The 72,089-nt window shown below is 36.5% G+C and overlaps 3 protein-coding genes and 1 long non-coding RNA gene across 6 annotated transcripts; 2 read left to right on the top strand and 2 right to left on the bottom strand.

The window, feature by feature from the left end:
• The first annotated feature begins 26,311 nt into the window (after positions 1 to 26,311).
• LOC107863788 (peptidyl-prolyl cis-trans isomerase CYP37, chloroplastic) lies at positions 26,312 to 50,285 on the top strand. Of its 3 annotated transcripts, none has more exons than XM_016709923.2 (12): positions 26,312 to 26,633; positions 28,521 to 28,781; positions 28,908 to 28,997; positions 30,184 to 30,279; positions 30,949 to 31,056; positions 31,451 to 31,500; positions 36,195 to 36,297; positions 37,240 to 37,293; positions 49,338 to 49,496; positions 49,591 to 49,713; positions 49,837 to 49,886; positions 50,001 to 50,285. In XM_016709923.2, exons 1-12 carry the CDS (start codon positions 26,454 to 26,456, stop codon positions 50,113 to 50,115), a joined length of 1,389 nt encoding a protein of 462 aa, XP_016565409.1. In that variant the 5' UTR covers positions 26,312 to 26,453; the 3' UTR covers positions 50,116 to 50,285. The 3 variants fall into 3 exon arrangements, with proteins under 3 accessions (XP_016565409.1, XP_047265285.1, XP_047265286.1); XM_047409330.1 differs by having other exon boundaries at positions 26,500 to 26,633; positions 28,513 to 28,781; XM_047409329.1 differs by lacking the exon at positions 37,240 to 37,293.
• Positions 31,511 to 33,893, top strand: LOC124897060. Its single transcript, XR_007053563.1, has 2 exons — positions 31,511 to 32,688; positions 32,860 to 33,893. It is a non-coding gene; the product is annotated as an uncharacterized LOC124897060 (long non-coding RNA).
• A 37-nt stretch (positions 50,286 to 50,322) lies between the features above and the next one.
• LOC107863790 lies at positions 50,323 to 50,746 on the bottom strand. The gene has a single exon (XM_016709925.2). The coding sequence runs from the start codon at positions 50,744 to 50,746 to the stop codon at positions 50,405 to 50,407; it is 342 nt and encodes a 113-aa protein (XP_016565411.1). The 3' UTR covers positions 50,323 to 50,404.
• Positions 50,747 to 65,921: 15,175 nt separating this feature from the next.
• On the bottom strand, positions 65,922 to 66,860 carry LOC107865394. Its single transcript, XM_016711667.2, has 3 exons — positions 66,522 to 66,860; positions 66,463 to 66,474; positions 65,922 to 65,942 (listed from the first exon to the last, which is right to left on the bottom strand). Exons 1-3 carry the CDS (start codon positions 66,858 to 66,860, stop codon positions 65,922 to 65,924), a joined length of 372 nt encoding a protein of 123 aa, XP_016567153.2.
• Between the last annotated feature and the right edge of the window lie 5,229 nt (positions 66,861 to 72,089).

Here is a 72,089-nt window from a genome sequence, read left to right as displayed (position 1 = left end):
AGTTCTATCTCAGACTCTTAAGTAGAGTAGTTGTAGTTCAATTTAAAGTTTATTAAAGGGGTCCACAGACTTAGAATAATGGCTTAAATCTAAGGGGAGATGATAGAATAAGAAACTAAGTTCGGCTCTCAAATTATAGTAATGATGTCAGTGTGTTATAGAACAATACTAGTGGGAAGATGGTCAATCCATTCTTATCTCAGTTCAAATTTTTATACTTCAGCCATTATGATACCTACTCAAGCCTTAAAATCAGCTCTATGATCATAGCTCATCTAGTTCACTAAGCAGTACAAGTCATATTCCATGAATTTATGAACCCCAAAACTTAAGTCATGCAGATCATGACTCGTGTACTCATGCTTTACAGTATGCTCAGTTCCCATAACTCTTGGTGTATCCTTAATGATCAGTGAAAATTTACATTATGTCTTGTATATCCTCAGTTTAGATCTCTTTAATGAATCCATGTTGTTGATATTCTATTCCTCAGGTCTTAGTTAAGTGTAAAAGTTATATATAGTATTTTTTCATGCTTCAGGTCCTCACATTCTAACCTTTCAGTGACCTCTCCTTATGAAATGATAGTGGTGATGGACAATTGTTTAGATGGGAGAGAGAAAATATTTCTTATTAGGGAAGATTGTTGTATGCTTATTTTATCTAAGGCTATAAGCGTGAAGGGAGATTGAGAAAAATCTTTTGGTATATATCATAATTAGTTGAAAATTCTAGGTAAGTCTTCTTGGGGATAGTGAATGAAAGTTATTAGTGATAGAGGTATTAGAGAACATGGGAAAAAATCCTAGTTTGGTTAGTTGCCTAGAAGTTCATATGTGGTTATAATGATAAGCTTGAATGTCATGTTGATATAAAAGTGGATGAAAGCATTCTGCGTTAGTGAATTCCTATTAGGAAGTTGAAGTTAGTTGTTGAAGTGGTAAGGAATATTATTCTTGAGATGAGAGCTGCAAAAACACATAGGATATTGAATCTGTGGTTTATACTAGTATTATGGTGTTATGTGGTACCTTGTGACTTTAAGTTAGGCTTGAAAATTATGAGAGAATTTAGTTTAACTCAGACTTTGGTAGGAGGAGTTATCAATACCCATTTGAAGATTATAAGTGGCATAAAATGAAGTGTAGTATTTAAGAGGAAAAGTGTAATTGAGAGAGTATTTGAGAAGTGTGGCTAAGATTGAAAGTTAACAGTTGCATTTCCTAACGCATAGAAATTCTATCCTAGGTTATGATTTATGCGCCTATTTTCCATGTTATAGAGTTGTATCCATGTTGTGATTCCTTATTCAGATATCTCACTCAAATCACGCCTGAAATTCTTTGCTCCCAAATGTTATTAGGACTTTATACAAGGAGTGTTGAAGGTAACAAATGTTCCTTTTTCTAGTGACTCTTAGAAATTTCAAGTCATTAAATATCACCTTACATCTTTAAATATTCATTTGTTCTAGGGAAACTTCAGTTGAGTTATAAGCTTTCAGTATGAGATAGTCCATATAGATAACAATTCAGTTTAGCAATCAGACAGATTAGATCCTATAGTTTTCCATCTGTTCATCTAGTCTTATTATATGAGAATTCATGAATATGCCTATTCCATAAGGTAATTTATTCATATTCATGCAAATTGTGAATTCATTTGATTCCCTACTCCAAGTCTAAATTGATCTCAATCATAATAGATACCCAGATTTAGAAATCAAAATCATGTTGGTTATCTAACTTCAGAATTCAACCAGACAGTACTAGTGAGTTCTCAAATTTTCAAGCTAGTTAAAGTTAGTTGGAAATTTAGTAATCATGTCTATATTCATCTCTCAGAATTCTATGTCAGGGATTATATCTCTTTTTCTATTCTTTCAACCAAGTCAGTCTTTATTCAAGGACGAATGATCCCAAGGGAGAGACATTGTGACACTCCAAAAATCCAAGCCAACGTTATAGCCATGATTTAAGCCAAGCAATATGTTTTGGTGGTTTTATTAGTGATTTAGATATATATATTAAGGTCACAAATAGCTCATAACTTATAGGCAAGTGAAAACATCTCTTAGCGATTAAGTTCTTGTGAAGAATATAACTACAGTCATCTTTAAATGAGAATAACTTTTGGTGTACTTGGAATTTTTTATCTAAATACCCACCAATAGATATATAATCGAGTAAGCTTTCCAAGGATACCAATTTTACCTTAATCCGATATCGGGGTGAAAAGTTATGGCGAAAATACTGAAGCACTGTCAAAACTGTCCAGACTACGACTTATAATGTCTCATTATGGGTCGTTAGGAGGGAGTCATAATCTGGGCAGTAAAGGCTGAAAATGGGTTTCTGACTATGACTTAAGCCGCGACTCATAGCTAGACCTTACAAGTCATGACCTAAGTCATTGGAATGGCTTTCAAACGATTCTTAAGGGGGTTTTTTGGTCTTTTTCCACTCTTTTAACTCCAAAACTATGTCGTTTCACCCTCCAAACAACAGTTATCAAGCGTAAATATTACCCTAACCTATCATAACTTAGAAATCATTCATCACAAATAAAAAAGAGGCGATTACTTTCTCCCTAAAGCCAACTAGGATTCTTCAAATTCAAGTTCAATCCTAAGCAATTTATCCAAGGCTTCTACATTCAGGTATGTGGGGTATTCATCAATGGGTTCCTTCCACCCATTGAGTCCCAAAAATCCATTTTTGTTCAAGTATGAACTTTTATTCTCTATTATAAAAATATCAATTGTTAACTATAAATTTAATCCATGTTTTCTTAGTAGTTTTGAATTCAAGCCATGCCAATAAGTTTTCCCATGTGAATTATATACTGTATGCTTTAAATTTCAATCGCCCATATCTTATTTAGTTGAAAACATGTTAACTTACCAATTCAGGAATTAAACCATGTGATCATGTTGTCCTCATAAGTTTAACATAGTCCCATACTCATAATCATGGATTCCACCAGTTAGGGATATAATCTATGTTTTGGCTCTCTGAATCATGAATTCTTCTCCTATTGTATTTTTAAATAATGTTATAGTATTTAAAGTGTTATTTAGTGCTGGAGGGTTATGAACACCAGGTACCTATTTGTTTACACATGTGTTAGATTTTTAAGTTACAAGTTATTCAAACCGTGTTTATTTTATTACATTCATATTTTAAATGCACTGTTAGTTTTTTTCAGAACACCATGTTTAGCAAATCAGTTATCAGTGCATGTACTAGTATGTGTTTCCCGTGTCAGTTCATTTGGGAGTATAGCTTAGCACCGAGCGAATGTAGGGATGACGGCTTCCCTGTCATCTTAGGCGGAGTCGTTAGTAGCAGTTCCTAAGTTTCAAAATTACATAGCCTACGTAGGTTACGAGGGATCACCCATCAGCTTAGGCTTGACTTTCTCTCAAGGTTCACCCGTCAGTTTAGGCTTAACTCTATAGTCTTATAGGACATCAGCTTTATGGATCCATACTTTTAATGTTAGTACCCATGACAAGGTACTGACATCCTTCCAATTGGGGTTATAGGTTGTACACCGATTAGCTCAGATTAGGGTATGTCGGTCAAATGTTAGCTCCCACAGTCTCAGTCCAATAATCAGATTATATCAACTCAGGTTTGTATGACCAAATTTTCAGTTTATCAGATATCCAGTAATTCAATTTTACAGATTATTCCAGTACATGTTTATGCTTCGTGTTGCATTCGTTTTACAAGTTCATGCATTCATGCTTAATAATCATACATGATACTTAGTATGGTTTTGCAATCTATTCAGCTTTAATTCGAGAATTTCAAATGGAATTCATGTTTATACTGCTTCCCAACTTACAAAAATGTTTTTAGCTCATGATTTAGATGTTTCAGTATTTATAATTTAAGTTTCTTTCTCTCAGATTTCAATGTTGTAAACTTTGATCAATTACGTATTAAAACAACTTATTTCATGTTGATTATGCTTTCTCTCAGTTATTTAGCGTTCATATTTATATTAAATTAGTTGTTCAAGAAGTATGTTAGTACATGGGTTAGCTTGAGATCACTTGTAGTTCTAAGCACCGTGATACTATAAGGGGGGTAGTCTTAGGTCATGACACATAATTTGAAATGATAAAAAATGGATATTAGAGGAGATTCAAGACTATAGCTCAAAAATACATCACAAAAAATAAAAACATTCCTTATTGCCACGTAGCCTCTCCCTTATAAGTATAGTGCTCTACACACCCATAAAAGAGACTCTACTTGACACGGCTTTATGGATACCCAATGACACAAAACCTAGGCTCTAATACCAACTTTTTCATGATACAAACCAGGGCCTGGCCATGCAGGCATCTCAAGTCCATCAGGGACCGTATACCACCCTCTTTGCCTAACCACACCAAAAATAGCACACCTATCAGCGGCTGAAATCCAAATATATAACAAGATAGAAAGATAACAAACTAAACTCAAAGACAACTTAGAGTGTCAACATCAATACTAAAATTACAGTAATATCGATAAAGGCTCTAAAAATCCAAAAATAATCTGAGTCGGGACATGCCCCCGACTCTGACAATGGTAATGACAATGATAATGTAAACTCTTCAATTCTAGTCTATGAAAGGAAACTGATGAAATGACAAGTCTTCCAGAGAATGAAAGCTCAGCACTTCACCACAACGATCGATGAATAGAGTCAATCCACCTAACACTGCATAGGAAAAGTTGAAGTATTTTCGATGCCTACATCGCGTGAGGATACAACATTCAAAAATAATTAATGGGTTGAGCACTAGCATAAAACTCGGGGATAGAGGATAAAATAATTTCAAGTCAAATCCAATTCAAAACCATGTGAACATCATCATATACATACATAAATAATATGTCAGGATAAGGAACAAACTTAGCATGAAGTAAAACATTATCCTGGACTATGCAGCTCAACCTTCATAAATAGGCACCCATGGGATATATAGGTTCAACTTTCCCTGCTAAAAGGGCCCCATCTCGTGTTAGCCGCACAAACCAGAGTATCAAGGAAGACCAGGAAATAACCCGATCCCACGTCAATCTATGATAAAAATATATCAATAGTGTGAACTACGCATACAGGTCATCAAGACCAAACCTCACGTCGTCAAATATGAGTTTCCAGTACAAGTCCCCAAGACCCACACCTTCACGACTTTGCTACATAACCCCCATTAAGCCCAATTTAAAGCAAGTTTCACATAACCCATTTGTTAACCAATGAACCAACTGTTAAGGCACACCATGGGTATCATCATACCCTTACACTTACAATCTTATCTCTATGCCATAACAATCATATTAATTTGGGAGAATGCCTCAACCCCCTTTAGTTTATCAATTAAAATTGGGGGAATGCCTCAACCCCCTTTGTTCATTAAGTCAAAACATAACCAACAAGACCTTCAAGACCATGTTCATTGTTTGACTTTTTATGCAATACAATATCATAGGTGATAAAATTAAACCAAGTGACAATTCCATAATTTAAAACCATTTACACAAGCGGGTTGAGGGAACATAATTATTAAAAATCAATTCCAATTTTAAAGCATCAATTTGGGGGAAACCATGACCCTTTAGTTTATGTATCATACCTATGCACCCCATATGTTCAAAACTATTAATAAAGCATAAATAATGCATAATAAATCATGAAAAAATAATTTAAAAATAAACCATGTCAAAGCCCTCAGCCATAACGAAACCCACATTTAAAATTGTACAATCAAACCATTTAGAACACATGTTTTTCATTAATTAAGAATTAGAGAAGCGTACCATGCCTGAAATACCAAGATTTATGGAGACAATTCAACCCTTAGCCCTCTAAATGACCAACTTCTTAGAAACCCTTATTATCTTGACCTTGGAGAATTTAGAGAGGTTTAGAGTGTTTTGAATATGTTATGGATGAGAAATAACCCCCTTGAGTAATTTATGGATGTGGGGTCTGAGCAAGGGAAAAGGGAAATTGACCAGAATGCCATTAATGAAAAGACTAAAAATTAATCTCCTAGTCATTATAGGCGACCCTACGACTCATAGGGTCACCTTATGACTCGTTAGGTCCCACTTATAGTATGGACAGTTTCCATGGCCACCAACATTGACTTAGCTATGAGTCGTACCATATGAATCAAACTCAGACATTACGACTTGCATAGTCCAGTCACTGTTAAAGTACAAATAATTGGGCATCACATTGGTCAGGCTAGAAAGACACCATACGACTCATTTTGAGTCTTTACGAATCGTAACCCCTAGTCGTATTCATATCAAAAACTCCAGGCCAACCTATTGGCCAGGATACAATTGGGTCTTCAAGACCCGTCAAGACTCCCTACGACTCATATGGAGAGTCGTAGTCCAGGCAGTGAGGATAAAATTTTAGAAATTTTCAAGGACCAGAAATCCGGGGTGCACTTTTTAGACTAATTTAAATAAATATTTTCCTGTCATGTTTCAAGACTTGAGATTTGAATATTGATTTTTTTGAATTTCATAACTCATGGGCCTATTTTTCGCACTTTAATTATAATTATTCTTATGAAGAAATGCTAAGGGGCCATCACGGGTCTTTATTGTCCTAGGATACCCACTAGGACCACAGCTTGGGTTATATCAAGCTTGGCATCGGAGCACGGTTCAAGTTTCTAGGGTTTATGAAGTCGTGCTGAGTAGAGTCCTTTTTATGGGTGTGTAGCATGCCATACTTATAAATCGGAGGCTATAAGACATTTAAGAACATTCTCTTTATTCATGTACTAGTTAATGATAGAGAGTCTAGTTTAAAGTGACTTCCTCTAATCCAAAATTTTTCTCGTATTTTAGATCATTCCTCCAAGAAGAACTAATAACCAAATTACTTCATATGGAATGGCCACCCCCACGGAGTTAGATGCGGAAGAGGTTCATGCTACTTATGGGATGAAAACCCATAATGGAGTTCGTACTTATGATTTCAATAATTTTTTTAAGGTTCCACTAGACCTAACTAGTCCTCCTCATGCTGTTAGGATGGGTACTACCCGTACTCAAGCCCCATAAGGCAAAGTTTCTAATGCTAAGTTCAAACAGACTATCCATATGCTTGCTCGGATTATGACATCTCAATCCTACCATTTAGGAAATACTGGATCAGTTTTTAGTTCATTGGATGCTACTTGGGTTGGCTAATTTATGAGGCTAAACCCACCAAATTTCACGGTATCTAAGATTGAGAAAGATCCCCAAGAGTTTGTGGATGAAATATAAAAATTTTTTAGGGTGATGCATGTTGGTGATAGCGAAGGGGTGGAGTTTGTAGCCTACCAGCTGAAAGAAGTGGCTTACCAGTGGCATGATGAGTGAGAGAAAATTAGAGGTGAGGATGCCAAACCTACTATTTGGGAAGAGTTTTTGAACGCTTTTCTTGATTTCCTCTTTCCTTGGGAATTAAGGGAAACTAAGGTTAAAGAGTTTGTAAATTTGAAGCAGGGAATGATGAGTGTTAAGGAGTATGCTTTGAAGTTTACTTAGTTATCTCATTATGCTCCAAAGTTGATGTCTAGTATGAGGGCTTAGATGAGGAAGTTTGCTTTCAGTCTCTCTAGCAACTTGTTACTAGAATGCATGAGTGCCATACTGAACAGTGACATGGATATATCTAGGTTGGTGGTTTATATATAATAGGTAGAGGATGAAAGAAAAAAAGTAATGGATGGGAAGAGGGTGAATAAAAAGGCTACGCCTGCAGATCTAGATATGAGTTAGCCACATAGTAGAAATATAATACGTCACAAAATTGTCCATGCGTTAGGTCGTGGTAATATTTACTTAGATTTAAATGACTAGAATAGTGTCAAAAAGACTTAGTCTTATTTTTGGCTTCCAAAGTGAGTAAAGTTTAAACCATATTTTGAATTTTTATCATGTGGGAAATTGAATGAGATTTTTGATATAAGATTCGCCCAAATCCAATACCTGAGCAAGAAGTTATGGCTAATTTAAGTCCTAATCATAAAACACCATCATTTTGGTGCTTGATGCATCATGGAGTGGGCCTATTTAGCAATTGTCAAATTCCAGTAGCATAGAGCGATTGTGGCGCGTCGCACTGAAGTTCCAAGTCCTAACCAGTGGGACAACGCTATGGCTCCGCATCACGATGACCTTAAAAATCCGATTCGTCAATTTCCAGTGAGCCACCGCGATTGTGGCGCATCGTGGTGGTCCATAAAATCGGGCTCCCATTTATATTTTTATTCTATCTCATTAAGGATATATTGGGTATTTTTCACCCCTTAATCAGCTTAAACATGGGATTTTAATCCCAAATGATCTCATTATTAATATTTTCATCAGAAACCATTAAGAACACTCCTTAGGGTTTCAAACAATAAAACCCAAACAACTCAAGATTCAACCGTGGGTTTTAGAAATTGATTGAAGATTTGGAATCCCTAAGTCGTGGGCATAAAAAATCATCCTTTAATTTACTAAATAAAGGTACGTGGGGTTTATCCTAAAAACTACATGGGCTTATCATTACTAGAACATGATTTAAAGATTATCAAGCATGAATTTTAAAGGGGTTTTGGAACTTATGATTTAAATTTTGCATCTTGGGTGTGTTGATGATATTATTGTTTTGGTCTTTAGGCCTTTCCCCCTTAAATTGATTTGAACGTATATGAATATGTATGATGTTGAAGATTTGATAGAGAGCATTATTATTGGAATCCCTCTCTTTGATGATTTAGAGTCGATGAACTTGTTGGAAATGATTTAAGATGCTTGTTTAATGTTTTCAAGGGGATCTTTTCAATGTTTAAGTATTTAACATGATTTTGATGATGATGAGAGGGAGTTTTTTGTTATGATTTTGCATTTGTCTTAAAAAGAAAGAATTGCATATGATTGATATCTTTGACATGACCACCTTGTGTATTTGAAATGGTGAAAAAAAGAGTTTCTTGCATATGTTTACATGAGCTTTAAGAAAGAGTTTCTTAAAATGATTTATTGATATGGTGGTCTCAGATTTATGTTTTGAAACAGAGATTATTATATGCTAATAATGGCTTAAATATGTGACTTGCAAGTCAATGATATGACGATACCACATAAATGTATGCCATAACAGAGTTGGAGTTTTCAGAGAATTCATGTCTTAAAAAGTTAGAAATGGGCATAAAGAGAGTTAGGTGGTTACCTGAAGAGGGCCAGATTTCAAGTAACTCTTAGCCTAAAATCGTGATTTGCCGATCTGGGTATATTATTTTTATGCTGGCGACGGTCGTGTGGCGTAGCAGAGTCAGAGACTCCAACCCTTGCGGCACACTTGGGTTGGAGGCTTCCCCGCCTAGTCAATGGCGTATTCCATATGGCCCATGGAATTTTAGAGTGGTAGGGTATACCACCTAGCACAGAAGTAAAACAAAGAATTTCTCTAAGTTCAAATGATTTTCTTTCAGAGTCTTTCAGAAATACCCATGAGATTCTTACTATATGATATGTTTATGAACTATTTTAAAATTGCTCTCATATATGTTGAATATAAATTATTATTTTGGATTTTCTCTGTGTACCAGTACATCTGTATTGACCCTCTATCTCCCAGGTTTGGAGGCTCAGTCTAAGGGTCCAGCTAATTAGTAGAGTATCCCAGAGAGAAGTGATCTGTGCAGTGGTGAGCCTTCTTTGTTTTAGAAGGCCTGTTATTTTAGATTATGTTATTCCGTTGTTTTGTCTACTAGGGGCCTTGTCCCAGCTTTTGAATAGTTGTCAGATTTTCATGTAATAGAGATTTCGCAGACTGTTTCAGATGTTGTTTAGTTGAGTTTGGATTTCATTCCTTATTGTTGAACTAAATCCAGAGTATGACCAGTTTTCGTATAAGATTATATTTCCGCATCTCCTTTTATTTTGTGAATGTTGTGCATGATTACCAGATAGAGTAGGACGCCTGGGCCTTCATAGTTTGGGACGTCCTTCATGGCTAGGAACTAGTTCGGATTGTGACAAATTTGGTATCAGAGCACGGTTCATGGTCCTAGGATATCTGCGAAATTGCGTCTGGTAGAATCTTGTTTATGGGTGTGTAGCACGCCATATTTATAAGCAGGAGGCTACTAGGAGTTTAGGAATATTTTCCCTCTTTGTAATTTAGTTCGTGCTTTGGAGTCTAATCTGTCCTCTAATTCATGATCTTTTGCATTTCAGAAAAACAATCATTCCTCCCCATCGTACTAACGATCAGAATGCTCAGATAAATGAGGTTCGTCCCACTCATGGGATGAGGACCCAAAACAGAGCTTAGACTCCGGAGATTGATACTACTCTGGGAGTCCCACTTACTCAGACCAGCCTACCTAGGGCACCCAAAGCTCCCCAGATGGGGACTAATCGCACTCAGCCTCGTGAGAGAGAAGTATCTAATACATAATTCAGACAGTCTATTCATATGCTTGTACAGTTAGTAGCCACATAGAATCAACGGTCAGAATATATTAGTTCTGTATCTATTACGTCTGAGGCTAAAAAAATAGGCCAGTTCATGAGGATGAACCCGCCCAAGTTTACTGGTACCAAGGTAGAAGAGGATACACAGGAGTTTGTGAATGAGATGGAAAAGATCTTTAAGGTGATGAATTTAGATGAGGTAGAGGAGGTTGAGTTAGCATCTTAACAGCTTAAGGATATAGCGAACCAATGGTAAAATGAGTGGGAAGATTCAAAGAGTTAGCATGCCAAGCCCATAGTTTGGGCCGAGTTCGTGGAAGCCTTCCTCGATTGGTTCTTTCTTCTCGAGTTGAGGAAGGCCAAAGTTAAAGAGTTTATGAATCTTAAGCAGGGAAAGATGAGTGTCCAGGAGTACACCCTAAAGTTCAACCAGCTAGCCCATTCTGCTCCAGAGATGACTAGTAATATGAGAGCCCGAATGAGGAAATTTGTATTTGGCCTTTCAGATGACTTAGTGCTTGAATGTCAGGGAGCAATGTTAAACCGAGACATGGATTTTGCCAGACTGTCAGTCCACATGCAGCAAGTTGAGAAAAATAAAAAAAAAAGATCACTGAATCTACAGAGAAGGACAGACAAGCAAAGTAAGCCAAAACAGCAGACCAGTGCTACAGTCAGCAGCAGAGTGGGAATTGGGGTAACAAATGGCAGAAGAAAAATAATTGGGGTAATGCGCAGTCTGCATCCAGTGCCTCGGTGACCAGACCCCCAGCCGGACAGCGCACTCAAGATTTTTAGTATAGGCAGGGGCCGAGGATGCAGTGTTTACAGTCTCAAGAAAGTGTAGCTCAGACCTCTCAGACATACCCGCTCTATGAGAAATACGGGAGGAATCATCCAGGGAGATGTCAGTGTGGTGCTATGGTGTGTTATTCATACGGCCAACCAGGCCATATCCAGAGAGAATGTCCAGCAGCAAAGGGTAACATTGGTGGAGCTAAATCACAGGCTAATTCTTCTGCACCACCACTACCTCAGAAGGGTGCCACTATAGCCGCCAAAAATGGCCCCAACCGGTTGTACGCCTTAACCAACTGCCAAGAGGCAGAGGCATCACCGGATGTAGTTACTGGTATACTGCAAATCTTTTCTCGTGATGTTTATGTGTTACTTGATCCCGGGTCTACCCCGTCATATGTGACCCCTTCTGTGGTTGTTGGTTTTGGGTTTGAACTTGATGTGATTACTGAGCCTTTTTCTATTTCCACTTCGGTGGGGGATTTTATGATGGCTAGGAGGGTGTATAGAAATTGTGTAGTGACTGTTTGTGGCCGGGATACAGTGGCAGACCTCATAGGCCTAGACATGCTTGATTTTGATACTATCCTAGGGATGGACTGGCTTCATTTGTTCTATGCCAAATTAAATTGTAGAACTCGAAGAGTCACCTTTTTTTTTTCAAATGAACCGGTGATAGAATGGGAGGGGCATTCTTTAGCGCCTAGAGGGAACTTTATATCTTATCTCAGAGCCCGTAAACTTATTTCTAAAGGTTGTTTGTACCATCTTATTTGGGTTAAAGATTCTAATACCGAAATTCCTTTCTTTCTGTTTATCTCGATAATAAATAAGTTCCCAAAAGTCTTTCCAGATGATCTCTCGAGAATACCACCTGATAGAGAGATAGATTTTGGCATTGATTTATTATCAGATACCCATCCCATCTCTATTCTGCCATATAGAATGGCTCTAGCAGAGTTGAAAGAGTTGACAGAGAAGCTAGCAGATCTTTTAGATAAAGGTTTTATCCGTCCTAGTGTTTCTCCTCGGGGTGCACCTATTTTCTTCATATGTTCATTGATTACCTCCAGTTGAATAAGGTCACAATTAAAAATAAATATCCTTTTCTTAGGATTGATGATCTTTTTTACCAGCTTCAGGGTGCTAAATATTTTTCAAAGATAGACCTTCGTTCAGGATATCATCAGTTGAAGGTTAGGGAGTCAGATATTCCCAAAACAGCTTTACAAACCAGATGCGGTCATTATGAATTCTTAGTCATATCCTTCGGGTTGACTAATGCCCCTGCATCCTTCATGGATCTTATGAACAGGGTGTTTCGTCAGTTTCTAGATCTGTTTGTTATAGTTTTTATTGATAGTATTCTAATTTATTCCAAGAGTGAGGAGGACCACGCCAATCACCTCCAAATCATCCTTCAGACTCTCAAAGATCATGAGTTATATGCAAAATTTTCCAAGTGCAAATTCTGGCTTAAAGCTATTACTTTCTTGGGGCATATTGTGTCTAGTGACAGGATTAAGGTTGATCCCCAGAAGATTGAGGCAGTGAGAAAATGGCCCAGACCCACAACTCCAACTGATATTCAAAGCTTCTTGGGTTTGGCAGGGTATTACAGAAGATTTGTAGAGAGTTTTTCTTCCATAGCTGCACCATTTACTAAGTTGACTGAGAAAAAGGTGAAGTTCGTGTGGTCTGACTCCTGTGAGAATAGTTTTGAGAAGTTAAAAGATAGGTTAACAACTGTTCCTATTTTGACTCTTCTGGAAGGTACAGAAGGGTTTGTTGTGTACTGTGATGCATCCTGTGTGGGACTTGGGTGTGTACTTATGCAACACAGTAAGGTGGTGGCTTATGCATCCAAGCAGTCAAAGGTGCATGAGCGAAATTACCCCACCATGACTTAGAGTTAGCGGCTGTGGTGTTTGCGCTTAAAATCTGGTAGGATTATCTTTATGGGGTGCATGTTGATATTTTTACTGACCATAAAAGTTTACAGTATTTTTTCTTACATACAAAATTGAAACTCAGGCAACGGCGCTGGATGAAATTACTAAAGGAATATGACATGATCCTGTACTATCTTCGGGCAAGGAAAATATAGTAGCCGACGCCCTTAGCAGGTTATCTATGGGCAGTCTTTCTCATGTTAAAGAAGGAAAAAGAGAGATGGTGAAGGATATTCATCGAATAACAAATCTTGAAGTATGACTTTTAGGTTTCAAAAATGGAGGGGTAGTTGTTCATGAGATAGCTAAATTATCCCTTTGTGTGGAAGTTAAAGAGAAGCAGATCAAAGATCCCATATTGATTTAGATCAAGAAAGATGTGGGTCAACATAAGGTGATGTCTTTTGAAATTGGTGGTGATGCTATTTTGAGATATCAAGGTAGATTGTGTGTGCTAGATTTAGATGGTCTGTGGAAGAGAATCCTTGACGAACCTCACACTTCAAGGTATGTTGTTCACCCAGGATCTACTAAGATGTATCATGATCTGAAAACCATTTATTGGTGGAATAATATGAAGCGCGATGCGGCTAACTATGTCGCCAAGTGTTTGAACTGTCAACAAGTTAAGGTAGAACATATGAGGCCTGGTGGTACTTCCCAAGACATTTCCTTGCCGATATGAAAATGGGAAATGATCAATATGGATTTCATTACGGGACATCCAAGGTCCCAAAACCAGTATGATTCTATTTGGGTAATTGTTGACACGCTGACCAAGTCAGCACATTTTTTGCCTGTGAGGACCAACTATTCGGGAGATGATTATGCTAAGCTTTACATTGAAAAGATAGTCCATTTGCATGGGGCACCTGTATCCATCATATCTGACAGAGGTACGCAATTCTCTTCATAGTTTTAAAGGTCTTTCAGAGGGGTTTAGGCACCCAAGTGAACCTGAGTACTGCTTTCCACCCTCAGACTGATGGGCAAGCTGAGCGCACCATTTAAACCCTTGAGGATATGTTAAGGCCTTGTGTAATTGACTTCAAAGGTAGCTGGGTAGATCACTTACCGTTAATAGAGTTCGCTTATAATAACAGCTACCATGCCAGTATTAAGATGGCTCCGTTTGAAGCTTTGTATAGGAGAAGATGTAGATCACCGGTAGAGTGGTATGAAGTGGGTAAGACTCAGTTATTTGGGCCTAATCTTGTTCATCAAGTGATGGAGGACGTGAAAATTATTAGAGAATGACTTAAAACGGCCTATAGTAGATAAAAATCCTACGCCGATGTTAGGAGAAGAGACTTAGAGTTTGAGGTTGGTGATTGGGTATTCCTCAAAGTTTTCCCTATGAAGGGAGTTATGCGATTCAGGAAGAAAGGTAAGATGAGTCCTCGCTATATAAGGCCATACCAGATTTTGAGAAGGATAGGTAGAGTTGCGTACAAGTTAGAGTTACCTGCAAGTTTAGGTTCTGTTCATCCGGTATTTTATGTATCCATGTTGAAGAATTATATTGGAGACCATTCATTAGTGTTGCTTGTAGAGGAGGTCAAAGTGACAGACTCTTTATCCTATGAAGAAGAGCCCGTGGCAGTTTTGGATCGCCAAGTTAGAAAACTGAGGAGCAAAGAAATAGCCTCGGTTAAAGTGTTGTGGAAAAATCAGAAAGTTGAAGAAGCAACTTGGGAGGCAGAAAATGACATGAGAGATAGATACCCAGACTTATTTAATTAGGTGAATAACGAAATGGAAGGTACAATCCTTGTCTTATTCTTTTATGGCCTTAGTGTACCTTAAATCATGCTTGTCTGTGTTCCATGTCATCATTTGGGGATGAATGATCCAAAGGGGGGGATAATGTAACACCCCGAAAAATCATCCATGCATTAGCTCATGGAAATATGCTCTTAGAGTTAAATAACTAGAATAGTGTCAACGAGACTTAGTCTTATTTTTGGCTTTCAAAGTGAGTAAAGTTTAAACCATATATAATTTTGACTTTTTATCATGTGGGAAATTGAATGAGCTTTCCATCAATATAAGATTCTCCCAAATCCAATACTCGGGCAAGAAGTTATGACTAATTTAAGTCCTAATCGTAAATCACCATCATTTTGGTGCTTGGCGCATCGCGGAGTGGGCCTATTTAGCAATGGTCAAATTCCGATAGCATAGCGCGATTGTGGTGCGTCGTGCTAAAGTTTCAGGTTCCAACCAGTGGGACAACGCAATGGCTCCACATCGCGGTGACCTTAAAAATCCCATTCGTCAATTTCCAGTAAGCCACCGCGACTGTGGTGCATCACGGTGGTCTATAAAATCGGGCTCCCAGTTATATTTTTATTCCATCTCATTAAGGGTATATTGGATATTTTTCAACCCCTTATCAGCTTAAACATGGGATTTTAATCCTAAATGACCTCATTATTAATATTTTCATCAAAAACCATCAAGAACACTCCTTAGGGTTTCAAATAATAAAACCCAAACAACTCAAGATTCAACCGTGGGTTTTAGAAATTGATTGAAGATTTGGAATCCCCAAGCCGTGGGCATCAAGAATCATCCTTTAATTTCCTAAATAAAGGTACGCGAGGTTTATCCTAAAAACTACATGGTCTTATACGTGGGGTTTATCCTAAAAACAACATCGGCTTATCAACACCAGAACATGATTTAAAGATTATCAAGTATGAATTTTAAAGGGGTTTTGGAACTTATGATTTAAATTTTGCATCTTGGGTGTGTTGATGATATTATTGTTTTGGTCTTTAGGCCATTTCCCCTTAAATTGATTTAAACCTATATGAATATGTATGATGTTGAAGATTTGATAGAGAGCATTATTATTGAAATCTCTCTCTTTGAAGATTTAGAGTTGATGAACTTGTTGGGAATGATTTAAGATGCTTGTTTAATATTTTAAAAGGGATCTTTTCAATGTTTAAGTTTTAACATGATTTTAATGATGATGAGAGGGAGTTTTTTGTTATGATTTCGTCTTTGTCTTAAAAAGAAAGAATTGCATATGATTGATATCTTCGACATGACCACCTTGTGTATTTGAAATGGTGAAAAAGAGAGTTTATTGCTTATGTTTACATGAGCTTTAAGAAAGAGTTTCTTGAAATGATTTATTGATATGGTGATCCCAGATTTATGTTTTGAAACAAAGATTATTATATGCTAATAATGGCTCAGAGATGTGACTTGCAAGTCAATGGTATGGTGATTCCATATAAATGTATGCCATAATAGAGTTAGAGTTTTCAGAGTATGTTTTCAGAGAATGTATGTTTTAAAAAGTTAAAAATGGGCATAAAGAGAGTTAGGTTATTGCCTGAAGAGGGCTAGATTTCAAGTAACTCTTAGCCTAAAATCGTGATTTGTCGATCCGGGTATATTATTTTTATGCTGGCAATGACCATGTGGCATAGTAGAGTCAGAGACTCCAACCCTTGCGGCACACTTGGGTTGGAGGCTTCCCCACCGAGTCAGTGGCGAGTTTCATATGGCCCATGGAATTTCAGAGTTATATGGTATACCACCTAGTGCAGAAGTAAAACAAAGTATGTCTCAGAGTTCAGATGATTTTCTTTCAGAGTCTTTTAGAAATACCTATGAGATTTCTTACTATATCATATATTTATGAAGTATTTTTAAATGGCTCTCATATATGTTGAATATAAATTATTATTTTGGATTTGCTCTGCGTACCAGTACATCTATATTGACCCCTACCTCCTAGGTTTGGAGGCTCAGTCTAAGGGTCCGGCTAATCAGTAGACTATCCCAGAGAGAAGTGATCTGTGCAGTAGTGAGCCTTCTTTGTTCTAGAAGGCCTGTTATTTCAGATTATGTTATTCTGTTGTTTTGGTCTACTGGGGGCCTTGTCCCAACTTTTAGATAGTTGTCATATTTTCATATAGTAGAGATTTCGCAGACTATTCCAGATGTTGTTTAGTTGAGTTTGAATTTCATTCCTTATTGTTAAACTAAATCAAGAGTATGACCTTGTTTCCATATCAGATTATATTTCCGCATCTCCTTTTATTATGTGAATGTTGTGCATGATTACCAAATAGAGTAGGACATTCGGGCCTTCATGGTTCGGGATGTCCGTCATAGCCAGGCCCTAGTTCGGGTCATGACAAAAAAGGGTGCAGGAAATGGTTCAAGAATAAGTCTTGGGTTAATTTTCATTCCTCAGCTAGTGCACCAGGCCCTAAACCTTTGAGTGATCAAGGATTTTAGTCTAGCAGTGGCCCTAAGATGCAGGGTAGTCAGTCTTAGTCTAGTGTGTCACAGTCGACTTCACCTTATCCTTCTAGTTGCACCTGTAGAAAGCTTCATGGAGGATTTTATTGATTTAACAAATGGGTGTTTATAATTATGGATAGACTGGTCATTATCAACAAGAGTGTCCTTCAGTGAAAGGAAATTTTGGGGGTAATAAGGCCAAAGCTACTACTTCTTCAGCCCCAACTATGAAGGGCACTACTTCTGATGCAGGCAGGGGGTCGCAATCGTCTGTATGCCCTATTTACTCACTAGAATTTAGAGGCCTCACCAGATGTTGTCATGGGAATGTTATAGATCTTCTCACATGATGTGTATCTACTATTTGACCCCAATTTCACCCTCTCTTATGTGAACCCTTTTGTGGCTGTGAATTTTAGATTTGGTCCCAAAAATATTCCTAAACCTTTATCAGTTTCTACCCCTATAGGTGAGTCCATTATTGCTAGAAGGGTCTATAGAAATTATGTTGTGTCCATTTTTCATTGAGATACTATGGTAGATTGGGTAGAACTTAGCATGGTAGACTTTGATATAATCTTGGGAATGGATTGGCTCCACTCTTGTTATGCTACCTTGGACTGTAGAACCAGAAAAGTCACTTTCCATTTTCCCAATGAACTGGTCATAGCATGGGAGGGTAGTTCCTGGGCACCAAAGGGAAAATTCATTTCTTATCTTAGATCCCGAAAATTGATATCTAAAGGTTGTTTGTACCATCTAGTCCAGGTCAAAGATTCTAGTTCTGAAAGTCTTCACTACAATCTATTCTAGTAGTTAATGAGTTTTTCGAAGTCTTTTCAAATGATATTTGTGGAATTTCTCCTGATAGGGAGATGGACTTTAGGATCAACCTCTTGCCAGATACTCGATCTATTTCCATTCCACCATATTATATGGCTCTTGTAAAGATAAAAAAGTTGAAAGAATAGTTGAAATTCCTCCTTAATAAGGGTTTTATCCATCTTAGCATCTCTTCCCAGGGTGCCCCAATAATCTTTGTACGAAAGAAAGATGAATCCTTTCGTATGTGCATAGATTATCATCAACTGAATAAGGTTACAGTGAAAAATAAGTATCCTCTTCCCAAAATCAATGACCTTTTTTACCAGCTTTAGGGTGCTAAATATTTCTCTAAGATAGATCTTTACTCGGGTTACCGTTAGTTCAAGGTTAGGGAAACTGATATTCCCATGACTTTTTTTTGAATTCGGTGTGACCATATGAATTTTTTGTTATGTCCTTTGGTTTAACTAATGCCCCTGTAACCCTCATGGATCTTATGAACAGGGTGTTTAAGCAATTTTTGGATTTGTTCATCATAATGTTCATTGTTGACATACTTATTTATTCTCGGAGCGAGGAGGAACATGTTAATCACTATTGGATTATCCTTCATACCCATAGGGATAAAAAATTATATGCTAAATTCTCTAAGTGTGAGTTCTAGTTGAGTTCTGTGGTTTTTGTTAGTTCTATTATTTCTAGTGAAGGAATTAAGATGGATACTTAAAAGATTGAGGCGGTAAAGAAATGGCCCAGCCCCACAACTCCAACTGATATTAAGAGTTTCTTAGATTTGGCAAATTACTAGAGGAGGTTCGTGGAAAGTTTCTCTACTATAGTTACACCCTTTACTAAGTTGACTTAAAAAAAGTAATGTTCCAATGGTTCGATGCTTGTGAGGAAAGTTGTGAAAAGCTAAAAGATTGGTTGGCATCTACTCCTATTTTGACCTTACTCGAGGGTACTGAGGGGTTCGTAGTGTATTATGATGCGTCCCGAGTGGGACTTGGTTGTGTTCTTATGCAGCATGGCAAGGTTGTGGCTTATGCTTCTAGGCAACTTAAGGACTATGAGAAAAAATACCCAGCCCACGATCTTGAGCTGGTGGCAGTGGTTTTTGCACTTAAAATTTAGCATCATTATTTATATGGAGTGCATATGGATATTTACTCTGATAACAAAAGTCTGCAGTATGTTTTCACACAGAATGAGTCGAATCTCAAGCAAAAGAGATGTCTTAAACTATTGAAGAATTATGATATAAATTAGAATTACCACCTAGGTAAGGCTAACATGATTGCTGATGCTCTTAGCAGGTTATCTATGGGCAGCCTTTCACGTGTAGAAGAGGAGAAAAGAGAATTGGTGAAGGATATTCACCATGTGTGCTAACTTAAGAGTTTGACTTTTGGACTTTGAGAATAGAGGAGTGATCATTCATAAGATGGTTAAGTCTTATTTGGGTGCAGACGTGAAGGAAAATATATTACTGATCTCATACTTATGCAGATTAAGGAGGATGTTAGCCAACAAAAGGTCTTGGCTTTTGTGATTGGGGGAGATTCCATACTACGGTACCAAGGGAGATTGTGTGTGCCGAATATTGATAATTTGTATGAGCAAATTCTGATTGAGGCTCGTTTTTCTAGGTATACCGTTCACCCTAGTGCTACTGATATGTATCATGATTTGAGAGTACTGTATTGGTGGAATAATATGAAGAAGGATGTCAAAAATTTTGTTGCAAAGTGCTCTAATTTTCATCAAGTTAAGGTTGAGCATTTGAGGCCTGGTGGTACATCGCATGACATAGCTATTCCCTTGTGGAAATGAGAGATGATAAATATGGACTTCACCACTGGTCTCTCGCATTCTCACAACTAATGTGATTTTATTTGGGTCATTATTAATAGGATGACCAAGTCTGCTTACTTTCTGCCTGTGAAGATGACTTATTTAGGAGAGGAGTATGCAAAGTTATGCATTCAGGAGAGTGTTAGATTGCATTGGGATCCTATATCTATAATATCTGACAAAGGTACATAATTTACTTCTTAGTTTTGGAAGGATTTTCAGAAAGTTTTGGGTAATCGGGTTAACCTTAGCACCAGTTTCCACCCTCAAATGGATAGGCAAGTAGAGCGCACCATTCAGACTTTGGAGGTTATGTTGAGAGCCTTTGTTATTGACTTTAAAGGTAGTTGGGTGGATCATTTGCCTTTTATTGAGTTCACGTACAATAATAGTTATCACTTTAGCATATAGATGGCACCATCGAGGCTTTTTATGGTAAGAAATGTAGATCACCTATTGGGTGGTACAAAGTGGGTGAAGCTAATTATTTGGAAATGACCTTGTACACCAAGCGATGGAGAAAGTTAAGGTTATTCGTGAGAGGGTTAAGACCGCTCAAAGTCATCAAAAGTCCTATGCAGATGTGAGACAAAGAGAGTTGGGGTTCAAAATTGATGATTAGGTGTTCTTAAAAGTCTCTCTTATGAAAAGAGTAATAAGGTTTTGAGAAAAGGGTAAGCTCAACCCCCGTTACATCGGTCTGTACTAGATTTTGAGAAAGTTTAGAGATGTTGCTTATGAGTTGGATTTGCCTACGAGTTTCGCATCGATCCATCCAATGTTTCTCGTTTCTATACTCAAAAAAGTGTGTGGATGACTATTCTCTTATGGTCCCTATAAAGGATATTAGTGTGAAAGATTCTTTGTCCTATGAGGAAGTTCCCATCGAGATTTTGGATCGTCAAGTTCAAAAGTTGTGGACCAAGAAAATCACTTTGATAAAGGTGTTGTGGAGCAATCAAAAGGTAAATGAGGCTACTTGGGGATCAACGGAAGACATAAAGGCTAGATATCCTTCTCTGTTCATGTCGTCAGATAATGTTGTTGGAGGCACCAATTCTCTATCATCCTCATTCTTCTCATATTCATGCCTTAGTATATGTGCCTATATAAAATCATAAAGTTTCACGAGTCTTTCGTAATCTGTTGATTATTGTGTCTTAGTACTTTCTTATTGTATGTAAGGTTTTAGGCTTTATGTTGCGTCAGGGAGTTTTATTAAGTCCTTAGTCATGATTCGAGGACCAATAATCCCAAAGGGGGGGAGGGGATATTGTAATACCTCAAAATTTTTAGAACTTTCATGCACCAAATATTGTATAAATTAACTTTAAGAAAATAATAATAATTTAACTCATGAGTTTGACTCACGATTGGTAAGTTAGACCCACGACTCGTGGACCAAGCATGGATCAAATCTTGAAAGTTGTAAAATCCATCTGATTTCCACGAGTTAGACCCACGACTCATGGACCAAGTCATGGATTAGATCCTAAAAGTTGTAAAATCCACCTGATTCCCACAAATTGGACCCACAACTCGTGAACTAGACCCACAACTTATGGACTGCCGTAGATCAGATTCTTAAAGTTATAAAATCTATCTAATTTCCACGAGTTGGACCTACAACTCGTGAATCGAACCCATGACGCATGGACCAAGTCGTGAAAACCTGATTATGAGATATTTTTTTGGGTAACCTTTAGGGCGTTTTGTTCATTTTTCTTATGAGGTCTGACCCTTATACACTTAAAACCCCTTTTAAATAATCAATTGTGATTATTTTTAAAAGGAATATGATTAGAACCCTTCCTCCTCCCCCAAAACATTCTAAGTAGCAAGAGCACCTAGGATTCAAGATTCAAGGCTCATATTTAAGTTGTCTTAAATTCTTTTCATCTAAAAGGTATGTTGAACACTCCCTACTTACTACTATTACAAAGTGTGAATTTAATTATTTTGTATGTAGATTATGTTGATGATTTGAAGTTAGGGTTATGGTTTTATTATGAAAGTTTAGTATAAATTTCCCCCTTTCCTTATGAATAATTTTCTTTATCTTTGTTTGTGGGTTTTGAGACTAAAATGACTATTTGAAAATGATGAATCTTCATGTCTTGATTTTGTTTGTTAGATATATAATTATTTAAGACATGGTTATGAAGTCTCTTGAAAGATTTGAGTTGAACAAGAAATATAAATAATTTTTTCCGTCTTTTGCATCATTGAATAAGTGGTATCACGGGAATATTTTGAAAACTATTATGTGAAATTCAATTATGATGATGTGCTGATTTCAAAGACGGGATTAAGGAGTCAATAATATTTTATGATAATTATTTATTTGACATGATACGAATGACTTGCAAGTCTTGGTATAACGATACTAAAATATGAGTGCCTTAATGAAAGACCATGTGGTAGAATATCTAAGTCAAGAGTTTTAGAATATCTTATAAATCAAAACACAATGTGGTAGTGTCAACTTTTGCCTATGGGGCGTAACTTGTTGTTTGAAAACCCTTGGTCTAAGTCTTACCTCTAAGGCAAGAGTTACAGAATATCTCATAAATCAATACATAATGTGGTAGTGTCAACTCTTACCCATGGAACATAACTTGTTATTTGATGGTCTTTGGGTTAAGTCTTGCCTCTAAGACAAGAGTTATAAAGCATTTCATAAGTCCAAAACATAATGTCGCAGTATTGACTCTTGTCCAATGTACGAAACTTGATGTTTGAAAATCCTTAGGATAAGTTGTTGTAATACCTCGGAAAATTTTCTTCATAAAGATTTCGTGAGAAACGTATTGAGTTCTACGCTTTGGAGCGATCCATAAATTTTCTATCTAGTATTTCTAAGACTTTGACCTACCATTGCGTAGAGTATCGAATAAGCTTTTCAAAGATATGTAGATCATCAAAAATGGACACTCGATCGATGAGTTACGACCATTCCGATCAAACTACGACCATTTCGTTCGAACTGTGAATAGTAAAACGTGCAGGAAAAAAAGTACTGAGGCCTGGAGTATTTTTGCTCTAACTTTAAACGATGATAAATCCTTGTATATAATGATCTGGGTGATCTACTATATATTAACGGAAAGCTCTGCGAGTCCTCTTTCCAATGAAATTGGTTTTATCCAATTTGTCTATCAGAGCAAAAGGTTATGGTCGATCTACTTCAGCTTATCAAAAGTGAATTTTTGGGTCAACTTTAAACGATCATAACTCCTCGTACACAATGATCTAGGTGAGATACTATATATCAACGAAAAGATATGAGAGTCCTCTTTCTAATGAAATTAGTTTCATCCAATTTGGATATCGGAGTAAAACGTTGTGGTTGATCTACTTCAGACTATCAAAACAGTCCACCAAAGGACAGATTCGAGGATTATTTGATTTTTAGGGGAGTTTTGGTCATTCCCCCTCACCCAAAATCTCACCCAAAATCCGTCCAAACCCTATATTAAAGCCTATTGAAAGCATTATATATTATATTTCATCAAATTCCCTCAAAAAGAAAACCCCAAGCTCCTACATCCAACTTCAAGAGCCTCCAAAGTTCACCATTAATTCTTCAAATTTATTCAAGATTCCAAGTTCCTAGTTCAAGAACTTCAAGAACCTCCAAAGTTCACCATTAATCTGCAAATTTATTCAAGATTCCAAGTTCCTAGTTCAATAACTCCAAGAACCATCATTCAAAGGCACGATTAACATCTCAAAAATGAGTATCGATCTAAAGTTCATCATTCAAGGTATGTGGGGTTTTTCAACAAGAACTCTCTTTCATTCTTGTGCCCAAAAGTAATTTTCTTTACAAAGGCATGATTTTTATTTTATTTTTATGAATTTGAAGCATGAACCCATATCTTATGATGATTATTATGAAATCTTGATGTTTATGATTTTCAAAGATGATTTACATGTGTGGTGATATAAAGCATGAATCTTGAACGATATTTATCATGATTTTGATATTTGGGTCGTGAATCCCCATTAGAAATTGTGTTTTTTGAGAAAGTATGTGTTATAAGCACGTTGATGTTGAATATTTGACATATTTTAAATGATTTGATCTTTTGATCGTGAATGAGTTATTTTGAACTCGACTGTGAAAGAAATCCACATTTTTATTGATTATGATAAAGGGGTAGCAAATTGGCTTCCGATGAAAATTGCTGAAGTGTTTATTGTGGATTTTTTTTAATGTGAGCCTGAGGCTGATTTAAATTTCTGAGCTAAGTCCGGGAGTAATCTTTAGCACCGAGTGGGAGGTATAAGGTGACCTTACTTCCTTAGAACTACGTGCCCCCGTAGGATGTGAGTTTGAGGCTGATTTATATAGTGATTACTAGTGTTTTTGAATTGATACTGGAAGTCTTACTCCGATGGCAAGGATAGGACGGCTCTCCCCAACGTGGGTTGTACGTTGGACTCTATGTAGCTCACGTGGTGTATGTTGGTTATAGGATCTCCCAGTGTGTGTGTGTTTCCTTGTGTCTATGGTGAATGGTGAAGTGATTTGAAAGTGAAATTGTGAAAGTTATTCTTTCGAAAGATTTAAATGATATTTACATTATGAGAATTGATATTCTTGATGAACTGAAAGTGATTGACAAATTATATGATGGCTCACATGTGCGATTATACTTATTTCATCCTCTCATAATTTTGATGATTTAATTCATACTAAGTGAGTCATCTATATCAGCATGCATAATTTTATAAACTGTGATGATATTAAGATATTATTTTATATATGCATTGCACCTCCATATGCTCGGTATTTTTCCATGGTACTGACCCATATATTTATATGTGGGCTAAATTTTCTCGGAATGTAAGTACAAGGTATAGTTGTACCTTTAGATCTAATCAGTTCGTGGTATTCAGTCAGCAGGTGATGAGTCCTTTTGATTCAAGGGCTTGGGTTAGTTATGCAGAGTTTATAATGTTGTATTTTCTTTATTCAGTCGTATTGATTCGGGGTAGTCGGGAGTCATGACCTGACTACCTACAGTCAGTACTAGTATAGGCTTCATAGATACTCAATAGAAGTTTATGTATTTTGTTTCAATTTTGATTGTAAAGGTAGAATTGTAATCCTGTAAAATTTCATTTTTGTATTGATCAGATTCAGAAAAGAGTTAATTTCTGCTGATTTGTATGAATTTGTATTTTTATTCAGTTGCTTATGAGTTATGTCAGTAGAAGGGTTAGCTTGGGGTCACTTGTGACCTTAAGCACCGTGTGACGTCTCGGGATTCGATTTTGGGGCGTTACAGTTGTGCTTCTAAGACAAATGTTGTAGAACATCTCATAACTCAAGACATAAATGTGGTAGTGTCAACTTGTGCATGTGGGACATAATTTGTTGTTTGAAAGTCCTTGGGCTAAATTTTACCTCTAAGGTGAGAGTTATAGAACATCTCATAAATTAAAATACAATGTGGTAATGTCAGCTCTTGCCTATGGAATGTAACTACTTATTTGACAGTCCTTGGGCTAAGTCTTGTCTCTAAGACAAGATTTATAGAACATCTCATAGATAAAGATATAATGTAGTAATATCAACCCTTACCCATGAAACATAACTTGTTATTTGGAAGGAATCAAAGAAAAGAAAAAAAGAATAAAAAAATTAAGTGGCGGAAAAAAAAAGATGAAGAAATAAATATTTAAAAAAGAAAAAAATAGAAGCTAAGAGGAGAAAAGAACAAAAGTAAGGGTTGAGTAAAAAAAAGGATGAAACAAAAATAAAGGCTGAGAAATTTTTTTTTAGAAAAGAGGAAAATATGTAAATTACAGAAAAAGAAAAAAGAGAAAAATAAAAAAATAAAAGTTGAGAGGAGAAAAGAAAAATAAAATTAAAGGTTAAGAAAAATTAGAAAAGAGAAAATAATTAAAATAAAAAAATTAAAAAAAAATAAAAATTGAAAGATAAATAAGTATGAAATTGTCTAAAAATATTTTAAGGGATGAAGGGACAAATAGATATTTGTACTATAGATAAAAACAGATTAATTTTATTGAACTTTTTAAGAGAAAAAAAATTATTTTCACACATTATGAAGATTATTTATATAGTTTACCATGATATATTATCGGTGAGACGCATATATTCGGTGATGCAAACGACACCACGTTATTATAAAAAAGAAAAAAAAGAAAGAAAGGAGAGAGCAGAAAAATGGGGCGGACGGATAAAGGATAGGATTATGACAAGGCGCGCCAAAAGCCTCTGAAGAGAGTTTCAATGGCTTCCCCTTTATCCTGTTCCATCATCTCTCCAAAATTCACTCATTCATTCCAAAACAAAGCTTTCTTCTTTACTACACGTCTACATCTTTCTCTGACCGCATTTCGTTGCACAATTCCAGCAAGTCCAATTCATGCTACACTCCCTCGCATTGCTGCAAAGAACAGTGCTTCACTGGTTTGTTCAGTTCTACTCTAAATCTACCTATTTTAAAGCTCAAATTTCTGTTGTAATTTTTGCACCATCCACGACATAATACATAAACACACACTGACACACACAAACTTGGCCTCAGTTGGCACATCCGACTTACAAAATGATCCTCTAGACACCTCCACAATTTATGTGTCCTGTTAGCGTTGGGTATCCATGAGACACAATGTGGAGACACGTTGGAGTGTTTAATTATTAGGTGAGAATAAGTTGAGGTGTCTAGATGTGCATTCTCAATGTAAGAGTGCTTACTTGCTAGCTGAGGTAGAGTTTGAGCGTCTGTTTTTGTATTATGTCTTGTCCCATCTAGTCTAGAGTTGTGAGTGGTTAGACGGATTGATTCTACTTATTACTCCCTTTGACGTAATTTATGTGATACATTTCCTTTTACATCTGTTCCAAAAAGAATGTCACCTATTTTTACATTTAGAAACAATTTACCCGTTTAGACATGATTTATAGCCGCACAAATGTCTAAGGTTTGTTTTAGTTCACTAGTTTCAATAGTATTTATTCTAACTTAAACGCTGGATCTATTCAAACAGTGCCACATCAATTGAGAATTGGGATGGAAGGAGTGCTCTTTTGTGATATTTAATTTGGACAAAAAATGCCAGTTCACCTCTAAAAGTTTGTTTCGTATCAAAACTTAAACGGCTGTTGGATTATCAAATGTAGTTCTTACGATCATTTAGCCAGTTAGGAATCTGATTGTAGCAACAAACCCGGTGTAATCCCATAAGTGGGGTTTAGGGAGGTACAATGTACGCAGACTTTACCCCTACCTGGTGTAATCCCATAAGTGGAGTTTGTGGGTTAGAGAGGTTGTTTTTTATAGACCCTTGACTCAAAAAAAAAAAGCTTTCGAAATAGGGTTGCAAGAAAAAAGATGACAACAAGATAGCAATACAGAGCAAATGAAGCAATCGATAGTAATACACATGAGAATACGAAGCCTCTCTACCAGAGATAATGAATAATAATCTCAAAGTATAAGGAAAGATGCAATTTTTTTAATATGTGGAACTTTCTTGTAGACCAAATCTGAGCAATTAGTACTCCTTTCTATACCAGCCCAATGTTGGGTTCAAAATTGAGAAGGCGTCATGCGAAAGCTAATAGTTTGCAAATCATAGGGACGATAATTCAGACGAAAAGAAAAATATACCAAAAAATATATTATTAATATGGTTTGATCAAACGGCCTGCATATTAAAAACTAATGTTAAAAAACATAAAAACTGTTGGGAGAAATCTCCCTCTAAACAAGACTCTTTGATTACTACATTGTGGATGCTATTGTGTTCTCTTTTAGAAGAAAAGATTTCTATGTATAGAAGTCCAAAACATCTCCTCCAAGAAAAAATTAACCAATTGTGGAAGAGATCTTTTCCTACAAGGAAGCCTTTTCCACTAAGAAAATCTTTTTGAGGTAAAACACAATTATGGTAGAATCCAAGTAAATCTTAACACCCAAATCCTCTCAAGTGTATGAAAATGTTCATCACTGTGAAGGTTCTTGATAAGGCATGTAATGTCTCAAATATAAATGTATCCATAATATTAGTTAATGAAGAAAATGCAAAGTGCAACATAGGTGACTATGACTTTTCTGATTTTCCTTGTGACACTACCATAATGCATTTGAAACCATATTTTGGGCTTATCCTTTCGTTTTGTTATCTCAAATAGAACTGTTGACATCTCTCTCTCTCCAGCTCACATACATATCTGCACCTGCATAGCTATTTTGTTAAAGAACTCATGTACCCGATTCAGTGTTGCTTAAAAATGATCAAAATACGATGTTTATAACCCTCTCAGCTCCTTAATGGGTTTTCAGTCATGCAGGAATTGACAAAGAGGCCAACTGCTCCTTCCATTTTGTTAACACATTTGGAGAGTACAGTCAAGCAATTTCAGAGTTTAATGGCCATGATCTTTATCTTTATTGAAATTGCATCTCCAGTACCTTTGTATGGCTTGCAAGATGCATCCATTTCTCCTGCTGAGGCAGTGCTTTATTCTCCTGAAACAAAGACTCTCCCTAGAACAGGAGAATTAGCTCTCAGAAGAGCTATCCCAGCCAACACAAATATGAAAACTATACAGGTGGACTTACTTTGTTCTGCCAATATAATTTGGTTTAGCCACACACATTTTATTTAATATTTTTTTATTTGGTTGTGTAGATAGTAAATCATGCATTATCACTATTCCTCCTTTGTTTTTTTGCAGGATTCTCTTGAGGACATCTCATACTTGCTCAGGATTCCACAGAGAAAACCTTTTGGAACAATGGAGGGTAATGTGAAGAAAGCGCTTAAGGTATTGAATGATGTTTTTGTCACAACCAAATTCGATATAAGACACTTAAGGTTTGATCCTCCAGCAATGTTATCATTCTTCGGCTTGAATCACAGCCATCCAACATAAGTGTTGGGTATCAGGCCATTTCCATACAGTAAAAACAATAAAAGAAAACTTTTAGAATGATTCCCAGCATAAAATAGCTGCTCATTTATGTTTGTTTTCCAGAAAGATCCCCAGTGATACAAGGAGGAAATCGTTCTTTTCATGTTTTTCTTTAAAAACATCCATCAAAGTGTAGAGAATTCAAAGAGCTTCAAAGATGTCTACGCTGCATGCTAACTGACCGTAACAGATTGTTTGGTTGTGTAAATAAAAAAAAAGGGCAGCCCAGTGCACTAAAGCTCCCGCTATGCGCAGGGTTCGGGGAAGGGCCCCACCACAAGTGTGTATTGTACGCAGTTTTACCTTGCATTTCTGCCAGAGATTGTTTCCAAGGCTTGAAAATGAAATCACTGAAGTGAAAGGATGTGAAGTTACTAAATACTCTTATATATGTATGTAGATATATGATACATACATATATATATGTATGTTTATAAAGACGATTTTTTCTAAAGCAAAGACTTTTTAATGAAGGGCAAAAAGTTCAAACAACATTTCTAAGGGCTTTCACACTCTTAATAAATATAGATTATAGATACAGATATAGATTATAGATATAGATTATCTTCTTTCAAAATGATACCCTTAGAAATTAAATAATCATGATAGAAGTACGTATAAACATGAAAAACTAGTTGGTCCGTGGATTTAGTCTAGGTGCACGAAAGTTGGCCGGACACCATGGTTATCAATAAAAAGAAAAAAATAGTTGGGGTGACGACTGATGAGGTTGAGTAGGACTGTAGGAGTTAGATGTGGGGTTTGTTGAGGTGATAGAGCTGGGAAAAGTAGAGTGAAGACGCACATGGGGAACTTTTTCCTTTTATCTCTGAGGTCGTCATGATCTCTCATTGGACTTGTCCCTTATATTAGAAGTAAGCAGTCCCATGAGATAGGAGAGCAGGGAATTTTTTGCACAATTTTGACATATAACTACCATTCTTTCTAATCTCATGTGAAGCTATTACACTAATCAAATGTGAACTCAGAATTATTTCTGGTGTTAAGTACATTATCTAATGCTTCCATATCTCTTCAGGTTGCAACAGATGAAAAGGCATCCATCTTGGCTAACATACCAGCTGAACTGAAAGAAGAAGGTTCAGTCTTATACACATCTCTCATAGACGGCAAGGTAAAATAAAACAACTTATATTGTTTAGTTTAAAAAAGTACTTTAGGTTAGATGACTTCATTTTACATTCCAGGTTGTCACAAACTTGTATCCGTGTTGAGGTTCAATCACTACTAGCTACAGTTAAGACCCCAAAAGGGAAAAAAGAAAAGAGGGGAGAAAAAAATGAAACTGGGAACTGTTATGTATGTGATCCTTTAATTGATTGAACCAAAATCAGTGATGACTATCTGATGCAGGAGCACGTATATTGTTGCTTTACAATGTTGTTTTGCTGGAGAAGTTTGTGAAATCTTATTCACTAGTGATATTTTGCGGGTTTACAACAACAACAACATACCCAGTGTATTCCCACATTGTGGAGTTTGGGGAGGGTAGAGTGTACGCAGACCATACCACTACCTCAGATGAAGTAGAGAGGCTGTTTCCGATAGACCTCCGGCTTAGGACCGATATTTTGCGGGTTTGCATGATGATATTACAGTGATACTCTTTATCATATGCTTGAATGTATGATATGATGCCAATGCAACCAGTCAGGGTCTCCAGGATTGATGTTTTGGCTGTCTCACAGATTTTTTAATTTCTTAGAGAAATCATCTAAACAGATGATATCTTTAAACACACGCCTTGCTGCAATCAAGATGCCTTTCTTTTTTAACTTGTCAGGGTGGATTACAGAAACTTCTACAGTACATAAAGGATAAAGATCCAGATAAAGTATCAGTTTGTCTTGCATCTACACTTGATACTGTTGCACAGCTGGAATTGTTACAGGTATTTATGAGCTCCTTTGCACATTAAACACCTTTATTACTAATGTCCATGACATTCATAAATGATTCTGTGAACGCTGTCATTCTTTGTTGGTGAAAAGGGTAAAATTGGTAATGGAAAACACTCTGTTTGAATATACACATTCACCATTTAAAGTAATTTATCCTATTAAGAAATAGGATTTTATATTAAGGTTCAGATTGTGCCCTTTGGAAATGATATTGTGCTTTGAAGAATACAACAAAGGAGAAGGCTTGAGGCAGGTGCCCATTGAATCAACTATCCAAATCTTTCATGCATTACGATTTTCACGATAATACATTCTCTAATAAAATTATCAATGTAGAGTTTTTTATGTAGTTAACAATATCTCAAAGACATAATCTCTCTGCAGGCCCCAGGGTTATCATTTTTGTTGCCTGATCAGTACTTGAAATACCCAAGGTAAGGCCTCTCATGATTTCTCTTATAAATATGGCATTTATAGTTTAGGCACATAGATTGTTCTCCTTCTCCCTTTTTTTTTTTTTTTTTTTTTATAATGGTGGTGTCTAAGCTCATGTGCACCTTGGCTAATACCCCACTGTCATTGCTCTCTCTCTCTCTCTCTCTGCTTAGAGAGATTGTTTTCTAATTCTTGGAGAATTTTTACTGTGACACCAAGGCTTGGATTGTTAGAAGTCCTTTACACAGTGGAAAGTGTAGGCACGTTGCAGATGTGTAAAAGCTGTAAAAGTGCAGGCACCAAGGCATGTAACTCCTTTTTTTACTAGCAGCAACACTAAGGAGGTACTGCTTATGTGTAAAAGCTGGAAGTGGATCCCTTACGTATGTAAGGATCATAAAAGGTTCAGCACTATAACTATATCATATACAAAGAAGCCTTGCAACCAATACTTCAAATTTGAACGAACCCATACTTAACATAAGTTACATTTTCTGATTTCTTCTTAAAAATCCTATAATTTCTTTCTAATCTTTCTGTGAAAATGTACAACTTCCAGATCTGTTTCGGCATAAATTGTGTTGACTTGGGTGGGGGTGCCGATGGAGGTGCAGATCTAGAATTTAGATCCTTCATGACCTAAATTTTAAGGGTTGAGCATACTGATCTAGGCATGGATATGGATGCGGGGATTTGGCAATAATTCAATATCTAAAAAAAGAGTTATAAAAATATACCTAAATTGTTGTGGCCTATTTGGAAGGTAAGGATGTGCAAATTTTTTGGAGCAATTTTGAATCTAATTATTATTTACAGAGTACAGATGCATCTCCTTGCTGTTTCCTTGGAGTACCATGGCTACTTTGCAAATGATATAGAGGTCGTGATAGACCCTTGAGTTCATTGCACATTCAACATTGATGTTGACCTGTATTTTGAAGCATCTTTTGGTATCTGTCTTTTTAATACAAATATCATTTAACGATAGAAAAGACTTACCCCTTAATTATGATTTCACTTTAGCTTTTGTTTTGATTTCAGAAATCATTGTCTCTTCCTCAAATTTCTCTATTTATTCTAATCAAAATACCCAAAATTGGTTGATCATATCCGGTACGGATCCTATACACACCCACATCATGTTGACTCGGGTGCGGCATCGAAATTGAAGAGTCTGAGCAACTTAGGTATCTGCTCTTGCCTCAGCCTTTGTCCTGCCAATTGCACAAAGCTTACTCCAAGCTGCTAGGCATTACCACACTGTACCACATAAAGACTCAAAACACGCATGAGATATGCCTACTATATTTTCTATGTAACATAATGTGATTGACGGTTTCTGAGTGTTCCTTGAACAGAGAGCACCAACTGCACATATGGAAACCTCAGTCTTGCATGTTATCTTGTGGTCAGCCACGCATCATGTACATCTGTCCAATCAAAGCATGCTACTTCAGTTGGAGCTTTGGTTCTCCAGGTTATATTCCATGACTGTCTGTAGTCCGTCTTGTTTCCTCTCTTAATAGGCATGATATCACTGAGAATTTCCGGTCCTTCTTTACTATCAAGAAGAGGAATTTTCTTGTCATGTATCTAGAATTACTCCTACTATTTCGAATAATGGATAAGCTCTTTCAACATCCCAATCATTAAAATTCTTCTGATTGGAATGTTCCAGCCCCTTACGTTTCAGTATTCAGCAATATTACTGTTTGCGGATTCCCGTGCTATATAGTTCTGAAAATATTTCTGCTACAGTGCCCTCCCATGCTGTTTATGCTGCCCAATATTAACTCTCCTTCCATTACTAGTTTTGAGTCGTTTGTTTATTTTGGAATTCACTCCATAAACATTTGTTACGTTTTCAAATAGCCGCACCATGAGAAGAAGTGACGGTTAGTTTCCAGAGTTCTGCATCCCATGCTTATGCTTGATCATCTGCTTCCACAGTTCATTAATGTTATCATTAATTCTCCAAGACTCTGAACAGTAAGCTTTTGTTATGTAATCTTAGGTTCTGGAGAATCAATCTTTGCCATTATACCCAGATGAATCTTCCTTCCTGATTTCCTTCTCAGAGTTCCTCTTCTGAACTTGTTCAATTGTTTTCTACCGTGTACCATAGATGTGAGTGAAACCAAGTGGGTAGGGATGCCTTCAAGTTCTCTATTCACTAGTGTCAGTTTTCCACCAAAGGAGATACTGCTTCTTCCATGAACGTACTTACTTTCTCTACTCCAAACTCTTAGACTCATGTTTGGATCCTTATGGTTGTCCAAGTTATAGTGTGGGGAAATTCTTTAACCTTGTTAGAATATGAGTAGGAATAGGAATAACATATTAAATCCAACTTGGAAAAGGATTATCATGTAGTGTCCTATTAGGAAAAGGATTGGAATGTATTATTGTCTATAAATAGAGTCTCAATGTAATAATGTAGTTACAACAATTCAATAATATTTTCTCTTTATTTCTCACATGGTATCAGAGCTTCCACGATCTTGGTAAAAAATTAAAGAGTTTTCGCTGCCAGCGGGCAGCTATAATCCATATATGCCGCCCGTCTGGCCAATAATTATGTTACCAAAAGTTGGGTCACTGACTTATTGTGTATTTTTTTAGTGGCTATTGTGTATCTTATAAGCGCCACTTGATATGCTTCTTTGCGTAGCACCATGCATTTGTCTGGTGACTACTTTTTCATATCTATTTTTCTTAGCACCGTGCTTTTTTTTCGGTGACTATTTCCTCATTTCCGATTTGCGTAGCACCGTGCATCTTTTCGAACTACTTTCTCATATCTTAGTTGCATAGCACTGTGCATCTTTCTGGTGACTCCTCAGATTTAATTTACGTAGTTTCGTATGTCTTTCCTGTAACTCCTCAGATCTAATTTATGTGGGGTCGTGCCATCATTCCGACCCTACCCATATAATTTCTCTTTTTCAGTAGGGTCGTGCCATCATTCCGACCCTACCTATATAATTTCTCTTTTTCAGTAGGGTCGTGTCATCATTCCGACCCTGCCCATATAATTTCTCTTTTCTAGTAGGAATCGTGTCATCATTTCGACCCTACCCATATAATTTTTTTTCCTCAGATTGTAGTCACTTTTCATCCATCAAATCTAATAATCCGGCGTGTGAGAGCATGTTTCGGCTAAGTTTCCGGTGACTTTCATGTTCAAGATCTACTTGTCTCTTGATTTTGAGATGACCCGTATATTTTATACCAGTTTTCGGCAATTTTCCAGCGACACATCGACTTTACGACAATATTTACTACTTTTCGGATCACTTTTTCAGTTTGTTCCGTTTCAATTGAGGTCTCCCAGACGTTCAAAACAGTCCTTATCAATTTTCTTGCAGATATTTTCACCAAGTACCTCACCGAATCTCGTATTAGTTACATCCATAACAAGCTTGGTACATATGTCTTCTATGCACCAGCTTGAGGGGAGTGTTAGAATATGAGTAGGAATAGGAATAACATATAAAATCCAACTTGGAAAAGGATTATAATGTAGTGTCCTATTAGGAAAAGGAAAAAAGGGCAGCCCGGTGCACTAAAGCTACCGCTATGCGCGGTGTCCGGGGAAGGGTCCCACCACAAGGGTGTATAATAGGATTTTATGTATTGTCTATAAATAGAGTTTCAATGTAATAATGTACTTACAACAATTTGTCTCTGTTAACCCCTGGATGTTTTCATCTGTTTTAACTGAAAAATGAAAATAGTAGACCTCTTCAAATAAATAGCTGCTCCTCTTCTATATCACACAGAACTGAAGTATCAACATATAGAATATGGAAAACATCCACTTTATTGACTTGTAAATTTCTAGTATCTTAATAGGTAAGAACATTTTATTGATGTAAACCAGCAAAACGATTCCAGTCAAAAATACATCCAAAGGATTGAGGTCATTACAAGTTGTATAGAAAGCTAAGAAAATCATGTCTTCGTCTTCAAACAGATTCGGCGCTGTCATGTTGCACCAAAAACTAAGAAAAATCTTGTGTTCCTAATATTGAATCCTTTCTTTTGAAGACATAATTAAGTTAATAAAGTGTGCTCTCTAACAACTTAATTTGGATGAGTTGGTCACTCAAGAGCAATGTGAGGTCTTGGGTTCGAGTCTCACAGCCAACCATCATCATCAGAAGAATTTTCACACGCTCGCTTTTGGAAAGGGGTCAAACTCGCATGTGTGGGGGCTTGTTGAAGACATAATTAAGTAAACAATGTGTTCTCTCTTTAACAACTTGAACTTTTGGATGAGTGGGTCACACAGTTCAATACTTTCTACAAGTTTTAGAATTGGTGTAGGTTCTGTCAAATTATCACTGACATATATAAGATCTTTGAAAGGAGGTAAAGCAAAATTTCCACTAATTACAAAGTGAGTTGCATAATGATAAACGTGCATGTATCAAATTTGAGGACAATTACATCTGCATAGGAAATGTGCCTTGTTGATACTTATGGTGCCTTTGTATATCCAAATGTTCACATTATGGTTTCGTATCACTTCAGCAGCAACATTATTACAATAGTATGTAGGAAAACTTGAGTTGGGTTGTTCTTTTTAAAGCTCTCTGCGTTCAAGTTATTGGCCCTATGTCAAAACAACTACTTAATGATTTTTTTGGGGAAGATGGTTTGTGTTATATTGTTCGACTAAATGCATCAGGCTCACAGGGAGAGGAATAGTTGAATTTACAGTTGAGAAAGTAGATGGTTCAGCATTTTCTCCTGAAGCTGCTGGTGAAGCCAAAAGCACTGCAAAAATTCAGGTATGCTGGATCCTTTACTTGAGAATCAGGTTAAAACTGTGGTGACCTGGGTGGATGCATGAATATCTATTGCGCTGCCCTTTTCTTTGTTTGATCCTTGTTCTGAACTTGATAATTGGCACACACAGATGCTTTGCACTTCACCATTCCCATTCTTTTGGCATACACCCTGGTATAGATATCTGCTGATGCTATTCAAATTTCCCGAACTGCCCCATTCTTCCAGCAGATACACTAATGTTCACTTGAGCGAATGTTTCATCTGTTTCCTGTTCTGTCTTCCTGAAGAGCTACTGAAGATCATATGAGTCATCTTTTTCAAAGTGAATGCATATCGTTGTCATCATCATCAGTTCCTTGTACCTTTCTCAAGCATATTTGTTTGGTGCTACGCTGTATCATCTATTTACGTTATTATGTCTCCTCTTTTATAGAAAATGATTATTCGATCATTTTAAGCGATGCTTTCCTAATTAAATAATTCCTTGTCCTCAGAATTCCCAGGGTGAGTAAATTCTAAAGTTTTAAGCATCAATCTAGACCTTTTAGTTAAGAAACTGATACTTCTGCGCAGTTGGTTGTCGATGACTCGAAGCCTGCCATTTGTTTGTTTCCTTGAATGTCATAATATCATGCAATAGCTTCATTGTGGAGACATTAGTGCAATTTAACCAAATCTCAAAATGACTGTACCACCTCTTTCTCTTTCTTTGAACCACCTGTCCTATATCGTGCTTTGAAATAAAAGAGTGTTGCTTTTGTATAATGAACTAGTTCCCAATTAAACATTTGCTTCTGCTTTTCTGACAGAGATGACAATTTCTGTTGTATAATAGAGCCTGCAACAGAGGAAAAAGTTCTATATTCTACTATTATAACTTCTATTATTCGTCAGACAGATATTTTGTCAACACAAATGTACTGTTTAATGACATGATGCAGGTTGTTATAGATGGGTATTCAACACCACTGACTGCTGGGAACTTTGCAAAACTGGTAAGGTAGTGAAATTTCGCTTCATCCTTTTAAGTACTCATTATCAACCACCTTTAATTGAGAGCTGAGTGCAATGTTCTTGCACTTTTTTCCTCGTATCACTGTGCGATCGTGTAGTCCTCAACATGTACTTTAGCAAAATGTAGAGATAATTTTGGTTCTTGCATGAGTACGTCTACTTTCTACGTTCTCCTTGTTCATGTTTTCTTTCGTCTCCATAAATGTTTTCCATATTGTTAGTTCTCTCTGTGGAGAGTGTTGCGGCCAAGTGCACACACAAGTACGGGGTCAATCAAGTACTAAAGTGACTCTTGCGAGCCGAATATCGATCTCACAGGGACTTGGTGATTAGCAAACCATCCAATTCAAGCGTTACTATTGAAGTTTAAACAAATTCGATTTGTAACCAACAAGAGTTTTGATTTTATAACCTAATTAATTAAAATAATAACGATATGAAACTTGGATTGTAAACAATATATAGAGAATTTCAGGGTTCAGGCATTTACTTCACATTCATGCATAATTATGGTTTCTAGCCGGTGTATGTGTTTATCGTGATTGTTGATCTACGGGGTTTATATTATAACTTGGGAATGGTTATCCTCTAAGTCATCTACTCAAATTGTTCTCACAACTACATCGTTGAGCAGGGATGCGAGTCTTTAATTCGGATGCATTAAGCTATCTTCCCGATTCATTAACCAAGTGGGGTGTTTAGGTATATCCCTATCCTAACCGCAAATCATCCTTTAATAGTTATCCTATAATTAATTAAAGACATCATCCACACTCCTGCGTTCTTCGTTTCGTCCCTCCACTCCTATGGTCAATTCGTTTTGAGACTACAGTTTATCCTAAAGTTTGCAATTCTTTATAATAGTAAAACAAAAACAATCCCATGATTTGATAAATATATAAATCAAACTCTAAACCATACTTAGGCAATTATGTTGTAGCCTCAACCCTAGAAAGAGGGTGTTTAGCTACTCATATTCATACAAGGAATCTCCATAAATGAGTTCATCAATTAAAATTACAAGAAAGAAAAGTAAAAAAAGAAAGAACTAATTTTAAGCTCCTTGGTGTCTTCCTTGCTTCCCAAATCATGTAGCCCTCCAAAGATGTGTGTAAATGTGGCTAAGTACTCCTTTTATAGCCCAATATGCAGCCCCACAAGAAAATATACAAATTGATCCCTTTGCCCTCACTTAAAATAAGTAGAACACCATATCCTAGTCGGTTTAGGAGTGTGTGTGTGTTAATTTCGTGTGGTGTAATGCTCCCACGTGTTCCCCACTCCTATGCAACATTTTAATATGTTTATTTAGCGTCTTAGTTGTCCAAGCCAAGTTCCACAAGGATTGTGTACAAGTACCACACGTTCCTTACTCAAACTAGGACTTTAGGAGTTAAGACCGACTTTTGCCAACTTGTAGAAGCTCTGCGGTGCGGAGCTTGTTGGATTAATTGAGGAGCATAGAGCAGGGCTACTAGGATTGACATCCCAATAGCTCAATCCATGTTGGAAGGCGGCACAAGGCTGGGAGCTTGCGCTCAGCTGTGCGGCGCAGAGAGAGCAACAGCTGGGCATAATTTTGCTTTGTTTTGTCCCTATCGCCCGTCAAACTTGCTTCTTATTCCATCATCCATTGTAGCTCATTTGCAACTTCAAATGTCATCAACGTCACCTCCTTTATGCTTCTACCTATGCTCATAACAACCATTAGAGAATACAATAGTTTAAGCTCATCAAAGTGACTCGAGAATAAGCACAAATCAAGCTCGGGTTGACTAGTTGACTTGTCAAGCCTTGCTTTGCTGTTTTCACTCTTGAGTAGATTCAAAATGAACCTTAAACCACCTAAACATGAGGATTTGTAGACAAATAGGCCAATATCACTAGTTATTCACATAAGCATGCTAATTTATCCTTTAAACCAAGCTAAACGCGTGTAGATAATGACACTTAGGTGTATAAATATGCCTAAGATCAGAGAGCTTCTTGTTAGGATTTTTGTTCTAATTTTCTTACCAAATTTAACTTTTACTTTTCTTGCAAGAAAAATAAAATTATTGCCATAATTTCAGAAAAATATAATTTTCTTCCATATTTGGCTAACCTCTTTTTTGGAGGAAAAATTTTGTACCTCTATAAATTGAGGATCTCCTTTTCTGATACCACCACACAAAAAGCTCCACAATGTAGCTATTGTTTAGGGGGAGATTATTCTCCCAATAAGTTTGTATGCTTTTTGAATTGGTTTTTAATATGCAGGCCAATTTATCAAATCATATCTATAATATGTTCTGTAGTACGTTTTTCTTTGGCCTTTAAATTATCGTCTCTATAAATTGCAAATTATAAGCTTTCACATGACGCAACCAATTTCGAACCCAATAAGTGGTATCAGAGCCTACGGTTCAACGGTCCAATAGTTCAGATTGAAGAGATGTCAAGATTAAAGTTGTAACCTACTTGATGATAATGAAGAGTTTTTTTGTCCAAAAAAAAACTACATGTAGAGACGATTGTCAATCATATTTTCAATAATTCTGCTGCTACTTTTTAAAATAAACTCACTTTTAACCCTGCAAAGGGCTTTAATATTTTTAACCTAAAAGGGTTCATATACTTTTAACCCAAAAAAACTCCATTTTAAGCATGCCAAGCAGCAGTGATATATGAAGATTACGTGAAGAACGAAGATAATGCATGTAAAGAAGATGGATCAAATTAAGTCAAGAAAATCAAGCCAAAAAGGGGAGATTTGTTGGGGTTTTTGTCCTGATTTTCTTATTAAATTTAAGTTTTACTTTTTGTTGGAAGAAAAATATAATTGTTATCATAATACTTTTACTTTTTTGGAAAGAAAAATATAATTCTGTTCCATATTTGGCTAATCTCTTTCTTGGAGGAAAAATTTGGTACCTCTATAAATTGAGGATCTCTTTCCCTTGCACAACACAAAAAGCTCCACAATGTGGTCGTTTAAAGAGTCTTGTTTAGGGGGAAGTTATTCTTATAATAAGTTTTATGCTTTTTAAATTAGTTTTTAATATGTAGGCCAATTGGCCAAATCATACCAATAATATGTTTATTAGTATGTTTTACTTTGTTGTCTGAATGCCTCTATGGTTTGCAAATTATAAGCTTTCGCGTGACGCCCAACCAATTTCAAACTCAACACTTATTTCCTCTGTCGGATGAGAAACATCTATGTTCCAAGGATAAGGACCTTCTATAATACGGCGACCTTTGTTAGAATATGAGTAGGTATAAGAATAATATACAAAATCCTACTTGAAAAATGATTGTAATGTAATGTCTATAAATAGAGTGTCAATGTAATTATTATGTAGACACACAATTCAATAATATTTTTCTCCATTATTTTTCACATGGAATCAAAGCGTTTGTGAGAAAAATATCATTCCGGCGTCACTGCGTCGTTTTCGGTGACAGAAGCCGCTGCCCAAATAAATATATTTTTCATCGGCGTGTTTCAAAACAAACCAACACCACCATCATGTTCGAAACTTCTCGGCGAGCAAACCCCAGTCAAACTTGCCGAGAATAGGCGCCACACGCGCCGACGCGTGCAGAGTCTTCCGACGACTTTTTCGGTAGTTTTTTTTCCAGTAGCCTCGCCTCTTCATTCCGAAGTTGCTATTATTTTTTGATTTTGAGCAACATCCAGACATCGGATCTTATATCCGACGACTTTTCTTTTTCCTGGCCAAATTCCGACAGTATTTCTTTTTCCTGATTAAATCTGAATCTTAATGAGCAGATCAAAAACTTAGATGTCAGAGTTTATGAAGAATCGACGAGGGGAAGGTTGATTTGGAAGATCTCGACCTAGGTGTAGTTATTGTAAAAGGCTTGGACATACTGGAGGCGTATGCTATTCTTGGCCTAAGTATTGTTATTGTAATAAGCTTGGACATACTCGTGGAATATGCTAGGTCGATCACCTAAAAATGCTCATATTGCTCAGTCTAACACCACAGGTGATCAATGGGTGTATTTATCTGACAAGAAATATAATAAGTATCTTCAGTATCGAGCAAGTAAGCATATATCCTTACCAATAGCCTCAACTGCACAATCTCCTACATTTGGATCATGGGTTGTGGATTCAGGTGCTTTTGATCATATTTCTGGTGACAAATCACTTTTGTATGATATTGTTTATTCACAATCTCTTCCTGCTATTACTTTAGCTAATGGAATTTGAACAGAGCCAAAAGGAGTTGGACTAGCCAAACCCCTATCTTCTGTCACTCTAGACTCTGTTCTTTATGTCCTTGGTTGTCCTTTTAATCTTGCATCTGTTAGTCGTCTAACATGTGCCCTTCATTGTAATATAATTTTTTTTGATGATTCTTTTCTAAAGCAGGACCGCAAAACGGGACAGACAATTGGCATAGGACATGAATCACAAGGCCTTTACCATCTTACCTCTTCAAATTCCTTCAGAGCATGCTCCGCTACAGACCCCCCGACCTTATTCACAAATGTTTGGGACATCCGAGTCTATCCAAGCTACAAAAGATGGTGCCTAGTTTGTGTAGTCTATGCATATTACATTGTGAGTCGTGTCAACTTGGGAAACACATTCGTGCTACATTTTCACGCAGTATTGAGAGTCACTCAGAGTCTATTTCCTCATTAGTTCATTCTGATATTTGGGGGCCTAGAAGAGTCAGTTCACCCTTAGGATTCCGTTACTTTGTTATTTTCATCGATGATTTTTCAAGATATACTTGGGTTTACTTGATGAAAGATCGTTCTGAGTTATTCTCTATATTCAAAAGTTTTTGTGCTGAAATACAAAATCAATTTGGTGTTTCCATTCTTGCTTTTGGTAGTGATAATGTCTTAGAATACTTATCCTCCTAGTTTTAGGAGTTTATGACTCATCAAGAAATCATTTATCAGACATCATGTCCATACACTCCTCAGCAGAACGGTATAGTAGAAAGGAAAAATAGGCATCTCATTGAGAATGCTCGCACTCTTCTCATTGAATTCCATGTTCCGCTGCGTTTTTAGGGCGATGCAATCCTCGCATCTGGCTATGTCATTAACAGAATGCCATCATCTTCGATCCAGAATCAGGTTCCCCATTCCATACTATTTACTCAGTCATATCTCTACTCTATCCCTCCACGTGTTTTTGGGAGCACATATTTTGTTAATAACGTAGTCCTAGGAAAAGATATATTAGCCCCTCGTGCTCTCAAATGTTTCTTCCTTGGTTACTCTCGAGTTCAAAAATGGTATCGATGCTATTCACATGATCTGGGTCGCTACCTTATGTCCACCGACGTCACATTCTTTGAGTCTCAACCTTACCATACATCTTCTGATCATCTTGATATCTCTGAGGTTTTACCCATACCTCCAGTCTTACCCACATCAATTTTTGAGGAATCTACAGTTACTTCTTCATCTCCAACTATAGTGCCACCACTTTTGACTTATCACTGCCGACCACGTCCAACATCAATCCCAGATGATTCATGTCATGCACCTGACGCTTCCCCTTGCACTTCAAAGAGGTATAAGATCCACTCGTAATGTTAACCCACATCATACTTTTTTGTGTTATCATCGTTTGTCATCACCCCATTATGCCTTTGTATTATCTTTGTCCTCTATTTCCATCCCTAAGACTACAGGAGAAGCACTTTCCCATTCAGGATGGAAACATGCTATGATTGATGAGATGTCTGCTTTACATACCAGGGGTACTTGGGAGCTTGTTTCCCTTCCTGCAGGTAAATCTACTGTTGGTTGCCGTTGAGTTTATACAGTCAAAGTTGGTCCAGATAGTCAGGTTGATTGGTTGAAGGTTTTAAAGGATATACAAAGATATTTGGGCTTGATTATAGTAACACTTTCTCTCTCGTTGCTAAAATAGTACCAGTCCGTCTTTTTCTCTCTATGGCTGTCATTCGTTATTGGCCTCTTTATCAGTTGGACATTAAGAATGCTTTTCTGCATGGAGATCTTGAGGAAGAAGTCTATATGGAGAAACCACCTGGTTTTGTTGCTCAGGGGGAGTCCAACAGCTTTGTATGTCGATTGCGCAAGTTACTCTATGGTTTGAAACAGTCCCCTCGAGCCTGGTTCGGAAAGTTTAGCACGGTGATTCAGGAGTTTCGCATGATTCGTAGTGGAGCTAATCATTCAGTGTTTCATCGTCATTCTGAACCAAATCTGTGTATTTATTTGGTGGTTTATGTTGATGATATTGTTATCACCGACAATTATCAAGATGGTATCACTAACTTGAAGCAACATCTCTTTCAACATTTCCAGATGAAAGACCTTGGCAGACTGAAATACTTTCTAGGTATTGAGGTTGCTCAGTCCAGATCAGGTATTGTTATTTCTCAATGCAAGTATGCTTTAGACATTCTTGAGGAGACAGGAATAATGGGATGTCGACCTATTGACACTCCTATGGATCCAAATACTATACTTCTGCTCGAACAAGGGGAGCCACTCAGTGACTCAGTGATCCTGGAAGGTATAGGCGGTTGGTTGGAAAGTTGAATTATCTCACAGTGACTAGGACCTGACATCTCTTTTCCTGTGAGTGTTGTAAGTATCATCCTCTGACAGACGATCTACATCTGGATATTGTGTTTTAGTAGGAGGTAATTTGGTGTCCTGGAAGAGTAAGAAACAGAGAGTGGTTGCTCGATCTAGTGCCGAAGCATAATATCGAGCAATGGCTGCAGCAACTTGCGAGCTGGTTTGGATCAAACAATTGCTGAGAGAACTAAAATTTGGAGAAACTGGTAAGATGGAACTTGTATGTGATAATCAAGCAGCCCTTCATATTGCATCTAATCTAGTGTTCTATGAGAGGACCAAACACATAGAGATTGATTGTCACTTTGTCAGAGAAAAGATACTCTCGGGAGATATTGTTACAAAATTTGTAAACTCAAGTGATCAACTTGCAGCAAGTGATCAACTTGCAGATATCTTCATCAAGTCCCTCACCAGTTCTCGTATTAATTACATTTGTAACAAGCTAGGTAAATATGACTTGTATGCACCAGCTTGAGGGGGAATGTTATAATATGGTAAGAATAGGAATAGTATATAAAATCCTACTTGGAAAAAGATTGTAATGTAGTGTCTCTAAATAGGGTGTCAATGTAATTATGTAGACACATAATTCAATAATACTTTTCTCCATTATTTCTCACAACCTTAAGTCTAACTCAACCTCAAAAGTTAGCTCAAGGTAACAATTGTCCAACATTGTCTGACACCATATAAGGAGGCAACCAACCTGATCTTGCACCGTTGAAGGGCAACCCCCCTTCCACAATCCACACGCCAAGATTGGACATCTGAAGCGTGTAAATATCATTTTTTAACAATTATCCCATAATTAATTAAAGACATGATCCACACTCCTACATTCTTCGTTTCGTCCCTCCACTCCTATGGTCAATTCGTTTTGAGACTACAGTGTAGACATCGAAATTTTGTGCGACTCTAATGAACTCAATTTCTGTTAGAGTTCTTGGAGACTACTTTATCCTAAATCTAGCTTGGAGGCTACTTTACCCGAAATTTGTTTCTGTCTCAATTTGTTTTGAGACTACAGTTTATCCTAAAGTTTGCAATTCTTTAGAATAGTAAAACAAAAACAATCACATGACTTGATAAATATATAAATCAAACTCTAAACCATACTTATGCAATTATGTTGTAGCCTCAACCCTAGAAAGAGGGTGTTTAGCCACTCATATTCATACAAGGAATCTCCATAAATGAGTTCATCAATTAAAATTACAAGAAAGAAAAGTAAAAGAAGAAAAAACCCTAATTTCAAGGTCCTTGGTGTCTTCCTTGCTTCTCCAAATCATGTAGCCCTCCATAGATGTGTGTAAATGTGGCTAAGTACTCTTTTTATATCCTAATATGCAGCCCCATAAGAAAATATACAAATTGACCTCTTTGCCCTCACTTAAAATAAGTAGAACACTATATCCTAGTTGGTTTAGGAGTGTGTGTGTTAATTTCATGTACTGTAATGCTCCCACATGTTCCCCACTCCTTTGCAGCATTTTAATATATTTATATGTCCTCCTAGTCGTCCAAGCCAAGTCCCATAAGGATTGGGTACAAGTACCACACGTTCCTTACTCAAACTAGGACTTTAAGACCAGGGGCGGAGCCATCTTGGGAGAAGGGGGTTCATCCGAATCCCATTCGACGGAATATGAGACAATTTATATATAGGTAAAATTATGTTTTACATAGATATTGTAGATGTTGAACCCCGTTCGACTAGTTCGTATCTTTACTTCTGAACCCCTTTAGTGAAAATTTTGACTTCGCCATTGTTTAGGACCGACTTTTGCCCATTTGTAGGAGCTCTGCGGTGCGGAGCTTGTTGGATTAATTGAGGAGCGCGGAGCAGGGCTACTAGGATTGACATCCCAATAGCTCAATCCATGTTGGAGGGCGGCACAAGGCTGGGAGCTTGCGCGTAGCTATGCGGCGCAGAGGGAGCAACAACTGGGAACAATTTTGCTTGGTTTTGTCCCGTATCGCCGGTCGAACTTGCATCTTATTCCATCATCCATTGTAGCTCATTTGCAACTTCAAATGTCATCAATGTCACCTCCTTTAAGCTTCTACCTATGCTCATAACAACCATTAGAGAATACAATAGTTTAAGCTCATCAAAGTGACTCGAGAATAAGCACAACTCAAGCTCGGGTCGACTAGTTAACTTGTCTAGCCTTGCTTTGCTGTTTTCACTCTTGAGTAGATTCAAAATGAACCTTAAACCACCTAAACATGAGGATTTGTAGACAAATACCCAATATCATTAATCATTCACATAAGCATGCTGAGTTATCGTTAAAACCAAGCTAAACACGTGTAGATAATGACACTTAGATGTATAAATACGTCTAAGATTAGAGAGCTTCTTGTTAGGATTTTTGTTCTAATTTTCTTACCAAATTTAACTTTTACTTTTCTTGGAAGGAAAATAAAATTATTGTCATAATTTCAGAAAAATATAATTTTCTTCCATATTTGGCTAACCTCTTTTTTGGAAGAAAAATTTTCTACCTCTATAAATTAAGGATCTCTTTTTCTCATACCACAACACACAAAGCTCCACAATGTAGGGGGAGATTATTCTCCTAATAAGTTTGTATGCTTTTTGAATTGGTTTTTAATGTGTAGGTCAATTAGTTAAATCATATCTATAATATGTTTTGTAGTACGTTTTTCTTTGTCCTTTAAATTATCGTCTCTATAAATTGCAAATTATAAGCTTTCATATGATGCAACCAGTTTCGAACCCAATAAATGGTATCAGAGTCTATGGTTCAACGGTGTGATGGTTCAGATTGAAGACATGTCAAGATTAAAGTTGCAACCTACTTGACAATAATGAAGAGTTTTTTTGTCCAAAAAAACTACATGTAGAGACGATTGTCAATCATATTTTCAATAATTCTGCTGCTACTTTTTAAAAATAAAGCTCACTTTTAACCCTGCAAAGGGCTCTAATATTTTTAACCCGAAAGGGCTCATATACTTTTAACCCCAAAAAGCTCCATTTTAAGTAGCGGTGGGCATTCGGTCGGTTCGGTCTGATTGTTTAATATCGGTTCGGTTTATCGATTTTCGGATTGACAAAAATAACAACCATAACCAAGCCGAAATAAAATCGGTTTGGTTCGGTTTCTACAAATTCGGTTCGGTTATTTCGGATTTTTATTTCGGTTTGAAATATTAAAGTAGAGAGCCTCTCTTTTCATAGTTGAACATTTAAAATTGATGATTTTTTTAAGAAAAAATGATTTTTTTCAAATATATTTTTCATTCCCAAATATAAATAACTATAAGGAACTCAATGAAACGAAATAATGTCATCAAGTTCTTTATGGTAACAAGCGATGTCATCGTTGAGACTAACATACGGAGTTTCTTGGGTGATGCAGTACTCGTTTCCATTCCAAAAGTAAAATAAAGAAAATGCAATAAACTACCATGTTAAGCAGAAAATGTCATAAACTCACCTGAATGCTCCTCTTTAGACAAACACGAAATACCAAATTCGCGGGTTGCGGGTTGCGTTTGCGGGTCGCCGGTCGCAGTCGTTGTAAAGAAAGGGAGTAGATCGCGGTCTTTCGTCTATTTCGCCGAATCGCCAGTGGTGTAAATCGAAAACGGCGTCTTGGATTTACTGTTTACTGTTCGTGAGTGTTGAGACTTGAGTGTGAATGGTAATATGTTTACTGTTTAGGGATTTAGACGCCTTGGAGTTGGAATTAGGGTTACTAAAATGTATATATAATTAATATGATATATTGATAATATATATTATTTTATATATATAATAAATTAATAATATATATATATATTATGATATTATTTATATAATTTTAGTTTTCGGTTTAATCGAATTTCTTTTTAAGAAAACCGAAAACCGAACCATTTAACCGAAATTAAAAAATTGAAAACCGAAATTAATCCGAAAAACTGAAAAACTGAAACCAAAATTAAATTTTGGTTCGGTTTTTCGTTTTTTTCGTTTTTTCGGTATTTATGCCCACCCCTAATTTTAAGCATGCCAAGCGGCATTGATATATGAAGATGTGTGAAGAACAAAGATAGTGCATGTGAAGAAGGTGGATCAAATTAAGTCAAGAAAATCAAGCCAAAAAGGGGAGATTTTTTAGGATTTTTGTCCTGATTTTCTTATCAAATTTAAGTTTTATTTTTCTTGAAAAAAAATATAATTTTTATCATAGTGACTTTTACTTTTTGTGAAAGGAAAATATAATTCTCTTCCATATTTGACTTATCTCTTTCTTGGAGGAAAAATTTTGTACCTCTATAAATTGAGGATCTCCTTGCCTTACCACAACACAAAAAGCTCCACAATGTAGTCGTTTAAAGAGTTTGTTTAGGGGGAGGTTATTCTCATAATAATTTTTTATGCTTGTTAAATTAGTTTTTAATATGTAGGCCAATTGGCCAAATCTTACCAATAATATGTTCTTTAGTATGTTTTACTTTGTTGTCTGAATGCTTCTATGATTTGCAAATTATAAGCTTTCGCATGACACCCAACCAATTTCGAACTCAACACTTCTTTCCTCTGTCGGATAAGAAACATCTACATTCCAAGGATAAGGACCTTCTATAATACTGTGACCTTAAGTTTAACTCAACCTCAAAAGCTAGCTCAAGGCAAGGATTGTTCAACACCATATAAGGAGGCAAACAACCCCATCCCGCACCGTTGTGAGACAACCCCCTTCCCACAATCCACATGCCAAGATTGGACATCTGAAGCGTGTAAATATCATGTGGGCCGATTTTTGGATAAACCATGAATTGGGATGAGTCTCACTCTGATACCGTGATAAGAAGTGGACCTTGGGTCTAACTCAACAGCAAAAGCTAGCTCATGAAGTAAGGATCAACAATCAAACGACTCCATCCCACGCCAATGTGGGATTCTTAACAACTATTAATTTCTCCCCTTTTCACCCTTTGAGGATGACTATGTACTTCCATTAGACAAACTGATCAGACCTTAGGTATTTCTTCACATGAAGCATGTTCAACACCTAAACATGGTTTCTTCTTTCAACACCCACATCTATTTTGCTGGGCCTGATAACTACTTTACTTGAAGAGTATTAGTGGTTATACTTCTTTCCACAGCTCTAGATTATCAACTTGCTACAGTGTGGAAAACCATCATTGTTATCTTCAGAAGTTATGTTTACACAATGAGAGCATGGGAAATAAGTTTTGCGTTTCTTGATTATGATATACTTGCTGACCAAAGATGAGTGTAACAACTAGTGGTTCCTGATGTTTTGAGCTACTATCTCACTGTGATCTAGTTTAGACAGCAGCTATATCTTGTTATATGTGGCTTGTAAAAGCTTGCATTCTTAATGCTTCTTATCTTTAGATTTATTTGAATAAGAATTTGTCTTGTTACCACAAATCTATAATTTTGTAGGTGGTTGATGGGGCATATGATGGGATGAAGCTAACTTGTGCAAACCAAGCAATTCTTGTAGACAGCGAGGTGGGCAAGGCCACTGGGTACAATGTTCCCTTGGAAATCAAGCCATCCGGACAATTTGAGCCCCTTTACAGAACAACTTTAAGCATTCAGGTATCCACAGGTTTCATGGATAATGGCAGACTGCTCTTTGGCATTTATTTTTGTTGTGCTTGTGCTTATGGTTTATTCCTTTTTATTACGGAAGGATGGGGAGCTTCCTGTGCTTCCATTATCCGTTTATGGCGCAGTTGCAATGGCTCATAGTGATGTATCAGATGAGAATTCATCACCAAGCCAGTTCTTTTTCTATCTTTACGATAAGAGAAATGTAAGTAGCAGTTCATCAGGATAGACTTTACTTGCTTTTCTTCTTGTCATTCTTAAAGCTACCACTTGAATCTTGCTATAGAATATCAGCACCTAACTTACCAATCTAAATGTTGTTTCTCAGTCTGGCTTGGGAGGATTGTCTTTTGATGAGGGTCAGTTTTCTGTTTTCGGGTATGGTTTCTTGCGATTCTGCTGTCTGATAATTTGTGAAAGAACCTGTTCTGTCTTCAACAAGTCGCTAAATGTAGCTGATCTAGTTGGTAATTCTTGTGTTATGATGCATAGATATACAACTATTGGGAGAGATATCCTTCTCCAGATCAAGACTGGTGACATAATTCGATCTGCAAAGCTGGTGGAAGGACAAGATCGCCTTGTTTTACCACCACAGGAGAACTAAAACCTTATATCCTCAATTTTTAAAAAATTATGTCATTCTTTGTTGCAGGTCATTTATTAGTACCAAAAATGGATGCTGCTTCTTGTAAACAGAACAAATTAAGTGTTTGATTCTTGATGTGTACCACCTTCACTATGTTTTCGGTACAAATTGGATTTGGCTTTGCAGTAGATGATAATATATTGGATATGATGGTAGAATGGACTATAGAGAAAACAAGTGAAAAACTGATATATTGAGTTTCTTTTGTACATTAAATCCTATATTCAAGTAGCTACAGAGACCAAAACTATGCTGCAGACATATTACAAAGACGACTGGGAGTTGGCTTAAAGTCCAACCATCTCAAGGTCGGTCGACGAGCTGGTGGTGTTAACGCCCTCTTTATGATCTCTTTGTTTGCCGATCCGTGAACTTTCCGCAGACTATAATGGCTTGTTGCTGTTGTCCTCATTGCTCGTTTTGAAATGTGTGGTGATGAATCTCTACATTGAAACCTTGGTGATGCAGGAAACTTACTACGGCTATCACATTTCTTCTCTGGCGTGTTGCTTTTGCCAATTAATGGTGACTTTGCTGGTGGAAGTGAAAGCTTTAGAGTGATGGTTTCATTGGAAGGGAGAACCTCCATGCTTGTAGTAATCCAATTTTGATTTTCTTGATAGCTATGAAAGATCCGATTCGTGTTCTTTTCAAACAACTCAAGACTATCAAGGTAAGGAGCTGCAGGACCAAAGTTGTATCTCGACAACTGGGAAGTGTTACTTCAGGATGAGGGTGAACAAGAGGAAGTGTTCTTCAAGAATGTTAAGGAGAAGAAAAGATGATTTGTTTACTTTGGCAAAGAAACATTTTATAGTGGCTTTGGTATTTACGCGTGTTTTGACCACTTTGTTAAGACTTGGTAAGCAACCACACTCGGAATATTTTGACTTTTTTAGGCTAGCAAACTTCCAGAAGAAATCAGATCGTAGTGAAAAACAAAATAGTAATCCTTCCGTTTGTGTTACTTATCATTTATACTAAAAATAGTTATTTTAATTTATATATTTAATTTATAAAATTATGAGAATTTTATTATATTTTTTCTTTTTATCCTTAATATTAAATGATTTAATTACATAAAGTTGTAGTCAAATTTAAAGTTTTAAAATATTATTAATAAAATTAATTAGTAAATTATACCTCTAGTTGAAGTTCTTTTAAAAAATTTGTCAAGTTAATGAGGATCAAACGAGGGAGCATATTACTATGAGAGTTGATAAAAGTACCTTCATGGGCAAAAGTGGGTCGTCCAGCAGTCGTATGTGGACTTGTCAACTTTTGAATTGTCTTCCGAGTTTGAATTTTGAACGTATCTTAACTCCTGCGTACGTTGAAAAAAAAATAAAAAATCCTGCGTACGACTTGAATACTGATGATTAGGAGCGGGAAACATGCGGGTGGGATCCAATATGAGCGGACTGAGAACGAATTAAATATAAAATGGATAAAATATTTACTATGTTCATCTTTAATATTGACAAAAATGGGTTAATCGCCAGATAATATGAATATTCATATTTTGTGCATAGATGGCAATTGATAATATGAATACTCACATTGTTTATGGTTTCAAGAGCAGTTGGCCGAGGATACACACTAAAAGTCAAAATAAGTTTGTACTTTGGAAAATAAAACTCATGAAAAATAACAAATTGACAAATAGATATTGATAATATGATTATTCATATGATCTATTTGAATATTTAGTACTTATGTAACAGTATCTCTTTCATGTTGAATTTCAACACACATGCACAGAGCCGAACACAACGGAAAAATAAACAAAAACATACTTTTAGCCATGATTATTCAAATTTGATTTTTGATGTCTTAAAAACCAATACCACTTTATTCTTTCTCCTTCCATAGCAAACCTTAGTAGTCGCTAAACCATAAGGGATGGCTGGTCAGGCCTCCGGCCCAATGTTCAGGAATGCGTTCGTATCGTCGCATAATGTGATGATGTGAAGCGATGCGAGCCTTCCTCGTTGCGTGTGGCTTGCATCACAGGGTTATGGGAGATGCGATTCAATGCGACATGCAAGGTATCATGCTAATTTTATTTTTAGGGTCAATTTTAATTAAGAAAAGAGTCGCTTTATGTTGATTTTATATTTACGATCAATTTTAAATTAAAAAGAGTCCACTGCAGTGATTTTCTAGGGTTAGCTTTGAAGCCCACTCTGCAACTTCTTCTTTTTCTTGATGAAGTAGATGAGTGTTAGAGGAACAAGAATTAGATGTTGAACATTATTAATTTAGATCTGGTTTTTCTTTTTTTTTTTCTTGGTTTGTTTTGCTATTTTTTTGAACTGTTTTGCTGTTATGGTCTATTTGTTTTGCTGGTTTGTTTCGCAACAGGTGTTTCGGTGATCAAATTTGTGATTTTGGTGTATAACTACTTATACATATTGTCTCCATTATAGATTCTATAGTTGTTGTGGCCTTTCAAGTTCTGTCTTTACTGTTTGGATGTTCTATTTAGTTTTTTTCTTTTAAATGACGCTTCACTTTAATGATGTGCTCGTATCACTTCACGCTTCACGTAATGCATGATGTGGAACCTTGTTGCTTTTTTCTGCATCACGCTTCCATAAACACTGCTTCTTTCAGTCACTTTCGATTGTTGGTCAAATCTCAAACACCTTTTCAAATTTCCCACCATTAACACAATCATCCCTTTCTAATAACATTGTTGAATCAACCAAACCTTTGAAGTATGGGAAGATGTTTAACTCAAAGGTTTTAGAATTGAAGTTTGTGGCTCCTAATGGCATGAGCCAATTCTGTTGAAGCAAATTAAGTATGAAAATGACGTTCTAATTATGGAATGGACAGAAGCAGAGGTCACAAAGATGAACAAGTTTGAATTTCTTTAATCTGCAATAGTTGGGAAATTTGCATGAGGATGGCCAGATTGGAGGAGTTGAGAAGAATCATACAACGCAATGCAGAATCATACGGTTACAACTTGATTGACAGAGTTTGTAGAGGTTATTGGTTTTACTTTTCTGCTACTCTTGAGGTGTACGCCGATGTATGCCCAGTACTCGGAGTCAAGGTAATCCCTTGATCCCACCTGATCTAGATCTTGAAAGAGCCCTATGACAAAATCGAAGGATGTCAAAACATGGTCATGACGCTTGTCACAAGGAGCATCAAGATGATCCACTTTCCTTGATTTTGCCTTATTTGCTTGGTGCTAAGAGACAATCGAGAAAACCACTGCTCGATTATTAGTTGAACAGAGAAGGGAGGTTGCTGCCCGTTGTGCAGCTCAAAAGGCCCAAGTAAGGCAGGAAGCAGAGCACTGAGTAGAACTCAATAGAGCTAGGAGAGATAGAGTTCAAGTACACTCAACCTTTCAGTATTTGCCAGCATATGTTGACCGGAGAAATACTTGAGGTTCGTTGAATCTATTGAGACAAGATTTATCATTCCTCCTGAATTACCTCAAGGAGTAAAGTTTGATATTACAAGTGCTATGATTCACTGCTCAATCTGAAGGGTGTGTTTTCTGGTTTGCCGACAGATGATGCAAACATGCACATCATAAATTTTGTTGGGATATGCATTTCGTATAATTTACCTGCATGTTGTTCCCATTCCCTTTTACGAGTAAAATGACATTATGGTTAGGGAAACTACCTCATAGGTCCATCACTAATTGGAATAAGTTGAAGAAACAGTTCTCAAATTAATTTTTCCCACTTTCTAGAATGCTACAGTTAAAGGGCGAGATTTTATAATTTCAGGAAATTGCATTCTAAACCACTGTACGAGGCATGGTTGAGGTTCAGAAAGATGTTGATGATGGTGCCCAATCACAAAATTTCAAGGAGGAATTTGCTTGAGATATTTTATAAAGCCCTAAATGCCAATACCAAAGTTGTTGCAGATACTATCACTGGTGGAGCTTTCATGAGCCTGTATTGGGAGTTAGCATCAGAAATCTTAGAATGGGTCTCTATTACCAACCAAGGGCGGCATACTCGAGAGATAGAAAGAAGAGTCAGTACTTATGCTATTGGTGCTTCCAGCAAATAGAGAATTATCGCTGATATAGAGGCTCAAGGGGTTGCACAACTGAGGACGGAGATTGGGTTATTAACCAAATAATTTTCAACTTTGAGTTCAGAAAAGGTGAATGTTATAGGCACATAAGGTAAAGCTCCTAAGCTCTATGATTCAGATATTAAAGAAGAGTTGAAGTACCTGGATAGAGAGTTGGCGGGTTTCTGAGCCAAAGGTCTAATCAAGACACTTGGAACTTGAGGTAAGAAAATCAAGGTCGAAACTATTATGGGGACATATATAGGGATCAGAGCAGAAAGAGATGGCAACTGGAGACAAAAGAATGACTATAAGGAGAAGAGTGATGCATATGTTCCACCAGAAAATCGTGATACTAATTCGAGGATGGAAGCATTGCTTACTAAGTTGGTTAAAGGTCAAAGAATCAAAAGAGTTACCTTAAGGATATTAAGGCAAATATTTCAGGACTGAGCTAGAAAGTAGAATCGCATGCTACCATAATTAAGCAGCTTGAGAAGCCATTTGATCGGATGTTGGCTACTTTGAATCAGCGTCAATCAGACACTCTTCTGAGTAATACTATGCAGAATCTGAAAAACAACAGTCACTATTTAGCCATCACCATTTAGAGTGGAAAGATGCATATTTATCCCCCTATGTCTGTAGTTGAGGAGGTACGGGATGATATGGTTGATATTGATTATGCACCCAAAGTGGACTTTGAAAATTTAGTGACTAGTAATGGGTCATCGAAAAAATTTGATGAGTGTTGATAAACGAGTTTAGAAGTATAAAGGTACGGGGAAGAAAGTCAAGCCTATAGTGAAAACCATTCCATGACCTCCCCCATATTTTCCTCAGATGTTAAAAAAGAAGCAAAAGGAAAGAAAGTATCAGAAGTTCATATTGATGTTGAAGAAACTGTCTGTTAATATTTCTCTTGTGGAAACATTGGAACAGATGCTTGGATATGCAAAATTCATGAAAGATCTGGTTACTAAGAAGCAGACGGTGAGTTTTGAGCCCACTGATAATATGCACCATTGTAGTGCTATTGCTCCCCGATCTTTGGTCGAGAAGAAAGAGGACCCCAGAGCTTTCACTATTCCTTGCACTATTGGGTCCCTAAATTTTTCACAAGCATTGTATGACTTGGGATCTAGTATAAATATGATGCCGCTAGTGGTTTACAAGCAGTTGGGGTTGGGTACACCTAAGCCTACGTTGATGAGATTATTGATGGCTGACCAGATTATGAAAAAATTAATAGGTATATTGTGTGATGTTTAGGTGAAGGTAGCTTTCTTCATATTTCATCTGATTTTGTTCCTATTATCCTAGAAAGACCCTTCCTATCCACGGGCAGGGCATTGGTTGACATGGATATGGGACACATAAAATTCATGCTCAACAATGAATATATTACTTTTAATATAGGTCAGTCAATACGACAATCGAAGGATTTAAGAGTGATGTTTATGATATATACTATTGAGGATGATGTAGGGAGTGTTCCCATTGAGGAGAGACTTGGTGTTGAGGCATTAGTGGTGGTGATCATGAACTTTTCAATGATGGCATTGATGAATATGAAGAGATTGTGAATGCACTCCATAGAAGAGGGTTTTATTCTGTCACGACCTAATTTTCAGGTCATGGTGACGCCTACTATAACCCACCAGGAGGCAAGCCAACCTGTAGTTTGAAACCACTGATAACGGATTATCAAGAGAATGAAGGAAAGAATGCAGAATAAATATAGTAAAGGACTTAACACACGTAAGATAGTCCCAAAACATGGTGGAATTAATACAAGAGCTTCTAACATACTTAAGATAAAAATAAAGTACTAAGGGAATATACTGATACAACCCATCTCTGAGTACAACCTAGAGACTAGTCTAGTACATAAGAAAGAGAAAAGTAATACTCTGAATATCAGGAGCTCACTCTCTATATCTGAACTTTTGGTTTCTCTGCATGATGCACACAACACCAGTGATAACCCATACTATGATCTACAGGATTCAAAAGTGTAGTATGAGTACCAAACACGTGGTACTCAGTAGGCAACTACTGACCGAGCTCTAAAGATAATGCAAATTCATGCATTTAACATATAAACAGAAATGGAAACTACACCCAAATGTCCAACAATCACATAGTAAGCTAGTGAGAATATAACGATAAACTATCCTGCTCATATCCAAGACACTAACATAAGAAGGCTAAGAAAGTATAAGGATGAACTATTCAATTCCATCCATACTCAAGAATCTCAACACTATACCATATATCACTGGCCAAAGTAAGAACAAAGGGTGAAAAGAGGATATATAATAATAAGAATAAAGGGTGAAAAGAGGATATATAATAATATACAAGGACAAGGAATGAATACACAATCTGAATAAATGAAGGAAGGAAGAGATATACCGTAATACCATAGCTACATATAGATGGATACACACACACACACACACATATATAAACAAAGTCAACTCGAGGTACATCCTAAACCATTAGACTAGCATCTTAAGTCCTCATAATCATAACAAGAACTAGTGCTAGTATACTTAGGATTTCTAATCCATACATCTAATCATGAGATAATCATGGATAATAATATAACTATAAGATAAAAGAACCATAACTATACCTCAAATCTCGGTACCGGATCATTAACCAAGCTGCCACAAACTAGCCATAACAATGATCACAAAAATAATCACAATAGAAATGATAATGCGAGTAACCGGCTAGTTCGGGAATAATACCTACCGCTATAGGCTCAGAAAGGTCCAATCAACATACAACACACCATAAGCCATACTCATCACCAATATCATACTTTGACCTTGGGCCCAATAATGTGTTCGAAATAAATAGAACATCATAATCACAATCTTAGGCCCACATACATATATAGAACCCATATAAATAATTATATCCATAAGTCATCTCATATCTATGAGGTATATCATATCTATAGGCCATAAATCATAATCCAGGAAATCTATCATCATTCACAAAGTTGCGAAGTAACGTATACTAAAGGCTCAATAGTCTCAACTATGTCTAACATGTGTAAATAAGTCTACAAAGGCTAACACAAGTCTTGGCCTAAGGTGGGCTAGAGGAACCCACTTCAAAGCCTCAAAAAATTCTCAAAATTCATATTTAGGCAATTTCTATCTTGGACTAGGCTAAGGTATCTAAATTAACTTCTAGATGGTACATAAGCCATAATTATCCCTAAGATAGGAATTCCACCTAGAACATGAGCAATTAAGTCAACTCTGCCTAAATTACAGTTTCAAGATAACCAAATATTTCAAATAAGTCTACTCATACTAATCACTCTTTCAACGCCTAAACTACATCCCAAATCTAGCATAGTATTATAATCATTCAATGAATTAGCTCAATCTATGAAGAAAGCAATAGGATACAAAAAGTATAATAAGTATTTCACCTTACAGGTCAAATCACTCATCAAACCCCCAAACTTCAAAAATTAAGACAAAGTCATGCTGTTCAGTTCTCTACCCATAATCAATCTTAAAATTCACATTTACATGTCATATATAAAACACATCATCTTGTGAAGTAGAGTAGACAGAAGCCAACCTCGATGTCAAACCGTAAGTCCTTAAGTCGTCCATAAAACATCCATCTTTACTCCACGATCCCAAAATATTTCCAGGCTATCAAAATTATAATCTATTCTCATTAGGAGTAAAATAAGACCTATATTAAAATATTAAAGGGCGGGTCAAATTTTAGGTCAAGAACGGGTCACAAACGGAATCCAAAACTAGATCCATCATGAGGTCCCTCAAAGGATAAGAAATGTGTGCTCAAAAGTTGAGAACAAACGGAAAACAATTTGGGTATCAAATAAACCCTCAAATTTTACGAATTTAAATCCCTAACTGCTAAGAATTTACCATGGATTTGGATGAAAATTAAAGAAAAAATCATTGGGAAATGAACAAAAAGGATTAGGATAGCTTACCTTAGCTCATTTGGGTGATTTCCCACTCTTTTAATCTCTTTAAGCTCTTAACTATGTGTAAAAATGGTGAAAAGAACAAGGGAAAATCGGCCGAAAGAAGGGTATTAAAATAGGGTCAGGAATCGCTATCACGACTCAGATATCGCGATCGCGATCTGGTAAGGGATAAATCACATGTTGCGATCATGATTTACCCTTCACAATCGAGATCAACATAAAACTCACTTTGTAAATGTGGTTTACCCTTTGAGATCACGATCTGCATAAAACTTACTTAGAGAATGCAATTTATGGCTATCATAATTGCAATTGCACCAGCAACCTGCACCAGATTTTACTAAGTTCAAAATGGATTTCGATCGGGTGTTCAGAACCCCGTATGCGTAAACAAATTATGCTACCATACTAAATTCGATATTTTAGACTCAATGGAACCACTGAAACTTTTAGTTAAAGTTATTTTGACTAAATGTGGGGCCCATGCTTGTAGTTCCATTTTTCACATAAACCGCCCATAACCCAAACAGGTTCGAAAGCCTCAAAACCTGAACCAAGGGTCCCCCTAGTATAAAATTAACGTTCTAGAGCTGATGGTGAAATGCCCCGTATCTTTTATAGTCTTGGACAGTATACGACTTAGTCCACAAGTCGTAATTTAACATACGAGTCGTATGTTGGATTTGTAATTAATAAAGTATAGCATGGTGAACATTCTGTTGTAGTTGCGACTTGACCCTACAAGTCATCAAACGGGTATGAGTTGTATGAATTCAGTCGTAAGGACATTAGTGTAGAACCCTTGGGGTTCTATCCTAGATACGAGTAGGGGTAACGAGTCATATGAAGAAGATATGAGTCATACATGGTAACTCATAACCAAGTCAGTAATTGGGTGAGATGATTTTGTTCAGGATAGAGAGAATAGATGTGAGTTGTATCCAATAGTACGACTCGTAAGTGTGACTCATATGTTAACCAGTGTATGTTATTAATGATTCTATCTGGGACAAGGCTCGTAAGATCAGTCGTACCTTAGTATACGAGTCGTGTACTGGAGTCATATAGACTACCGAGTAATTTCTGAGAAGTTATGTTCAAGGGTTTTTTAGCTTTCACCACTTATAACTCCCAAATTCCCGCAACTTATAACCCTTAAGGGGCGTTATTTTTCCTCTATTTCATTAGTTAATTATTATCAAATCCCTACTTCCATTCTCAAGATCAAGATTAGGATTTCTTCTCAAGATTTTCTCCCAAGGCTCAAAGGTCAAGTTTACTTCACCAAGCCAAGAACTTTAAGGTATGTGAGGTATTCATCAATGGGTCCCTTTCATCCATTGAGCCCAAAAACCTTCCTTTTAATTAAAATATGGAGTTTTTCCTATACTATGAATTTCATATGTTTAAGATGGTTTAAATTCATGTGTTTCCTAGTAATTTGAACTCAATTCATGTCAACATGTTTTCCATGTAAATTAAGATACTTCATGTTTTAAATTTCACTTACCCAAGTCATGTTAAATTGATTTTATGCTAAACCATCATGTCATGAATTAAATCATGTAAATATATTGTCCCCTCAAGTTTAATATATTCCCATGTTCAAATTCATGATTCTCACATGTTTGATGAAATGTCTATGCTTTTGGGTTGTGAACCATGATCCCATACTAGAGTTTTAAAACTTTGTTATCAAATTTTTTAGTCATTCAGTGCTGGTGGGTTATGAACACCCGATACCTAAGTATTCTATATGATTTTAGATTTTCAAGTAATGATTTAGTTAAACCATGCATATTACCATTTACTCAGTTGATATAATCATGATAAGCACTATCAGAAATAATGTTCAGTTAAACTCAGTTCAATTTAGTACTACAGTGACTTCAGTTGGGAGTAGAATTTAGCATCGAGTGAACCTATGGATGGGGGATAACCCATCAGTTAGAACTGGGTTCTTAGTAGCAGTCCCTAAGTTCCAGAATTGCATAGCCAACATAGGATTATGAGATATCACACTCCAGTTTCGGACTGACACTCTCTTAGGGGTCACCCACCCGTTTAGGATTGGCTCCCTAGTTCTTCGAGACATCAGATTAGTGGATCCATATAGCCATGTGATAGTACTCATGGCACGGTACCAACACCCTTCTAATTGGGGATACAGGTTGGACCCCAATTAGCTCAGATTGGGGTATGTCGGTTACATGATAGCTACCACAGTATCAATCAGTATGTCTCAACTTAGGTTTGCTTGACCAAAGCATACAGATTTTTAGTTATTTAGTTGTACAGAATTCAGTCTTTCATATTATAAATTTTCTCAGAAATATATGACAACGCTCAAGCGCACACACAAGTGTACTTGGTCTACCAAGTAAATAGTGGCCTTTAAGAAAGCCGAATATCAATCCCACAGGGACTTGTTTCAATGACTATTCAATTCTAGCTCACAATTTAGATTAATTGATGAAAGCATAAACAAAAGAGGGTTTTTAATATTTGTAAACTAAGGTAAAGTAAACAATACGTAAAATAAAGACTTAAGACAATCAATAGAGAAAATTCCAGGGTTAAATCACTTTGAACAATCGTACTATATTGTTGAACTTCATTCATTAACTCACTTATCTTGGTTGTTGATTCATAGGGTTAATCGCATGATCATGGTCTCCCGACCTCTAATCGTTTACCTAACTTGGACATTACAACTACATCATTGAGTGGGTATGTAATAATCCAACTAAGTGCTTAACGTTATCATCTTACATATGAATCAAGTAAGACTTCTAGGTATATCCATGTCCTAGATGCTTATTTGAATTCCTTATTTCATAAAAGAATAAGAACTCTACTTTGTTCATCCTTATGTTCTATCTTCCTATTCCTTCTACCGAGATCACAAGGTTGATAATATATGTATCCTAAGGGTGATCAATCCTTAAAATAGCTAAAACAAGGATAAACAAGTAACCAAATATGATAAACAAATTAAAAGAAATCAATTCAAAATGATAGTAGTTATGTTCTTGGCTTTAACCCCAGAAAAGGAGTTTTTAGCCACTAATAATTATAATTATCATCCAAATAATTGTATGAATGATCAAAAACATAAAGAAGCTAAATTAAAGAATTGAAAACCTAAAAAAAAAGTTGCAGTAGCCTCCATAATTATCTAAGATGTCAAAAAAGTGATTACATTGCATGGACAACATCCTATTTATAGTAGAAACCAATTTGACCGTGTGGGAGATGGGTGTTGCGGTGCGTTGCTTGGTCAAGTTGACTATATGTTGCGACGCGTTGTCTAGTCAGGTTTATTGAGGGTCATAACACATTTCTGTTTCAAGTCAAATAGGGGTCGCAACACACCCCTATCGTGATACCTCACTGGAAAGTCCATTTGGAGGTCCAAACTTTGCCTAGTGCCTTTGTGTAACGCCCAAAAGTTTTTCTTAGCTAAATTTTGTCCCTAAAATATCAAGCATTGGCTTCTAGAATGATTTATACTTTTTTTCCCGGTGGAATCCCTTATATTTCAACTTTTCATTTCGTAGACGATTGAATAAGTTTTTTATCGTCATAAGATGCGTCCAAAACGGACACTTGGTGAAGGAGTTATAGTTAATTTAAGTCCTAGTCGTAAAACATCGTCATTCCTATCCTTGGCGTATCGCGAAGAGGGTGTAAATGATGATGGTCAATTTACAGTGGGACTTGGCAATGGTGGCACATCGCGGAGTGGGCCAAATTCTCATTCGTCAATTTCCAGTGAGCCACCGCGATAGTGGCACATTGCGGTGGCCCATGAAATCGAGCTCCTAGTTATATTTTAATATCGATCTCATTAAGGGTATATTAGGTATTTTCCCATACCCTTATCAGTCCAAACATGAGTTTTCAACCCCAATTGAGCATATTACTCATACATTCACAAAAAATATTCAAGAACACTCTCTAGGGTTCCATATTGATAATCCAAATAAATCAAGATTCAACCGTGGATTTTCAAAACAAATTGAAGATTTGGAATCCCCAAGCCGTGGGCATCAAGAATCATCTTTTAAATTTCTAGATAGAGGTACGTGGGGTTTATCCTAGAACTACATGGGCTTAAAACCATTAGAGCATGATTTTAAGATTTTTATGCATGAATTTCAAAGGGGTTTTGGAATCTATGTTCTAAATTACGTACTCCGAATGTTTTAATGTTACTATTGTTTTGACCTTGTGGTACTATTCCCTAAATTGATTTACATGTATACGTATATGTATAGAATTTGAGATTTAAGATCGTTGAGAGCATAAATTATGAACTCCCTCTTATGTAATGAATTAAAGATTATGGTTTTGTGATTTGAAAGATATTTTTGTAATATTATAGCATTTGAGCATGATTTGAAATTGTTGAGAGGGTGTTTCTTGATATAAATGTGTTTCTTGTGTTTAAGAGAAAGAATTGCATGTGAATTGTGAACTTTGACATGACCACCTTGTACTGTACTACTGAAATTCTTGACAAAGATGAGTTCCTTGCATGTGTTTACACGAGGTTTGAGAAAGAGTTTCTTTGAATTGAATTATTGAAATGGTGGTCCCAAAACTTGTGTTTTGAAAATAGAGATTTACGATAGACTAATAATGGCTCAGATATGTGACTTGCAAGTCAATGGTATGACGATACCATATGTATTTATGCCATGACAAATTATGTTTTTAGAGTATGTTTTCAGAGTATGTTTTCAGAGACTGTATGTTTTGATAGAGTTTTAAAAAGGGGCTTAAAGAGGGTTAAGTGGTTATCCGAGGAAGGCGCGAGTTCAAGCAACTCTTATCCTGAAATCATATTTGCCGATATGGGTAGATTATTATTGTACACTGGCGACAGCCGTGTGGCGTAGTAGATTCGGAGACTTCGACCCTTGCGGCACACTTGGGTTGGGGGATTCGCTGCCGAGTTAATGGCATTTTCCATATAGCCCATGGAATTTTTCAGAGATGTAGGGTATACCACCTAGCGCAGAAGTAACATAGATTTCTTACAGTTGAGATGATTTTTACAGAGTCTTTAAAATGCCCATGTGAATTCTTACTATATGATATACTTATGAACTATTTTAAATTTCTCTCATATATGTTGAATAATAAATGATTATTTTGGATATGCTCTGCGTACCAGTACATCTGTATTGACCCCCCCTCCTCCCTACCTCTCAGGTTCTGAGACTCAGTCTAGGAGTCTAGATAAGCAGTAGATAATTCAGACAGCTGATCAGATTGTGCAGTGATGAACCCTCTCTATTCCAGAAGGCCTATATTTTTAGATTATGTCACTTATTTCAGTTTTGGTCTACTGGGGGCCTTGTCCCAGTTTCAGACAGTTGTCAGATTTTCATGTAGTAGAGATTTCGTAGACTGTGTCAAATTTTATTTAGATGTAGTTGATTTATAGTTTCCATACTTATGTTGGATTCAGAATTGACCATGTTTCCGTAAAAGATTATGTTTCCGCATCTTCTTTTATTATATGAATGTTGTGCATGATTACTAGATATAGAAGGGCATTCTGGGCCTTCATGGTTTGGGATGTCCATCACGACCAAGCCCTAGTTTGGGTCATGACACTTTGGTTTTCATTCCAGCCTTTGTGGTGTGTTTCCAATGGATTTCCAGCCTTTATACCATCAAAATATCACCATGATCAGATTACAATAGATCCTACATCCATTTACACCACAGTTTAGATATCAAAATAACACAATATCAAGAACGATGAGCCTAAAATACGAGCTAAGACTAGGCTTGCTCATGTTGAACTTTAATCTATTGTTTTGCCTCTTGGTTAGATTTAATTGACCACTACACATTCTAAATTTTTTTCCCATATATAAGTACACTATTAAACCATTTGAAACTCATTAAACAAACTAGAATCCAACGACATTCAACTAGACATACACGTAGCACAAGCTAGTAAAACTAGTTTTCTCGATTGAACTCTAAATGACTCAATTAAGTACAAACTTGTTTGGAAACACCTTTAAACATTATAATCACATCCTTGAACACTTATATGCTTATTTGTATCATCATCACACATAAAGCACACGAATGGTCCTCAAAACAAAGTTAAATAAACTAGGATAACAACACTAGAGTGCATAAATACACCTAACATCACCACCCCACACTTAAAGCCTTGTTCGTCCTCGAACAATTCTTTACTATAAGCATCATAAGCTGAGGAGACTCTCCACTTCTACTACATGCAAGACACTCAAGCTAGTACTATAATGACCACATGAAATGTAAGTTTCTACACTAAGCATGTTATGTACACAATTGATAGTTCAAGAGCACTACTCCAAAACATCCTAGCCTAAAGAATTTACTCAATAAGTGGCAAACTTATGCATATTGCTCAATCAAGGACATCATACAAATCACCCACATTCAACAAACATGTGCACCTCACAGCAGCAGAGTTACCCATAATCACTCACATAAAAGCATTTTATAATATAATAGGTACAAGAATCAAATTTCGCTCACTCTCAAAATTCACAAGTTACACATAATGAACCATAGGTTTGCCCTTAGTGTAGTACTCCACTAATATCAAAATGATGAGACTTAGGATCAAATAGGTCTTTTCAGGTTGTAATACAGGCTAAGGGACAAGTAGGAACTATTTTGGACAAGAATAGTGACTATCTTCCCTAAGCGCTTTAATACAACACTTTTTATATTCAATTCAAATCTAACAACCAAATCACACCACTTTTATCTACCCCATTCCTTTTTTTATTTTTTTACCCCATCTTATTATTCTCATTCTCAGTACTATGGTGGGATAATTTTATGCACAACTCATTCAATATGAACAAAATTTTATTCTTTTCATTACTCAACTCCTCACCACAACACAAAATAATTCTTTTGAACACCAATAACTATCACTTTGGGGCTTCAATTTTAACTTTTTATTCTTCAATTTTACACTCCTTAACTCACTAATTTTACACTAATGCGCTTACGACCTTTAAATCAAATTAAGGTCTAGCAAAGAAGGGATTAAGCTACACATGAGACTGCCATAGAAAACGCTAAAGGCTCAATAGGGCTTACTAGGATTATGCATAAAGGTAGATTAAAATAAAGGTATAAAACAAGGCTATCAAAGAAATGCCTATATTATTTCCTAAACCCACACTCTTTATTTCTCTTTGCACACACACCAGGCAAGTTCTAGACATCACATAAAATTGAGAATATACAAATACCTTACACGCATATGGCACATGCTCAACTCAGTAGGATCATCATAGACTCTCAATCAAACAATAGAATGAATTCAACTTAATGCCACAAGTTCAAGAGTCACAATCATGAGCCTAGGAGTCTCAAAGGTATTAATTCACATAATCAACATACTTTTACAGCCAAAACACTTACATCATGCAGTCAAATATAGCACCAACAAGAACATCCCACCTATTCCTAACAATTTTTTTTTAAATTTACCCTAAAAATGGAAATTTCCCTACCCCACACTTAAAAATCTACTCTGTCCCCAAAGTATACTTTAAAAGAAGGGATAGAAATACTCCCTGAGGCCTCTAGGCCTAGCTAGTAGCATCTTTAGACATCAAGAGGATCTGGGGACCCCACACTTAGTATTTGCCTTGCTCTTTTGCTCAAGTTTTTGCTACTCAAACTTCCCATCAACCTGTGACTCAATTAAAACAAAAATTACGTGAAGTAAAAGAACTAACCATAAAACATACCTACTTAACTTGGGTTGCCTGCCAAGTAGTGCCCAATTTAGTGTCGCAACACGACCCAACTCAACTTAACCAAATTCTTTCATCCCTTTTCTTAAACTTGGAGGCCATCTTTTGATTCGTTTATGACCTCTTTAGTGTGTACTCTCAAAGTTAACAACTTTTTCAAATATATCTTTTTCAGGCTCATCAATTTGCATTATGTCAGCTTAGGCGGTTTTGGCTTAGGGTGCTCAATGAGGGTGTTCGAAGAGGTCTTTTATGGAATAGACTCCACCACCCCACACTTATCCATTCCAATCACAGTAATCATGCATAAGAATTTGTAGTGGCATAGTGTATTAAGCAGTTTGTACGCTTTAAAAATTGCCTCTTTATTCTCTAACCTCATTGTGAGCGTACCCTCTCTCACATCAATTAAAGCTCCTCCATCACTAAAAATGGATGTCCCAATATGATTGGTACCTGTTTATATACCTAAAATATTGAACAATAAAGTCAGCAGGAATAATATATTCACCAACCTTTATGAGAACATCTTCTATCACTCCTTCAGGATGGGCTATGATCCCATTTGCCAGCTGCAGTAGCACAGAGCTCGGTCTAGGCTTTACCAATCCCAACATGTTGAACAAAGATATGGGCATCATGTTTATGCTTTCCTCTAAATCACTAAGTGTCTGAACCACATTGTTGTTGCCAATCTGAATGGGATAAGCGAATTTCCCAGGGTCCTTAAGCTTTTTGGGCATCTTTTGAGTCACCACAAGGCTACACTCTTCAGTGAGTGATACAACCTCCACATCCTGTAACTTAACTTTATTAGCAACCACATATCTCAAGTACTTATCGTACTTGGGCATTCTCTACAAAACATCTAAAATAGGTAAGTAATGTGTAGCTCTTTGAATGTGTCAAAGAATTTTTTGATGTATACATCCTCTTTTGCATTTATATGCTTCCGTGGGAAAGGTAGTTGTGGGATCTTCTTCACTTCTTCAGCCACTTTTTCTTTCAAGTACTCAGACTTTCTCTATTTTAAAGAAACTCTGCCATTTACCTGTTCAGTCACTATATTTGTATCTACTTCCTTTATTATCTTTTGAGGTTCTTCATTAAGATCTTTACCTCTTCTTAAAGTGATTGTCATTGGATGTTTTAGGTTTTTTGTATCTCCTGGCAAACCACCTTAAGGCCTGGTATTTAGTGTCTATTGTAACTTCCCCAACTACAACTCTAAGCTTTTTATGGCCGCTTGCTGGTTCTTTACATCTGCAACTTACTGTGTTTGATTAGATAGGATCAGTTTCATCATCTCTTCCAAGTTGCTAGTTGACTGATTTTCTTGTGCATATGGTTGCTGAATTTGCTTCTGTTGGGCGTTCCACGGCTAATTTAGTGGCTAAGTCTGTCACTTCATGTTGTAGGCGTTCCCATAATTCTTTCTTTGAGCATTTTCCACATACATCACAAACTCAGTATTGGCAGCACACATAACCACTAAATGGCCATTGTTACCATAAAATTCACACCAACTTACAGTTTGTTGGATTGCATTAACCATGGATACAGACTGTGTGGCATGCAATTTCATATTGCTGAGCTGCGTAGTCAACTGATTTTGTAATGCAGTAATTTGAGTAGATATTGCAATAAACTGACCCACTTCCAGAACACCTGCAATCTTTTTAGTAGCACTCCTTGATTCTGAATGCCACTTAGGATTACCTCATGCAATTTGGTTCAACCAAGTATATAGCTCATCATACGTCATCTCCAGAGCTTGACCACCTGTAGCTGAATCTACCAAAATCTTTGTATTATGGTCAAGTGCCTCAATAAAAGTATGAGCTAATACCTCATTGGACTGTTGATGGTGTGAACAGTCCCGTAGTAGACCCTTAAAATGATCCCAAGCATGATGTAAATATTTGTTTGGCTTTTGCTTGAAGCACACAATCTTACTGCGAAGTCTCGCAGTCTTGCCAAACGGGAAGAATTAGATGAGAAATCTCTGCTCTAAGTTATCCCATGATGTGATTGAATTTTCCAGCTCAGTATTCAACCACTACTTTGCTTCCCCCAACAATGAGAATGGAATAGTGTTGGCCTCACATAGTCAGTATTCATACCCATAGGGATGAATGTGTTACTGATTTTTACAAAATTTCACAAGTGGACCTATGGATTTTTGTGTGAAAGCCTGGTGAATTCTCCACTACTTATCAGAAATTGCACCATATTCTATTTAAGCTCAAAATTACCTCCAGCATCTGATTTCTAAAAGGAGGAGGTCAAATTTATTGGAAGTGGGATTACCACTTCTCTAACTAGTGTGGGTTGCTTGTTCATCAACCATGAGAGTAGAATTATCTTAATAGTGTTTGATTTGTGGAATATGGGGGAGAAGGATTGCATCTCTCCTTCATTGATAGAAGAGTTGCTCAGGTTTAGGGCTTGGTTTAACCAATTCCTGAGCCCTTGCTAGGTTACTACTTTGGAAACTTATTTCCTCCAAATACAAAACCAGGACCAAGCATAAAGCACCAAAGTAATCAAAAAAAGAAAAACTAAAAATAAAATAGTTGTCAAATTATAAGTCCCCGGTAACGGCGCCAAAAACTTGACAGCGCCCAAGCGCACACACAAGTGTACGTAGTCTACCAAGTAATAAAGTGGCCTTCAGGAAAGCCAAATATCAATCCCACAGGGACTTGTTTCAATGACTATTAAATTCTACTTCATAATTTATATTAATTGATGCAAGCGTAACCAAAAAAGGGTTTTTAATATTTTTAAACTAAGGTAAAGTAAAAAATGCATAAAATAAAAACTGAAGACAATCAATAGAGGAAAGCCCAGGGTTAAAGCACTTCGAACAATCATACTACGTTGGTGAACTTCATTCATTAACTCACTCTTCTTGGTTGTTAATTCATAGGTTAATCACATGATCATGGTCTCCCGACCTCTAATTATTTACCTTACTTGGACATTATAACTACATCGTTGAGAGGAAATGTAATAATCCAATTAAGTGCTTAACGTTATCATCCTACATGTAAATCAAGTAAGGCTTCTAGGTACATCCCTATCCTAGATTCTAATTTGGATTCCTTATTTCATAAAAGAATAAGAACCCTACTTTGTTCATCCTCATTAACTCTATTCCCTCTCGAGATCATAAGGTTGACAATATATGTATTTTGAGGGTTATCAATCCATAAAATAGTTAAAAAATGACAAACAAGCAACCAATATGATAAGCAAATTAAACAAAATTAATTCAAAATGATAGTAGTCATGTTCTTAGCTTTAACCCCAGAAAGGGAGGATTTAGCCACTAATAGTCATAATCATTATCCGAATAATTGTATGAATGATAAAAAACATAAAGAAGCTAAATTAAAGAATTGAAAACCTAAAAACAAAGTTGCATCATCCTCCACAATTTTATAAGACGTCAAAAAAGTGATTACATTGCATGCACAACATTCTATTTATAGTAGAAACCAATTTGGCCTTGTATGAGATAAACATTGCAGTGTATTGTTGGTCGAGTTGACTATGTGTCACGGTGTGTTGTCTGGTAATGTTGATTGAGGGTCGTTACACATTTTTGTTTCAAGTAAAATAGGGGTCGCGATGCACTCCTATTGCGATACCTCACTAGAAAGTCCATTTGGATGTCCAAACTTTGCCTAGTTCCTTTGTTTTTCATTCTAGCATTTGTGGTGTGTTTCCAATGGATTTACAGCCTTTTCATCATCAATATATTGCCATGATCAGCTTACAATAGATCTAACATCAATTTACACCACAGGTTAGAGATCAAAACAACACAATATCAAGAACGATGAACCCAAAACACGAGCTAAGACTAGGCTTGCTCATGTTGAACTTTAACTTATTGCTTTGCCTCTTGGGTTGATTCAATTGACGATTGCATATTATAAATAAGTTTTTCCACATATAATTACACTATTAAACCATTTGAAACTCATTAAACACACTGGAAGTCAACGGCATTCAACTAGACACACACCTAGCTCAAGCTACTAAAACTAGCTTTCTTGATTGAACTCTTAATGACTCAATTAAGTACAAACTTGTTTGGAAACACCATTAAACATTATAATCATATAATTAAACACTTATATGCTTATTTGTATCATCATCACACATAAAGCACACAAAATTTCCTCAAAACAAGGCTAAATATTCTAGGATAATAACACTAGAGTGCATAAATACACCCAACATCAACATGTTTATGCTTGGTATTGCCTTATCAAATATTACATGTTCATGTATTCATGATCAATTATCTCATGCATTTTAGTTAGTCTTTATCTTACGTACCAGTATATTCAAAGTATTGATCGCATACTTTTCTTTGTGCTATGTTATCTTATAATATAGGTTCAGACCTCAGTTTTCTAACCATTCGTAGACACCTCAGCATTACCCAGTAGCATAAGTTGTGAGTTCTCATTCATTGAGGACATGATATGTTTTACTCTATTATTTCAGTATTTTCTTATGTTTAGTCGGTTGGAGTTAGTTGGGGGTTTGTCCCATCAACTTCTCATGATGTTTAAAAAGGCTTTTAGACAGACAGAAAGTAGTCATATAGTTAGATATTCATTCAGTTTTTAGTATTATCAGTTGTTTCAGTCAGGCAATTTAGTTTTCAGTATTATTGATCGATATTTTAGGTATGTCATTACTACGTATTTCCGTATTCAAATTTATAGTATCTTCTTAGCTTATCTTCCACACATATTGTATTACTATTTTATTCAGTGTTCATAGTAAATACTAGCTCATAGGTTAGATTATGGTCACTTATGGCTGTAAGCACTATTGTCTTGACTAGGTGGTATCCTCGGGTCATGAGAAAACTTGATATTCGATCCTAAGGTTTTAAAATATCTTAGGGTGTCTAAAAGATGCATTGAGAAGAGTCTTGTGCATGGGTGTAAAGTGCACTATACTTATGGACAAGAGGCTACGAGATATTTTTAGGAAAGTTTTCCTTCTTTTAGTATTCATGTCATGCCATATGAAAGGGTATGAGATCTATTGAGTCTCCTTTTCTAACTCATCCTTTATTTTGTTTATAGACAATGCCTCCTAAAAAAAATAACGAAAGAAGGAATGGGGATCAGCCTGTACCACTACCTGTTCAGGAAGATCCCTTGAATGACTGTGTTTCTCACACTAAGTTCAGGGCTGCTTTTATGGCCTTAGCCCATTCAGTAGCTACTCAGAAAAACCATTAGGCTATTTCCCCATCCAATCAAGTAGAAAACACAACTGCAATTAGGATTTCAGGTTTCACTCGAATAAATCCCCCTTTATTTTTGGGATCCAAGTCTGAAGAGGATCCACATGAGTTTTTGGATATAGTGCATAAGGTGACTGATATCATGGGTGTCACTTCAAGTGAGAGTTTAGATTTAGCTTCATATCAGTTACAAGATATAGCTCGCACCTGGTTTAAGCAGTGGAAGAAAACCGTGGTGTTGATGCAAGGCGTGTAGAGTGGGAGGAGTTTGCCATAGATTTCTTAGATAGGTTATTTCCCCTAAAGTTAAGGGATGCTAAGGTTCAGGAGTTTATTAATTTGAAACAAGGAAATATGAGCATAAAGGAGTACTCACTTAAGTTCACTCATTTGTCAAGGTATTCTTCTACCATGTTGATGAATAATAGGACTAAAATGAGTAAGTTTGGGTATGGTGTAGTTGATAGTATGGTTAAGGAGTGCAGTACTTCCATGTTGATTAAGGATATGGACCTATCTAGGCTTATGATTAATGCTTAGTATATTAAGGTAGAGAAGTATAAGGAAAGAAAAAGAGAGAACAAGAGGGCCAGAATAAGTAGTTTCAACTTTCTCAGCCAAGGTCAGGAGATGGTAATCGTTCTTAGTTCTATCAAAATTTTTTAGCCCTAGCTCCATCTTCAGCTAGTGCACCAGTGCCTAAGTTCAGGCAAGACAGTCGGGATAGAGCACCAGGCTCTAAGTCCCAGGGCAGTGTGAACAGTGGTCGCACTAATCTGCTATGTATGAAATATGATATAAA

This window comes from Capsicum annuum, chromosome 3, assembly GCF_002878395.1.
Source record: "Capsicum annuum cultivar UCD-10X-F1 chromosome 3, UCD10Xv1.1, whole genome shotgun sequence".
Taxonomy (NCBI): Eukaryota; Viridiplantae; Streptophyta; class Magnoliopsida; order Solanales; family Solanaceae; genus Capsicum; species Capsicum annuum.
This window is presented reverse-complemented; position numbering and strand designations above follow the sequence as displayed.

Excerpts from the sequence above, each read along its gene's own strand:
- LOC107865394 (XM_016711667.2), bottom strand. The coding sequence starts at position 66,860 with ATGCCCAAGTACGATAAGTACTTGAGATATGTGGTTGCTAATAAAGTT.
- LOC107863790 (XM_016709925.2), bottom strand. The coding sequence starts at position 50,746 with ATGGAGGTTCTCCCTTCCAATGAAACCATCACTCTAAAGCTTTCACTT.
- LOC107863788 (XM_016709923.2), top strand. The coding sequence starts at position 26,454 with ATGGCTTCCCCTTTATCCTGTTCCATCATCTCTCCAAAATTCACTCAT. Across the intron at positions 30,280-30,948 it reads CATCTCTCATAGACGGCAAG|GGTGGATTACAGAAACTTCT; the intron begins GTAAAATAAAAC and ends TTAACTTGTCAG. Across the intron at positions 49,887-50,000 it reads GGTCAGTTTTCTGTTTTCGG|ATATACAACTATTGGGAGAG; the intron begins GTATGGTTTCTT and ends TATGATGCATAG.